General features: G+C 53.1%; 2 protein-coding genes across 3 annotated transcripts; one reads left to right on the top strand and one right to left on the bottom strand.

The window, feature by feature from the left end:
- Nucleotides 1–2,493: 2,493 nt before the first annotated feature.
- LOC141258685 (ketohexokinase-like) lies at nucleotides 2,494–14,982 on the top strand. 2 transcript variants are annotated; one of them, XM_073673684.1, is made up of 7 exons: nucleotides 2,494–2,737; nucleotides 4,894–5,028; nucleotides 9,233–9,305; nucleotides 12,310–12,456; nucleotides 13,832–13,920; nucleotides 14,314–14,471; nucleotides 14,754–14,982. In XM_073673684.1, the coding sequence occupies exons 1-7, from the start codon at nucleotides 2,508–2,510 to the stop codon at nucleotides 14,840–14,842; spliced, it is 921 nt and encodes a 306-aa protein (XP_073529785.1). In that variant the 5' UTR covers nucleotides 2,494–2,507; the 3' UTR covers nucleotides 14,843–14,982. The 2 variants fall into 2 exon arrangements, with proteins under 2 accessions (XP_073529785.1, XP_073529786.1); XM_073673685.1 differs by lacking the exon at nucleotides 4,894–5,028.
- Nucleotides 14,983–31,196: 16,214 nt separating this feature from the next.
- CGREF1 (cell growth regulator with EF-hand domain 1) lies at nucleotides 31,197–52,477 on the bottom strand. Its single transcript, XM_073673683.1, has 6 exons — nucleotides 52,330–52,477; nucleotides 49,666–49,755; nucleotides 42,025–42,087; nucleotides 36,387–36,457; nucleotides 35,523–35,647; nucleotides 31,197–32,109 (listed from the first exon to the last, which is right to left on the bottom strand). Exons 1-6 carry the CDS (start codon nucleotides 52,395–52,397, stop codon nucleotides 31,687–31,689), a joined length of 840 nt encoding a protein of 279 aa, XP_073529784.1. The 5' UTR covers nucleotides 52,398–52,477; the 3' UTR covers nucleotides 31,197–31,686.
- Between the last annotated feature and the right edge of the window lie 19,612 nt (nucleotides 52,478–72,089).

Here is a 72,089-nt window from a genome sequence, read left to right as displayed (position 1 = left end):
GTATAGTATTATATAATCCAGGACGTCTACACTTCTATTACACCTGTATAGTATTATATAATCCAGAACGTCTACACTTCTATTACACCCGTATAGTATTATATAATCCAGAACGTCTACACTTCTATCACACCCGTATAGTATTATATAATCCAGAACGTCTACACTTCTATTACACCCGTATAGTATTATATAATCCAGGACGTCTACACTTCTATTACACCCGTATAGTATTATATAATCCAGGACGTCTACACTTCTATTACACCCGTATAGTATTATATAATCCAGAACGTCTACACTTCTATTACACCCGTATAGTATTATATAATCCAGGACGTCTACACTTCTATTACACCCGTATAGTATTATATAATCCAGGACGTCTACACTTCTATTACACCCGTATAGTATTATATAATCCAGGACGTCTACACTTCTATCACACCCGTATAGTATTATATAATCCAGAACGTCTACACTTCTATTACACCCGTATAGTATTATATAATCCAGGACGTCTACACTTCTATTACACCCGTATAGTATTATATAATCCAGGACGTCTACACTTCTATCACACCCGTATAGTATTATATAATCCAGGACGTCTACACTTTTATTACACCCGTATAGTATTATATAATCCAGAACGTCTACACTTCTATTACACCCGTATAGTATTATATAATCCAGGACGTCTACACTTCTATTACACCCGTATAGTATTATATAATCCAGAACGTCTACACTTCTATTACACCTGTATAGTATTATATAATCCAGGACGTCTACACTTCTATGACACCCGTATAGTATTATATAATCCAGAACGTCTACACTTCTATCACACCCGTATAGTATTATATAATCCAGAACGTCTACACTTCTATTACACCCGTATAGTATTATATAATCCAGGACGTCTACACTTCTATTACACCCGTATAGTATTATATAATCCAGGACGTCTACACTTCTATTACACCCGTATAGTATTATATAATCCAGGACGTCTACACTTCTATTACACCCGTATAGTATTATATAATCCAGAACGTCTACACTTCTATTACACCCGTATAGTATTATATAATCCAGAACGTCTACACTTCTATTACACCCGTATAGTATTATATAATCCAGAACGTCTACACTTCTATTACACCCGTATAGTATTATATAATCCAGAACGTCTACACTTCTATTACACCCGTATAGTATTATATAATCCAGAACGTCTACACTTCTATTACACCTGTATAGTATTATATAATCCAGAACGTCTACACTTCTATTACACCCGTATAGTATTATATAATCCAGGACGTCTACACTTCTATTACACCCGTATAGTATTATATAATCCAGAACGTCTACACTTCTATTACACCTGTATAGTATTATATAATCCAGAACGTCTACACTTCTATCACACCTGTATAGTATTATATAATCCAGGACGTCTACACTTCTATTACACCCGTATAGTATTATATAATCCAGGACGTCTACACTTCTATTACACCCGTATAGTATTATATAATCCAGAACGTCTACACTTCTATCACACCTGTATAGTATTATATAATCCAGAACGTCTACACTTCTATCACACCCGTATAGTATTATATAATCCAGGACGTCTACACTTCTATTACACCCGTATAGTATTATATAATCCAGAACGTCTACACTTCTATTACACCCGTATAGTATTATATAATCCAGGACGTCTACACTTCTATTACACCCGTATAGTATTATATAATCCAGGACGTCTACACTTCTATTACACCCGTATAGTATTATATAATCCAGGACGTCTACACTTCTATTACACCCGTATAGTATTATATAATCCAGAACGTCTACACTTCTATTACACCCGTATAGTATTATATAATCCAGAACGTCTACACTTCTATTACACCCGTATAGTATTATATAATCCAGAACGTCTACACTTCTATTACACCCGTATAGTATTATATAATCCAGAACGTCTACACTTCTATTACACCCGTATAGTATTATATAATCCAGAACGTCTACACTTCTATTACACCTGTATAGTATTATATAATCCAGAACGTCTACACTTCTATTACACCCGTATAGTATTATATAATCCAGGACGTCTACACTTCTATTACACCCGTATAGTATTATATAATCCAGAACGTCTACACTTCTATTACACCCGTATAGTATTATATAATCCAGGACGTCTACACTTCTATTACACCCGTATAGTATTATATAATCCAGAACGTCTACACTTCTATTACACCCGTATAGTATTATATAATCCAGGACGTCTACACTTCTATTACACCCGTATAGTATTATATAATCCAGGACGTCTCCACTTCTATTACACCCGTATAGTATTATATCATCTGTGCGCACTCCACATTTTCTCTTGGTTTTCCTATGGGGGCAGTGTTATTTTTTTCTTTATTTCTGGTAATTCATCCGGCCGGCGTGTAATCCCGGTGATCCAGATGATAGATAATCTGCCTCCTGTTCTGTGTGATCCTGATGCCTCTTCTCTGTCATTAATTGCCCCCGCTCTTTGCCTCTGCCCCCTCCCGCACAGTTTTACAGTGGACAGTCTGACCAGCTACGGCATAGACGTCCGACATGTTGTGTCTCATCCTGGTTCATCCTTCCCGGCTTCCATAGTCATCAGCAACATTACCAATGGGAGCCGCACCATCCTTCACAGGAACAGGTTTGTGTCACAGTGGTTGGTGGGAGCCTGCAGAGCGACGTGGGGTGCAGAGCCGCGTGGGGTGCAGAGCAGTGTGGGGTGCAGAGCAGTGTGGGGTGCAGAGCGGCGTGGGGTGCAGAGCGACGTGGGGTGCAGAGCCGCGTGGGGTGCAGAGCCGCGTGGGGTGCAGAGCCGCGTGAGGTGCAGAGCCGCGTGGGGTGCAGAGCAGTGTGGGGTGCAGAGCCGCGTGGGGTGCAGAGCCGCGTGGGGTGCAGAGCAGCGTGAGGTGCAGAGCAGCGTGGGGTGCAGAGCCGCGTGGGGTGCAGAGCCGCGTGGGGTGCAGAGCCGCGTGGGGTGCAGAGCAGCGTGGGGTGCAGAGCAGCGTGAGGTGCAGAGCCGCGTGGGGTGCAGAGCCGCGTGAGGTGCAGAGCAGCATGGAGTGCTGAGCAGTGTGGGGTGCAGAGCCGCGTGGGGTGCAGAGCCGCGTGGGGTGCAGAGCAGCATGGAGTGCTGAGCCGCGTGAGGTGCAGAGCGACGTGGGGTGCAGAGCAGTGTGGGGTGCAGAGCCGCGTAGGGTGCAGAGCCGCGTGGGGTGCAGAGCAGCGTGGGGTGCAGAGCAGCGCGGGGTGCAGAGCCGCGTGGGGTGCAGAGCAGTGTGGGGTGCAGAGCCGTGTGGCGTGCAGAGCCGTGTGGGGTGCAGAGCAGCGCGGGGTGCAGAGCCGCGTGGGGTGCAGAGCCGCGTGGCGTGCAGAGCCGCGTGGGGTGCAGAGCCGTGTGGGGTGCAGAGCCGTGTGGCGTGCAGAGCCGTGTGGAGTGCAGAGCAGTGTGGCGTGCAGAGCCGTGTGGGGTGCAGAGCAGCGTGGGGTGCAGAGCCGCGTGGGGTGCAGAGCCGTGTGGGGTGCAGAGCCGTGTGGGGTGCAGAGCAGCGTGGGGTGCAGAGCCGCGTGGGGTGCAGAGCAGCGTGGGGTGCAGAGCCGCGTGGGGTGCAGAGCAGTGTGGCGTGCAGAGCCGTGTGGGGTGCAGAGCCGTGTGGGGTGCAGAGCCGTGTGGCGTGCAGAGCCGTGTGGGGTGCAGAGCAGCGTGGGGTGCAGAGCCGCGTGGGGTGCTATGTGTTGTAATGTTCTGCTGGGGATGCGGCTTCAGTCTGGTGTGTGGTGGCCCAATGAATACAGAAGTGTGATTGTGCGGGGGCCGGTCAGTGTCCTCTGCAGATCCAAAATGGTGCATTATAGAACTGCAGTACATGTCCGACTCTCCTCTATTCCTGCATCTCAGGAAACCAGTGCTGTCAGCACAGTCCCGCTCCTCTGTCCTCAGCACAGTACCGCTCCTCTGTCCTCGGCACAGTACCACTCGTCAGCACAGTACCGCTCCTCTGTCCTCAGCACAGTCCCACTCCTCTGTCCTCAGCACAGTACCGCTCCTCTGTCCTCGGCACAGTACCACTCGTCAGCACAGTACCACTCCTCTGTCCTCGGCTCAGTCCCACTCCTCTGTCCTCAGCACAGTACCACTCCTCTGTCCTCAGCACAGTCCCACTCCTCTGTCCTCAGCACAGTACCACTCCTCTGTCCTCAGCACAGTACCACTCCTCTGTCCTCGGCACAGTCCCACTCCTCTGTCCTCGGCACAGTCCCACTCCTCTGTCCTCAGCACAGTCCCACTCCTCTGTCCTCAGCACAGTACCGCTCCTCTGTCCTCAGCACAGTACCACTCCTCTGTCCTCGGCTCAGTCCCACTCCTCTGTCCTCGGCACAGTCCCGCTCCTCTGTCCTCAGCACAGTCCCGCTCCTCTGTCCTCGGCACAGTCCCGCTCCTCTGTCCTCGGCACAGTCCCGCTCCTCTGTCCTCGGCACAGTCCTGCTCCTCTGTCCTCGGCACAGTCCCGCTCCTCTGTCCTCGGCACAGTCCCGCTCCTCTGTCCTCGGCACAGTCCCGCTCCTCTGTCCTCGGCACAGTCCCGCTCCTCTGTCCTCGGCACAGTCCCGCTCCTCTGTCCTCGGCACAGTCCCGCTCCTCTGTCCTCGGCACAGTCCCGCTCCTCTGTCCTCGGCACAGTACCGCTCCTCTGTCCTCGGCAGAGTACCGCTCCTCTGTCCTCGGCACAGTACCGCTCCTCTGTCCTCGGCACAGTACCGCTCCTCTGTCTAATCCCTTCTTCCCCTGCTACTCCATAGCTTCATCATGTCAGATTTCTCCAGGAGGAGCATTGAGGCCTCGCGGGTGAGCTGGCAGACCTGGGGCGACACTCCTTGCGCTTGCTGCCTGGTAAACATCAACAATGGCAGTCGGACCGTCACACTGTATGACACGTAAGGAACAGAGGCGCTATACTGACCCCCCGAAATCACAGGGGACTAGAAATCTCTGAGTCTTATCGGTTAATCTAGGAGAGTGATTGTCACTGACACCTGCCGGAGTTGGGGGAGATTTACTGTCCGCAGCGAGCAGTCCGTTCCTGAGCTTGATATATCGGAAGCAGAAACGATAAAGGATAAAGGGCAAATTGTGATTTTGGACTGTTCTCGGCAAATCTTGTGAGGTATTCCCAGTATATGGCTTGTTTTGTGGGTTGTTCCTGGTATACGGCAGATTTTGTGGGGTGTTGCCGGTATATGATATGGCGGGTTTTTTGGGGGTGTTCCCTGTATACGGCAGATCTTGTCGTGTTACCGATATATGGCAGGTCTTGTGGGGTGTTCCTGGTATACGGCAGGTCTTTTGGGGTGTTCTCAATATATAGCGTGTCTTCTTCCTGGTTTTTTGGGGTATTCCCAGAATACGGCAAATCTTGTGTGGTGATCCCAATATACAGCGGCTTTTGTGGAATGTTACCGATATACAGCAGGTCTTATGGGGTGTTCCTGTTATATGACAGGTCTTGGGGGTTGTTCCTGCTACACGGAGGGTCTTGTGGATTGTTCCTGCTTTAGGGCAGGTCTTGTGGGGTGTTCCCAGTATACGGCAGGTCTTATGGGTTGTTCCTGGTATCCGTCAGGTCTTATGGGGGCTCCTGGTATATGACGGGTCTAGTGGAACGTTCCCGGTATACGGCGGGTCTTGTGGACGAGTTCCCGGTATACGGCGGGTCTTGTGGACGAGTTCCCGGTATATGGAGGGTCTTGTGAGGTGTTCCAGGTCTTGTGGAGTATTCCTGCTATACGGCAGGTCTTGTGGAGTGTTCCTGGTATACAAAAGGTCTTGTGGGGTGTTCCTGCTATACGGCAGGTCTTGTGGGGTGTTCCTGCTATACGGCAGGTCTTGTGGGGTGTTCCTGCTATACGGCAGGTCTTGTGGGGTGTTCCTGCTATACGGCAGGTCTTGTGGGGTGTTCCCAGTATGCGGCAGGTCTTGTGGGGTGTTCCCAGTATACGACAGGTGTTGTGGGGTGTTCTTGGTATATGGTAGGTATTATGGGGTGTTCCCAGTATACGGCAGGTCTTGTGGGGTGCTCCCAGTATACATTGGTTCCTGTGTGGTGCTCCCAGTATGCAATGGGTCTTGTGGGGTGCTTCCAGTATACAGTGGGTCTTGTGGATTGCTTCCAGTATACAATAGGTCTTGTGAGGTGCTTCCAGTATACAGTGGGTCTTGTGGGGTGCTCCTGATATTTGACAGGTCTAGTTGGGTGTTTCCGGATTACAGGAGGACTCATGTTGGGTTCCCGGTATATGGTGGGTTTTGTGGGGTGTTCCCGGTATACAGTGGTCTTTTGGAGGCTGCTGCCAGTGTGCTAGAGTTTAGTAACTACGAAAAATGGTTCAAGAAAGTAAAATCAGTGACCTGACGAGGGTCATGTGTGAGGGGAGATGACGGCTGAACTGAACCATGGAGCAATGGAAGAAGGCCTGGTCCACTGAATGACATTTTTCATCATGTGGACGTCCGGGAGAAGAGCTGGCACCAGGATGTTCTGTGGAAAGACACAACATGGCAGAAGCAACGTGTCTTTACAGATAGGCACAAAGTACAAATACCGGGATTCTGGGAGCACCACGTATAGATGGCCGTGCTCTGGAGATACGGAGGACAGATAACGATGCTCTGGATAGCCAGAGGACAGATAGCGATGCTCTGCTGACACGGAGGAAAGATGGCGGCGATCTGCAGACACAGTAAAGATAGCGAAGCTCTGGAGACACGGAAGACAGATGGCGACGTTCTGGAGACACGGAGGACAGATGGCGACGCTCTGGAGACACGGAGGACAGATGGCGACGCTCTGGAGACACGGAGGACAGATGGCGACGTTCTGGAGACACGGAGGACAGATGGCGACGCTCTGGAGACACGGAGGACAGATGGCGACGCTCTGGAGACACGGAGGACAGATTTCAATGCTCTGGAGACATGGAGGACAGATGGCGATGCTCTGGAGACACGGAGGACAGATGGCGACGCTCTAGAGACACGGAGGACAGATGGCGACGCTCTGGAGACATGGAGGACAGATGGCGACGCTCTGGAGACACGGAGGACAGATGGCGACGCTCTGGAGACACGGAGGACAGATGGCGACTCTCTGGAGACACGGAGGACAGATGGCGACGCTCTGGAGACACGGAGGACTGATGGCGACGCTCTGGAGACACGGAGGACAGATGGCGACGCTCTGGAGACGCGGAGGACAGATGGCGACGCTCTGGAGACGCGGAGGACAGATGGCGACGCTCTGGAGACGCGAAGGACAGATGGCGACGCTCTGGAGACGCGGAGGACAGATGGCGACGCTCTGGAGACGCGGAGGACAGATGGCGACGCTCTGGAGACACGGAGGACAGATGGCGACGCTCTGGAGACACGGAGGACAGATGGCGACGCTCTGGAGACACGGAGGACAGATGGCGACGCTCTGGAGACACGGAGGACAGATGGCGACGCTCTGGAGACACGGAGGACAGATGGCGACGCTCTGGAGACACGGAGGACAGATGGCGACGCTCTGGAGACACGGAGGACAGGTGGAGACACGGAGGACAGGTGGCGACGCTCTGGAGACACGGAGGACAGGTGGCGACGCTCTGGAGACACGGAGGACAGGTGGCGACGCTCTGGAGACACGGAGGACAGGTGGCGACGCTCTGGAGACACGGAGGACAGGTGGCGACGCTCTGGAGACACGGAGGACAGGTGGCGACGCTCTGGAGACACGGAGGACAGGTGGCGGCACTCTGGGTATGTGGAGTACAGGTAGCGGCACTCTGGGTACATGGAGTACAGGTAGCGTCACTCTGGATACATGGAGTACAGGTAGCGGCACTCTGGGTACATGGAGTACAGGTAGCGGCACTCTGGGTACATGGAGTACAGGTAGCGGCACTCTGGGTACATGGAGTACAGGTAGCAGCACTCTGGGTACATGGAGTACAGGTAGCAGCACTCTGGGTACATGGAGTACAGGTAGCGGCACTCTGGGTACATGGAGTACAGGTATATCATCCGCTCATCCATTGTGACCTTCAGCAGAAACCATGAAGGATGAGAAATCACAATATGGAGATCAGTGATTCGCAGACTGGTACATCCTCCATCCTAAAGCCGAGTGACATCTCCCGGATGACTTGCACATCAAGGATCATGGGGAAAACTAAATAGCAGTTTGCGGAGTCAGCCCGGCTCTGTACTGTAATGTTGTGTCTGTAAAGTCGGATGTTTGAACTGTAACTTTCCATTTTTGGGTTATTTCTCTTGCGTTGTCTCGTGTGCTATGTTACGTCTCACCTGGTCAGGTGGGTCCTCGGCCCGTGGTCCAGATGGAACAGCGGAGGGTGTAATGGAGGAATGTCACCAGGAAGAGCAGACAGGAACCACAGGAGCCGATGGAGCAGAGTTGTGATTACAGCGACAGATGTCATCCACTAAGAAGCAGAGGAGACTCTCGATCAGGAACCGGGGAAGCAGAGCCGTACTGCAGAGGAGGTGTAAAGATAGAGCTGGCAACAAAGCAGGGTGAACTCCGCAGAGAAGAAGCTGAGCAGCAAAGTGAACAACAAAGAGCAGTCATCCAGCAAAGTGTCAGTCGTAGCAGAGCTGGGTTTGTCCCAGAGTCTGTTGCAGAGCTGGAACAACAGAGTTACCTCAGCAATATATTAGAGCTGAGTTTGTCACAGAGTCCAAGGCTGATCTAGCCAGCAGTGTAGCACATTACCCAGCGATGTAGCAGAGCTGGGCTCGTCATATAGCACCAATAGACACAGAAAAGGCAGTCAACAATAGCACCTTGTGCAACAACTACCTGAACACTCGGCGGACATCCACCACCTGAGCCAGCCTATAAGGCTGGGCAGCCTGATATGCTAATAGTAGTGAGTGCTGTCAGGAGGAGGATGCTGCGCCCGGCTCAGGATCTACCAGACGTAATGATTACTTGCCCTTCTGTCATCAGATGCCCTTGTATAATGACGCACTATCGAATTACTGCATGCGCTTCTATGATTAAGTATTCCGCTTCTATGTATTATTACATGAGGCGCTCAGAGATTGTGGACTTACAGTCTGTACTATCCCCAATGACAGGAATCTTCCTGATGTGACCGCGGAGGACTTCCAGAAAGTAGATCTGGAACAATATAAGTGGATTCACTGGGAGGTAAGAGATGAAGAAAAATGTATGTATCAGTCACCTTCATACATAGAGGAGTGTTGAGGCTGGAGGGGGCTGGTCATCATGGAGGACAGGCTGAAGAGGGCTGGTCATCATGGAGGGGGGCTGGTCATCATGGAGGACAGGCTGAAGAGGGCTGGTCATCATGGAGGACAGGCTGGAGGGGGGCTGGTCATCATGGAGGACAGGCTGAAGAGGGCTGGTCATCATGGAGTAAAGGCTGGAGGGTGCTGGTAATCATGGAGTAAAGGCTGGAGGGTGCTGGTCATCATGGAGTAAAGGCTGAAGAGGGCTGGTCATCATGGAGGACAGGCTGGAAGGGGCTGGTCATCATGGAGGACAGGCTGAAGAGGGCTGGTCATCATGGAGGACAGGCTAGAGGGGGGCTGGTCATCATGGAGGACAGGCTGAAGGGCGCTGGTAATCATGGAGGACAGGCTGAAGGGCGCTGGTAATCATGGAGTAAAGGCTGGAGGGGGGCTGCTCATCATGGAGGACAGGCAGAAGGGCGCTGATAATCATGGAGTAAAGGCTTAAGGGGGGCTGGTCATCATGGAGGACAGGCTGGAGGGGGCTGGTCATCATGGAGTAAAGGCTGGAAGGGGCTGGTCATCATGGAGGACAGGCTGAAGGGCGCTGGTAATCATGGAGTAAAGGCTTGAGGGGGGTGGTCATCATGGAGTAAAGGCTGGAGGGTGCTGGTCATCATGGAGGACAGGCTGGAGAGGGCTAATCATCATGGAGGATAGGCTGAAGGGCACTGGTAATCATGGAGTAAAGGCTTGAGGGAGGCTGGTCATCATGGAGTAAAGGCTTGAGGGGGGCTGGTCATCATGGAAGACAGGCTGAAGAGGGCTGGTCATCATGGAGTAAAGGCTGGAGGGGGCTGGTCATCATGGAAGACAGGCTGAAGAGGGCTGGTCATCATGGAGTAAAGGCTTGAGGGGGGCTGGTCATCATGGAAGACAGGCTGAAGAGGGCTAGTCGTCATGGAGTAAAGGCTTGAGGGGGGCTGGTCATCATGGAGGACAGGCTGGAGGGGGGCTGGTCATCACGGAGGACAGGCTGAAGGGTGCTGGTCATCATGGAGTAAAGGCTTGATTGGGGCTGGTCATCATGGAAGATAGGCTGAAGAGGGCTGGTCATCATGGAGTAAAGGCTTAATGGGGGCTGGTCATCATGGAGTAAAGGCTTGAGGGGGGCTGGTCATCATGGAGGACAGGCTGGAGGGTGCTGGTCATCATTGAGGACAGGCTGGAGGGAGCTGGTCATAGAGTAAAGGCTGGAGAGCACTGGGCATCATTGAGGACAGGCTGGAGGGAGCTGGTCATCATAGAGTAAAGGCTGGAGAGGGCTGGGCATCATTGAGGACAGGCTGGAGGGAGCTGGTCATCATAGAGTAAAGGCTGGTCATCATGAAGGACAAGCTGGAAGGGGCTGGTCATCATGGAGTAAAGGCTTGAGTGGGGCTGGTCATCATGGAAGACAGGCTGAAGAGGGCTGGTCGTCATGGAGTAAAGGCTTGAGGGGGGCTGGTCATGATGGAGGACAGGCTGGAGGGTGCTAATCATCATGGAGGACAGGCTGAAGGGCGCTGGTAATCATGGAGTAAAGGCTGGAGGGTGCTGGTCATCCTGGAGTAAAGGCTGGAGAGGGCTGGACATCATTGAGGACAGGCTGGAGGGTGCTGGTTATCATGGAGTAAAGGCTGGAGGGGGCTAATCATCATGGAGGACAGGCTGGAGGGTGCTGGTAATCATGGAGTACAGGCTGGAGGGTGTTGGTCATCATGGAGTAAAGGCTGGAAGGGGCTAATCATCATGGAGGACAGGCTGAAGGGTGCTGGTCATCATGGAGTAAAGGCTTGAGGGGGGCTGGTCATCATGGAAGATAGGCTGAAGAGGGCTGGTCATCATGGAGTAAAGGCTTGAGGGGGGCTGGTCATCATGGAGGACAGGCTGAAGGGTGCTGGTCATCATGGAGTAAAGGCTTGAGGGGGGCTGGTCATCATGGAAGATAGGCTGAAGAGGGCTGGTCATCATGGAGTAAAGGCTTAATGGGGGCTGGTCATCATGGAGGACAGGCTGAAGGGCGCTGGTAATCATGGAGTAAAGGGTTCAGGGGGGCTGGTCATCATGGAGTAAAGGCTTGAGGGGGGCTGGTCATCATGGAAGACAGGCTGAAGAGGGCTGGTCATCATGGAGTAAAGGCTGGAGGGGGCTGGTCATCATGGAAGACAGGCTGAAGAGGGCTGGTCATCATGGAGTAAAGGCTTGAGGGGGGCTGGTCATCATGGAAGACAGGCTGAAGAGGGCTAGTCGTCATGGAGTAAAGGCTTGAGGGGGGCTGGTCATCATGGAGGACAGGCTGGAGGGGGGCTGGTCATCATGGAGGACAGGCTGAAGGGTGCTGGTCATCATGGAGTAAAGGCTTGATTGGGGCTGGTCATCATGGAAGATAGGCTGAAGAGGGCTGGTCATCATGGAGTAAAGGCTTAATGGGGGCTGGTCATCATGGAGTAAAGGCTTGAGGGGGGCTGGTCATCATGGAGGACAGGCTGGAGGGTGCTGGTCATCATTGAGGACAGGCTGGAGGGAGCTGGTCATCATAGAGTAAAGGCTGGTCATCATGAAGGACAAGCTGGAAGGGGCTGGTCATCATGCAGTAAAGGCTCGAGGGGGCTGGTCATCATGGAGGACAGGCTGGAGGAGGCTGGTCATCATAGAGTAAAGGCTGGAGAGGGCTGGGCATCATTGAGGACAGGCTGGAGGGAGCTGGTCATCATAGAGTAAAGGCTGGTCATCATGAAGGACAAGCTGGAAGGGGCTGGTCATCATGCAGTAAAGGCTCGAGGGGGCTGGTCATCATGGAGGACAGGCTGGAGGAGGCTGGTCATCATAGAGGAAAGGCTGGAGGGCGCTGGTCATCAGAGAGTGACGTGAAGTGACTGGCAGCCAAACCTTGTGACCTTTGATCTTTCATTTTCCAGGGGCGAAATGCAGATGAGCAGATAAAGATGATCCATAGAGTAACCGCCTATAACCAGAGCCACCCCGCCGACCAGCGGATCACTGTCTCCGTAGAGATAGAGAAGGAGCGCGAAGAGTTGTACCAATTATTCCAATATGGCGATGTGGTAAGAGGGAGAGTGGTGACGACCCAGCAGTAAGCGTGGCCCCCATTAATTCCGGGCATGTTCATAGCTGATGGTCCTGTGTGCAAGAATGTGATCACCTCCATGGATCCGGCGGGTTCAGACACTCTCCGCTCTTTGTATAAATTGGTCGTATTGATGCCCCTGACTCATGGGTCCATCCAATACCTGCACACGCTTCCACCCAACCTGTAGTAGAACATTTTACTTATTTGGGGATAAATATCGAAAACAAATAATATTATTCTATAATATAATATAATATTCTAATAATATAACAATATTCTTTCTATTCCACTGTCGGTACCAGGTCGTATAAATCTAATTTATATGATACTAACATGTAGTTCTGCCTCACATCCCTCCCATCACTGACATCCCATCATTGGCATCCCATCACTGACATCCCACCCATCTTCACATCACGGACATCCCCTAATCCCCCCATCACTGACATTCCCCAATCCTCCCATCACTGACATCCTCCCATCCCATCCATCCTCCCATAACTGACATCCTCCATCCTTCCATCACTGACATCCTTCCATCACTGACATCCCACCCATCTTCCTATCACTGATATTCCCCAATACTCCCATCACTGACATCCCCCATCACTGACATCCCCCAATCCTCCCATAACTGTCATCCCAGCCATCACTAATATCAAACCCACCCTCCCTTTACTCACTGACATCCCCTCATCCTACCATCACTGACATCCCACCCATCCTCCCTTTTCTAACATCAGGTGGTCTTTATACAGTTGTGTTGTCTCCATTACATTGTGTGATCACCATACTGTTGTCTGATCTCCATACTATTGTGTGGTCTTCACACCTTTGTCTAGTGTCCATACAATTGTGTGGTCTTCATACTGTTGTCTGGTCTCCACACCTTTATGTGGTCTTCACACCATTGTCTGGTTTTCATACCCTTGTGTGGTCTTCACACCTTTGTCTAGTGTCCATACAATTGTGTGGTCTTCATACTGTTGTCTGGTCTCCACACCTTTATGTGGTCTTCACACCATTGTCTGGTTTTCATACCCTTGTGTGGTCTTCACACCTTTGTCTAGTGTCCATACAATTGTGTGGTCTTCATACTGTTGTCTGGTCTCCATACCTTTATGTGGTCTTCACACCTTTGTCTAGTGTCCATACAATTGTGTGGTATTCATACTGTTGTGTGGTCTTCATACTGTTGTCTGGTCTCCACACCTTTATGTCGTCTCCACACCTTTATGTGGTCTCCACACCTTTATGTGGTCTCCACACCTTTATGTGGTCTTCACACTATTGTCTGGTTTTCATACCCTTGTGTGGTCTTTTTATGTGATGATATCTGTTTTCTTCAGGTGTTTGTCAGTAAAGATGTTGCCAGACATTTTGGGTTTACCTCATCATCTGAGGCTGTGGTAGGATTCTATCCACGGGTGAAGAATGGGTGAGCCGCCATTTGTAACCTCTATGACTTCACGTAATTAAGAAGCTCTTGTGTCTATTGTTCTTATGGTCGTATCGGTGTATCCATGTGTCGACAGGCATTTAGATTCCAGATGCCTCATGGTCTGATCTGCCGATCTCCTCCTTTTTCTAAGTTGTTAGTTCTAATATATAAGTACTCTGTCATGTAATGTGGCAATGATGACATTTTCCGGTGTCATTGCCTCTATGGCAGCTTATTTCTGGTCAGACACATGATATAGACATGTTTGCCCAGATATTTCATAGCTTTTCTTCCTGGGAACCAGAATTGACTGTGGGGAAGCATTGACATTATAAGGTGGATGGACCCTCTCATGAACCCCACCCATCTCTGTGATCTTGATTTCTGCAGGGCATTTCTGGTCTGTGCTTGGGCTGAACAAGGAGCTGACGCTTTGGGACCAGATGGACGTGTCCTCCATTCTCCTTCCTTTCCCCCAGAGACAATTGTAGACACCCTTGGCGCTGGAGACACCTTCAATGCTTCTGTAATCTATGCCCTATCTAGAGGTATGCCTCCTTCACTCCTTACACGTGGCCATGTTGTGCGTGTCGTTCGTATATTACACAGTTACCATGAAACGTCCCTATGCATCAAAAAAATCACAAAACGGAAAATCAGAGTAAAAGCCGAATTTAGGGCTGAGATGGTGCTGGGTGCACAGTCACATCGCGGGGTCAGCACTTTGTGTGGTATGGGGGTCAGCAATGTCCATGTTTAACATGATCTGTACTCAATGAACGACCAGCAACGTCCACATGTGAATATCATCGAGCTCTCCTTCTTCTCAGGTCAGTCTATGCAAGAGGCCATCACGTTTGGTTGTCGTATAGCCGGGAAGAAGTGTGGAATACAGGGCTACGATGGCATCGTCTCCTGAGACCTCGTTTCTTCATTTCGACAAGGACATGAGGTCACAGATCTGGAACACAAGGAGGTCCCCGGCTCTGAACGTCTCCCCAATAAACATGTACATAACTGCTCTGTTTTTAATAAATTCTCTTTCCTGATGATGATGATGATGATGATGATATGGAGTCTTCTGTGGCAACTGTCTGTGTGGTGGCAACACCAGATGATGATGATGATGATATGGAGTCTTCTGTGGCAACTGTCTGTGTGGTGGCAACACCAGATGATGATGATGATGATATGGAGTCTTCTGTGGCAACTGTCTGTGTGGTGGCAACACCAGATGATGATGATGATGATATGGAGTCTTCTGTGGCAACTGTCTGTGTGGTGGCAACACCAGATGATGATGATGATATGGAGTCTTCTGTGGCAACTGTCTGTGTGGTGGCAACACCAAGACCTTCTGGCACCTACATTGCGATGCCTCCTACTTTTGTGGCTGCACTGGGTGGTCCCATCATAATGACACTTATTCACTATGACTTCTCCTACCCTTTATAAAACTTGAGAAGTCAAAGAGTTCATGAGCCCAACAACAAACATGGCGGCTACTGGCCAGTCAAGTCCACTGAAGGCAGACGAGAGCTCTGTGTGATTGTTAGCTTTGTCATCTAGGTTACTGCCTATGCAGAGCGCAGAAGCCAATGACAAACTCATCTCGACTGATGCGCTCTACATAAGCAGTAATTGAGATGATGAAGGCTGCACTGTGGCTCCCACAGCTCCCTGCCCCTCCAATCACATGTTTGTGTGAGGAGAGACATAAAAATGTGTCCCCTATTATAAAAATAATCTCTGATGCCATTATAAATTTTTCATGCTTACATACTTTTTCTAACCCCGAGGTTAGGACTATGACTAGCATTAGGACTTAAAATAGGGATAAGATGCGGGTTAGGACTAAAGAGGAGGTTAGAATTAGGGAGGGATAGGACTAGGGTTAGGACTAAGGATAAGGTTAGAATTAGGGATAGGACTAGGGTTAGGACTAAGGATAAGGTTAGAATTAGGGATAGGACTAGGGTTAGGACTAAGGATAAGGTTAGAATTAGGGATAGGACTAGGGTTAGGACTAAGGATAAGGTTAGAATTAGGGATAGGACTAGGGTTAGGACTAAGGATAAGGTTAGAATTAGGGATAGGACTAGGGTTAGGACTAAGGATAAGGTTAGAATTAGGGATAGGACTAGGGTTAGGACTAAGGATAAGGTTAGAATTAGGGATAGGACTAGGGTTAGGACTAAGGATAAGGTTAGAATCAGGGTTAGGACTAAGGATAAAGTTAGAATTAGGGTTAGGACTAAGGATAAGGTTAGAATTAGGGTTAGGACTAAGGATAAGGTTAGAATTAGGGATAGGACTAGGGTTAGGACTAAGGATAAGGTTAGAATTAGGGATAGGACTAGGTTTAGGACTAAAGAGGAAGTTAGAATTAGGGAGGGATAGGACTAGGGTTAGGACTAAGGATAAGGTTAGAATCAGGGTTAGGACTAAGGATAAGGTTAGAATCAGGGTTAGGACTAAGGATAAGGTTAGAATTAGGGATAGGACTAGGGCTAGGACTAAGGATAAGGTTAGAATCAGGGTTAGGACTAAGGATAAGGTTAGAATCAGGGTTAGGACTAAGGATAAGGTTAGAATTAGGGATAGGACTAGGGTTAGGACTAAGGATAAGGTTAGAATTAGGGATAGGACTAGGGTTAGGACTAAGGATAAGGTTAGAATTAGGGATAGGACTAGGGTTTAGGTGTTATGATCTGCAACATAAACTAAGGAAAGATGGGGAGAGCTGTCCCTACAGTAAGACTAAGCTGAATCCCTACATTGCAGCGGGCTGCCTGTTCCTTGTGAACAGACCCGCCTTAGTCCTCGGCTAGTCTGAACGGAGACCTATAGAGAAAGGGAGTGGTCCCTAAAGGAACTAAGGACTGGGACAAAAATGGGACACCTCCTAACAGAAGTTGTTGCAGAGCAAACGTTAAACTGACAAAAAGTACTAGAGGTCCCAGAGGACCAAGCAAACTAGAGAGAGATAGGCACCGAAGCACCAGGCTAGAGAAACAGTCAAACACTGAAGTCCAGCACAGCCAGAAGGGCGGAGCTGGAATATATGGGCAGATGGTCACATGACCGCAAAACATAAGATAGAAAAAACTAACAGGAGGGTTCTAACAGTAACCCCTCTTTTATGAGGATCCTCCGGATCCTCCAGGCCCAGGCCTATCCGGAAACCTCCTGTAGAAAGCTTTAACAAGCCTAGGAGCAGAGACATCATCCGTCCTTTCCCAGGAGTTGTCTTCGGGACCGAAACCCTTCCAGGAGACAAGATACTGTAATCTCCCTCTATGCCATCTAGAATTCAAAATACGAGAAATTTCATATTTGCCGTCTTCCACCACAGGAGGAACTGTGACAGTGGCGTCCCTATCAGATACGTCAGCCTTTTTCAACAAGGAGACATGAAACACAGGATTAATCTTCCAGGAAGTAGGAACCTCCAACCTAACAGCAGACGGGTTAACAATCTGAAGCACCTTAAATGGACCCACAAACTTCGAGCCCAATTTTTTAGAGGGAATCCTCAACCGCAGGTTCTTCGAGGACAACCAAACCATGTCACCCACAGTAAACAAAACCTCTTTACGTTTCCTGTCAAAATACTTCTTGGACTTCTTGTTAGCCTCTTGAAGGTTGCAATGTACATTAGTCCAAACTCTCTCCAAATCACCGGAAAAATTCTCCTCCTCCAGCACCGCCGACCCCAATTTGGAGAACGAACCAAAAGACGGATGTCTCCCAGTACAACAAAAAAAAGGAGAACACCCAGCAGAGGAGGATGTATGATTGTTAAGAGCAAATTCTGCGAGAGGCAGAAACTCAGACCACCCCTCTTGATTGTCGGCCACAGAACAACGCAAAAACTGTTCAACATCCTGGTTCTTTCTTTCAGTCTGTCCATTAGACTCAGGATGATAACCAGACGAAAATGACAAATGGACTCCCAACCTGTCACAAAAAGCACGCCAAAAGCGAGCCACAAACTGAGGTCCTCTATCAGAAACAATATCAGTGGGAACGCCATGGAGTCTGACAATTTCCTTAACAAACGTCTTAGCGAGTGTCTTGGCGCAGGGCAACTTAATGAATGGAACCAAATGACACATCTTACTAAAACGGCCCACGACCACCCAGATGACAGTAAAACCCTCGGACACAGGAAGATCAGTAATAAAATCCATTGTGAGATGCGTCCAAGGCGCACTAGGAACCTCCAGAGGGCAAAGCAACCCCGCAGCAGGGGTATGTGAAGCCTTTGACCTAGCACACACAGCACATTGACGCACCCACTTGATGACTTCCTTCTGCCATCCAGGCCACCAAAAACTGCGACTGATAAGTCTCTTAGTCTCAGAAACTCCTGGATGACCTGCCAACCGAGACTCATGACACTCCACAAACAAATCTCTCCTAAAGGTCCTAGGCACGAACAACCTCCCATGAGGAGTGTTAGATGGGGCATTCTCCTGGGCTTTAAGAATCTCATCTTCCAAAACGGAGTCCAATGCTGCTACCACAACTCCTTCCTGTAAAATGCTCTCCTCCTCCTCGGCACCGACCGTAGGAGAGAAGCTGCGAGATAAAGCATCGGCTTTAACATTCTTAGTACCAGGAATGTAAGTAACAGAAAAATTAAACCGAGAAAAAAAAAAGTGCCCACCTAGCTTGACGGGCATTCAAGCGCTTGGCAGCATCCAGATAGATCAGATTCTTATGATCTGTGAAAACCTGAATAGGAAATCTAGCGCCTTCCAAAAAATGACGCCAATGTTCAAACACGAGTTTAATAGCCAGGAACTCCCGATTTCCAACATCATAATTCAGTTCGGTTTCTGAAAATTTTTTCGAAAAAAAAGCACAGAGATGTACTCCACCCTGTTCTCCTGAGACAACCCCCACCGAAGAAGCATCAACCTCAACCAAAAAAGGCTTGGTCTCATCAGGCTGCATAAGGATAGGGGCAGAACTGAACCTCTCTTTGAGATACTCAAACGCTTCAATGGCCTCAGTAGTCCACTGGGCCGTATTCGCACCTTCCCTGGTGAGATCGGTGAGAGGCTTAACAATTACAGAAAAATTCTTAATGAATTTTCTGTAATAATTAGCAAAACCCAAAAATCACTGCATAGATTTCAAACCAATAGGCCTAGGCCATTCCTGCACAGCCTGAACCTTCACAGGGTCCATCTCAAAGCCCTCGCTGGAGATAATGTAGCCCAAAAAACTAATCCTCTGCACAGCGAACTCACATTTCTCCAGCTTAGCAAAGAGTGAATTATCACCCAATAACTGTAACACCTCACCTACGCTCCGCCAATGAGACTCCAGATCTGGTGAATAAATCAAAATGTCATCCAAATACATAACCACATTCTTACCAATCAGAGATCTCAGGATGTCATTAATAAGGTTCTGAAAAAATGCAGGAGCATTGGTAAGACCAAAAGGCATCACCAGATTCTCAAAATGACCCACAGGAGTGTTAAAAGCAGTCTTCCATTCATCACCCTCCTTCACTAGTAACAAATTGTATGCCCCCCGGAGATCAATCTTAGAGAACCACTTGGCCCCCTCTAACTGGTTAAACAAGTCAGGAATTAACGGCAATGGGTAAGAATTGCGTACGGTAATCTTATTAATTTCACGAAAGTCCAGACATGGACGTAAACCCCCGTCCTATTTTTAACAAAGAAAAATCCAACTGCCACAGGCGACTTAGAAGGTCTAATGTGACCAGCAGCCAGGCTAGTCTGTATGTATTCCTCCAAGACCTTTCTTTCAGGGATAGTCAGATTAAACAAGCGACTCTTGGGAAGAGAAGCTCCCGGAACAAACTCAATGGCGCAATCATAATCCCTATGAGGAGGTAAAACTTGTGACTCCTCCTCTGAAAAAACTCCAGAAATCCTGAATAGGTACAGGTAATTGCCCTTTTTCCACAGCCGCAATGTGACCGTTACAACATTTATCATAGCATTTCAGACTCCAAGACTTAATCTCATTAGTAGACCAGTCCAGTAAAGCATTGTGCAGTTTTAACCAAGGCAATCCTAGAACGACCAGAGAGGGTAAATTATCCAAAACAACCAAGTCCAAAATTTCTTGGTGAACTCCATTGATAGTGAGGGGAAATGCAGCAACCTTGTGAGTAATACATTTCAAGGGAGTGTTATCAGTTGCAACCACAGAAATAGGTGATGACAAAGGTTTGGATTCCAATTTAAGTTTTTCCAAAAAACCCTTTATCAATCACATTAAGTGTTGAACCACAATCCACAAATACCTGAAATTCAATCAAATCTCCCTGCAGAGTAGTACTCCCAGAAAGAAATACTCCTGCAGAGCGTAAACAAGCTATACGGGCGTAACTGACCTTTTTTTTTCTTTACTTAAACGAAGCTCACAATACTTAATCAAATGGTCAGCTTTACCACAATAAAGACACAATCCCTTGGAAAACCTGTGGTTTCTTTCCTGAGAGCGGAGTGACATCGCCCCAACCTCCATCAGTTCTCCGCCGTCCGAGCAGACCCTCTGAGGACTAGGAGCTGCCATTACAGGAATTTTTTCATCATTAACCCTGGCACGCAGTCTCCTGTCCACACGTATAGCTAATTGCATGGCTTCCTGCAAGGTCTCAGGTGCAGGAAATGCAATCAGCAGATCCTTAACCCTTTCACTTAGACAAGCAAGAAAAAAACATTTTAATGCCGAATCATTCTATTTCACTTCTGAGGACCACCTTCTGAAGTGTGTACAATAATTTTCAACATCACCTGACCCCTGATTCAAACGTCTCAGTTCTGTCTCAGCAGATGAGACTCGATCAGGATCGTCATACAATAGCCCCATAGCAGAAAAAAAATCCTCCACTGACCTAAAACACGGATCATTAGGTTGGAGAGAAAAGGCCCACCCCTGTGGTTCCTTGCGCAAAAGTGACATGATAAACCCAATGCACTGTGATTCATTCCCAGAGGATCTTGGTCTCAAATGAAAATATAATAAACAAGCATTTTTAAAGGAAAAAAAATCTTGTAGTTTACCATAAAAAATATCAGGCAGTCCTACCTTCGGTTCCACAAAATGCACTCCAGGACAGCTACTCACATGTTGCTGGAGCTCGGACACCTCCAGAGACAATCCCTGCAGGCATTGAGCCAACTCCTGGACAGAAACCATACTGATCTCCGGATTTCTTTCCTTTTAGTTTTTTTGGGCTGGACTTACTGTTATGATCTGCAACATAAATTAAGGAAAGAAGGGGAGAGCTGTCCCTACAATAGGACTAAGCTGAGTCCCTACGTTGCAGCGGGCTGCCTGTTCCTTGTGAACAGACCCGCTTTCGTCCTCGGCTAGTCTGAACGGAGACCTATGGAATCAAGGGAGGGGTCCCTAAAAGAGCTAAGGACTGGGACAAAATTGGGACACCTAACAGAAGTTGTTGCAAAGAAAAAGACAAACTGACAAAAAGTACTACAGGTCCCAGAGGACCAAGCGAACTAGAGAGGGATAGGCACAAAAGCACCTGGCTAGAGAGACAGTCAAAACAACACTGAAGTCCAGCAAAGCCAGAAGGGTGGAGCTGGAATACATAGGCAGATGGTCACGTGACCGCAAAACTCAAGATAGAAACAAAAACAAACAGGAGGGTTCTAACAAGCACCACTCACCACCAAGCACATAGGGAACTACAATAAAAAGCAAAGGACTGAGCAGGGAGCAGGATTATATAGCCCGCCTAATGATCAGGTGTTGATTACCTCCCAATAATCCCCAAGCAGCCACTCCATGCTAGCTTCAACAGCAGACTGGACAACATCCCACTACTACATAGTACCAGACAAAGCAACATCCCGCGTTGACTGTCAACCAGGGAAGACAGCGTCCCATCTTCCCCGAGCAGAGAAATCAGTGAGAGACAGGTCGTCCAGAGTCCTCACACATCCCACAACAACTGAACGCGATGCACCACAAGAATGGGACAGTTTTCCTGCACGCGTAGTAACTCCACTTCCAGGGTCAGGACAATGGCTGCAATTGCGAGCGGCGTAGCGTAGCACCGGACCTGCTCCATTCCCAGGGGTTGAGCACAGAACCATGATTCGTAACAATTACTAACCCCAGGGGTTGATGTCAGCTGTGATTTTTGACAAATCAACCCCAAATCCCATTACCCGTATTGCAACCACACCAGATCAGGAAGAGCAGAAAGAGGGCGCCAGAATTGGCGCATCCGATGCGTTGTGACAGTTCTGGGGTGGCTGCGGGCTGGGAAGGGGCCCAAAACCAGGGACCTTACCCGCCTGATAATATCAGCCCGCAACTGTCTACTTTGCCTTAGCTGGTTACTAAAAATAGGGGGGACCCCACGTCATTCTTATAAATGATTTACTTACTTTAGGGAAATATGGTGAGAGATTTTTTTTTATATTTTGCCTTATATATAAGTAATTACTCAGAAAAAAATGTTTCCTAACATATTTACTGTAAAATGCATTTTATCTTCGGTTTTATATGTTTTATTGTCAGTTCATTAAAATGACATAATACTCTGACAACATTGTTCCCAGCAGTGACCTCGGAGTCAGAGATGCGTCCAGGGGTCTTCCCCATGGTCTTTCCATTCCATTTCAGTGGTGTTTCCATTTCAGCAATTTTCTGGACCCACAGATCTCCTGGGAGGGTTTGACGGAAAAATGCTTGGGTTTCCCATTGACTTCCATTATGCTCGTTTCTTGAAACGAGCACCCGAGCATTTTAGTGCTCGCCCATCACTAGGCACTATGTAATAATGGGGCGATAATATGCATAATAAGAGAGGGCACTATGTAATAAGGGATGGTAATATACATAATAACAAAGGGCACTATGAAATAAGGGTCGGTAATATACATAATAAAAGAGATTGTAATAAAGGACGGTAATATACATATTAAGAGATGGAAGTATATAATAAGGGATGTTAATATACATAATAACAGACGGCACTATGTAATAAGGGATGGTAATATACATAATAACAAAGGGCACTATGAAATAAGGGGCAATAATATGCATAATAAGACAGGGCACTATGTAATAAGGGATGGTAATATACATAATAACAGACGGCACTATGTAATAAGGGTCGGTAATATACATAATAAAAGAGATTGTAATAAAGGACGGTAATATACATATTAAGAGATGGAAGTATATAATAAGGGATGGTAATATACATATTAAGAGATGGAAGTATATAATATTACGAGAGGAGACTATGTAATAAGGAATGGCGCTGTACATAACGAGAGGGCATTAGGTAATAATAGACTGTAATATACATAACAAGAGAGGGTACTATGTAATAGGGGGCGGAAATATACATAATAAGAGAGGGCACTATGTAATAATAAATATATTGATACACAGTATATATAATCTGTAGTTTTGTCGTCTTAAGTGGAGAGGGGCCCAGACATATTTCTTTCACAGGGGCCCCAGGTTGTCAGTGTCTGCCCCTGAAATGCTCCACAATGTATTTGCAAGATATAATACAAGTACCTGAACATATGTGTAAGGATAGTGGACTATGCTGCAGCATTCCTACCCCTGTGAATAATGTCCTGCGTCTTTGTATATATTGTGTCATGTGAATTAATGTATAATGTAAGATTAGTAATGTACAGTGTAGGATGTGATAATGTAAGGTATTATAGTGTAGGAAATAGTTTATAAGATAGTATAGATATAGATAGTTTTGGTAATGATATTAGGGCAAGATAGAGTTAATGTTTGGGACTAGCCCATAGTGGGAGAAGCTTAGTGTTTGTGCAAGTGACGGCTTCCTGTAGATAGGGAGTTTGAGTGTGGAGTGCCAAGTGAGCAGTGCTGCCAAAAGGGGTAATCCATAGGAAAAGGAGACCAAAGGCGAGGGATAGCGAGATCCTAAAGAACAAGTGACTGACTAGTAATAGTGGCCTTCTGGAGAAGTGTCCGTGGATAAGCCGCTGAGTCACGAACTCCCAAGCTTGCAATGACAAAGGTAACAGACCTAAATAGGGCAGAGTTCGTGGGACTAATGGGGGTCGCAAGTGGTAGATCCAGGGTGGCAGTTGTCGAAGAATTAGGACGCAGAACCGCTGAGTGAGTACAGAGACTTTCTGACCAGGACTGTGGCGACATAGGACGAAACAGTGTGTCTGCAGAGCCCTGGAGTAGAGCTACAGAGGAATAATACGGTGTGCCGTAGAGGAAACGACCATAAGACTTTGTGCCCGCTATCCTGTGTACATAACCTTTGCCAAGTTACCGTTCAGTAAAGGCTCTATGTCTGAATGACGCTCTGCCGTATTGAACTGTGGAACCTATGGTCATGGCCAGCCACCACCACCGGCTACAGGCGGCCTGCACAGACATGATGTCCTCACAGCACAAGTCAACACAATCAGCCAGGGCATAAAGAAGGAGCCTCGCCCGTGACTACCGCCCTGTGCTGCATATACATAGTGCACCGATGGTAGATGAGCGAGTGTCAGTGTAACGTGCCAGACGTCACCCAGATGGAGCCATGTGCACCAGGCAGAAGACACAACAGTATAACTCTGATACTGATCCACTGCCTTCAGGGGTAGAAGACGGCAGAGACGTGACGCACGATGGCGCCGACGGCACATTCTGCTATGGGGTCACGTTTGCGCTTTCAATAATCATGCACTGGGCGCCTTATCTGATCAGCAGTGGATCAGTATTATAGTCATTCACTGTAAAACACTGCGTATCTCCTGCAACGCAACGTGTGCACATGGCCGTAACGTGAAATGATGGGAGTCACAGAGACTAAGAATTATTGGGCAGTGGAGATTATAGTGATGGTCGAGTGCTTTCTCCACATCCGAGGAAAATGCTCCAGTCGTTCTGATCAGACTTTATTCAGACTGTGGTCCGAGTGGCATCAGTTTTTCTCAGAGGTGAAAAGTGGATGTCATCCAGTGCGGTGCGATTTTTTTCCTGGACCGATTGCTGCTTTGACATGGCTCCAATATTTACCACAGACCACCCAATCCGAGGAACAAATCGGACATGTGCACAACCCCGCAGAATATCACGGGGACGAGTGCCATCTGTGAAAACCACTCATAGCCCGAGCCCTTAATGGGGGCACAGCGCCAGCTTATCAATGTATGTATGGTGCGTGGCTGATTGTATGTGAGTGGTGGGGTCCATATCTGTATTCAGGGGCGCAGTGCGGGGGAGATAAATGTATATACACAATATACGTCACCTTGTTATTTTCAGGGCTGCGGTGATCAATGTGACAAGACGAGTCAAAGCTGGAAGATGAAGGTCTGACCAGATGGAGAAGAAAGCACAGGGACGGCTCTGATCAGACGAGACGTCAGCGGTCACTGGGTGTGGTAGAGACGTCCGCAGTCACTGGGTGTGGTAGAGACGTCCGCGGTCACTGGGTGTGGTAGAGACGTCCGCGGTCACTGGGTGTGGTAGAGACGTCAGCGGTCACTGGGTGTGGTAGAGACGTCCGCGGTCACTGGGTGTGGTAGAGACGTCCGCGGTCACTGGGTGTGGTAGAGACGTCAGCGGTCACTGGGTGTGGTAGAGACGTCAGCGGTCACTGGGTGTGGTAGAGACGTCAGCGGTCACTGGGTGTGGTAGAGACGTCAGCGGTCACTGGGTGTGGTAGAGACGTCCGCGGTCACTGGGTGTGGTAGAGACGTCCGCGGTCACTGGGTGTGGTAGAGACGTCCGCGGTCACTGGGTGTGGTAGAGACGTCAGCGGTCACTGGGTGTGGTAGAGACGTCCGCGGTCACTGGGTGTGGTAGAGACGTCAGCGGTCACTGGGTGTGGTAGAGACGTCAGCGGTCACTGGGTGTGGTAGAGACGTCAGCGGTCACTGGGTGTGGTAGAGACGTCCGCGGTCACTGGGTGTGCTATGTATGACTTGGACTAATTCTGTTATTTGTAAAACCACCTCCCTTAGGCCACATTGTCACATTCCTGTGAATTGTCCATGTGCTGCCAGATTTTTTTTATCAGACGGCATGAGGGATCAGCGCATGTCCTGTTCTGATCGATTACGAGGAATAGGACATATTCAATGTATCGGTGTGCTGTCCAAGAAAAAATATCAGACAGCACAACGACATGTCACACGGATACAGGAATGTAGCCTTATTATGTATAGCACTGTCACTTAGTATATAGTGTACTTACTTATTATGTATAGTACTGTCCCTTAGTATATAGTGTACTTACTTATTATGAATAGTGCCGTCCCATAGTATATAGTGTACTCACTTGTTATATATAGTGCCTTCCATAAGTGTGTAGTGTACTCACTTGTTATATATAGTGCCTTCCCTTAGTGTGTAGTGTACTCGCTTATTATATATAGTGTTATCCCTTAGTATATCGTATACTTACTTATTATATATAGTGTTGTCCCTTAGTATATAGTGTACTTACTTATTATGTATAGTGCTGTCCCTTAGTATATAGTGTACTTACTTATTATGAATAGTGCCCTCCCATAGTATATAATGTACTCACTTGTTATATATAGTGCCATTCCTTAGTATATAGTGCACTTACTTATTATGTATAGCGCCATCCCTTAGTATATAGTGTACTCACTTATTATGTATAGCGCCGTCCCTTAGTATATAGTGTACTCACTTATTATGTATAACACTGTCCCTTAGTGTATAGTGTACTCACTTATTATACATAGTGCCTTCCCTTAGTGTGTAGTGTACTCGCTTATTATATATAGTGCCATCCCTTAGAGTATAGTGTACTCACTTATTATGTATAGTGTTATCCCTTAGTGTATCGTATACTTACTTATTATGTATAGTGCTTTCCCTTGGTATATAGTGTACTCGCTTATTATGTATAGTATCATCCCTTAGTATATAGTGCACTCACTTATTACGTATAGCGCAGTCCCTTAGTATATAGTGTACTCATTTATTATGTATAGCACCATCCTTTTATATATAGTGTACTCACTTATTATGTATACCGCCGTTCCTTAATATATAGCATACTCACTTATTATGTTTAGCACCGTCCCTTAGTATATAGTGTACGTTCTTGTTAAATATAGTGCCATCACTTAGTATATAGTGTACTCACTAGTGATGAGCGAACGTGCTTGGGTGTTATCCGAGTATCTTGGACGCGCTCGAATAATATGTTCGAGACCCCATGGCTGCATGTTTTACGGCTATCAGACAGCTGCTACACATGCGGGGATTGCCTGTCTGTTAGCAGAACATATTGTCCGAGCGCGCCCAAGATACTCGGATAACACCCAAGCACGTTCGCTCATCACTAGTACTCACTTATTATGTTTAGTACCATAACAGCATTTTACAGTACAAGCAAAGTACATGAGATTCCTGAATTCTCCTGCACATGTTGCTTATTTTTTCATTGCAGATTTGCAGCCGATTAAAAACCCCAGCGTCAATTCTTGCAGCATTTTTGCATCGTATTTCACCCATTATAATGAGTGCGGATAAATACACAACAAAAAACCGCAAAAACGCGTTCATTTTATGCAGCAATTTTCCTGCCAACACATCAGGATTTGCAGCAAACTTTTGAACAGAACATGTGTGTTGCACCCCAGGGGTCTGGTTGCCACAGTGGCATTGCCTCCCTCACAGGGGGTGATGCCATGCCTGGAAGCAATGAGGGGTTCCCTGATCAGGTATACCAGCATCCAACACTTTCCTGGCTCCAGACCAGCAAGGGGAGCTCCTCCCCTTTAATCTGAAATCTGGAGGCGGGGTTAGTAAGAGTTAGTTGAAGGAGAGTTGGAGACAGGAGAGCGACGAGGAAGGACCTGGGGAAGGGAGCTGTGAACAAGCTCGCCCCAGAGAGAAGCGCAAGGGAATCGGACACCGGAGTCCGTGGTTGTTCGGGCACTGAAGGCCCGGCAGCTAAATCCGGGCAGGTCTCCTGGCCCCACCAGACGCCCGGCGGCTCAGCAGCATCCTAGGGCCCAGCGTCGCCACGAAGGAGCGACACTTGAAGAAGGCCCGAGCTCCCTGCCATACGGGTGAGGAATAGACGTTCTGCTCAGGAACGAGGGCTGGAGCACAGCTTTAAGCGGCAGGGCCAAAGAGAATAGCGCAGAGGGAAGGCCTACAACTCCACCTGGCGAGGCGGATCCCCAACTTGCTTCTAGGCCGCTCGGACCTCCACCACCAGCTAGTACCCATGCCCCGGTCTGCTCTGACAAACCGCAAGTAAAGATAAGAGGAAACCGCCATTAATTTGTTGTCTGGTCATTATCTGCGCCCTCAGCCCAGCATTATACTGCACCAACAACATCTACCTCCACTATTCATCATATCCTGCCCTGGAGCTAAGCTCCGCCTGTGGAGAGCTGAACCAACTCTGCTGCGTCATCATCAGCTCCAGAGGACCTGCTCCGCAGCGGCGGCTCCATATAGCCACATACCACAGGTGGCGTCACGAACACTATCCCAAAAACTTTATTCCCCTTTTACTTTTCCTTCAATTGACCGCCCTGGGTCACGGACCTGGTCACTGCCACCGTGACATCCCCAGCACCGACCGGCCCTGCACCGAGTACCCCACGGCCGGCATGTCATGTGCACATAGCCTTAGTCCCTGTCTTGTGCCCCCCTCCATTTATTATAAGTCCCTGATAGTTTCAGAATGAATTGTGACTCTATTTTCCATCTTGCTCTCCCCAGTGTATAAAAAAAAAAATCACTCACCTCTGCACTGATGTTCCTTGCGTTATCGCGTCTTTCCTTTTCTTGCCGGGTACTTTCTGAATGATGTAGGCGACATGCTGACGTCATCATGGTGTGCGCCTGCGTCACTGAGAAAGCGCAGGGCAGGATGCTGAGGATGGGTTCCTGCAGCATCGCTGCCATTTACTACTGTATACAGCGGAGCTGGTGGATACCCCCCTGCCCGACACACTCAGAAGATCCTGGCCCCAGAGCAGCCGCCCCTCCAGTATGTCGACCTCCGGTGCATCTATGTCCCATTCCTGTAAAACATCGTCTTCTAATACCAACCTCGTCTCCGGGTCCAAGGGAGATGCAGCCATGCCACTTCGGTTTGGTTTCACAGTCTCACTGCTCGCACAGTAAGGAACCCATAATCTCACTGCTCGGAGAGCAAAGAATCACCATCTGTGACGACCAAACCTTCTTCTCTGTAGACGTAGAGGACGCCCCCTGTCACCGCTGCAGACCTCGATGTAAACAGACTATTACCAGATCTCTATACTGTCCCTTCAGATACATGTAGAATCAGGTCGCCCCGAAGTCTGATCACCCGCCTCCCCGAATAGTCCCGGACATCTGCTGGGACTCTGTATGATGTCCCCGGGTTCTTGGGGCTTCCTCTGGATTTTCTGGTTTCTTCCCACACTCCACAGACTGATAAGGAATGTAGATTGTGAGCCCCGATGGGCATAGCAATGATGATGTCTGTACAGCGCTGCAGAATATGATGACGCTTTATACGGTAAGTGAGCATAATAAAATAAATAGTCGCTATTCCCTCCACCCACTCTAGTTCTGCTCTGTCCTTCTTCGCAATATGGCCGAACTAGTCACGTCATAGCAGTATGCTGTGTTCCCATCTTGCCTCAGCCTCTTCGGATGCAGACTCCCTGTCCTCTCATTCCCCCAAATTCCTCTGTCCTCGCCATCAATACTCCTATGTCCTCCTCTTTGTCTTCTTCCACCAGACTCCACTGTCCTCACTTCCTCTGCAATCCATTGCCTTCCCCAGACTCCTTTGTCCTTCTCCTCTAGACTCTTCTGTCCACTCTTACCCCAGGGTCCTCTGTCCTCTCTTTCTCCAGACTTCTCTGTTCTCTTGTTCCTCAGACTCATCTGCACTCACCTTCCCCAGAATCATATATCCTCCTCTAGACTGTGTACTTTTCTTTCAGACTTCTCTTTATTTTCCTTCCAGACTCCTCTGTCCACCTCCGGACTCCTTGAAATAGGAGGAAAATCCTCCTACACTCCTCTGTCCTCGACTTCTCCAGCTACCTCAGTCCTCACATCCCCAAGAATCCTCTACCCTTCTCCTCCAGACTGCTCTGTCCTCCATTCTCCTGTTTTCTTCCTCTTCCAGACTCTTTGTCTTCACCCTCCAGACTTATTTGTACTCCACAAGACTATGCTGTCCTCCTCTTCCAAACTACTCTGTCCTCTCATCTCCCAGAATCCTTTGTCTTCTTCTGGATTCCTCTGTCTTCTTCTTCTAGACTCTTATGTCCTCTCCTTTCCCAGACTCTTCTGTCTTCATCTTCCACAGAAGCCTTGGTCTTCCTCCAAACTGCTCTGTCCTCCTCCTCCAGATCCCTCTGTCCTCCTCCTTTGGACTTCTCTATCCTCCTTCAAACTCCAGTGTCCTTATCCTCCTGCAGACCCATCTGTCCTATCTCAGAATGCTCTATCCTGTTCACCTTTAGACTTATGTGTCCTCCTCCTCCAGACTCGTGTCCTCTCTCTCTTCCATACTCCTGTGTCATCACCCTCCTCCAGACCCCTCTGTCCTCACCTCCCTCAAAGTCATCTGTCTTCCTCCATATTCCTCTGTCCTCCTCCTCCAGACTCCTCTATCCTCGCACATCTCATCTATTTTGTGCTAACCCTCCTCTAGACTCATCTGTCCTTGCAGTCCTCCAGACGCCTCTGTCCTCTGTTCCCCTGAATGCTCTGTCCTCCTTCAGCCTTCTTACTACAAGCAAGCCATGCGAGTTCTTACTTTTCTGTCCTCCTCCAGACTCCTCTATCCTCCTCCAGACTCCTGAGTCTTTGCCCTCCACCAAACTCCTCTGTCCTGTCCTCTTCCTGACTTCTCTGTCCTACTCTTCCAGACTCTGGGCTCCTCATCCTCCTCCAGACCGCTCTGTCCTGTCCTCCCTCAGAATGCTCCATCTTATCCTCCTCTGGCTTCTACCCCAGAACCCTTAGTCTCTCCTCCAGAATCACTTGGTTATTTCTTTTTTACTGGCCAATTCTTTAATCCCCCACCAACAGGCATCAGTCCGCGAGAACAGGGTGCTTTCCTGGAACAAACCTGATTTGGAGTGAGGGTCATTAACAAGGTGCCAAATTCAGTGTCCTAAATGAACTGGGTCTATATTGATGCCGCTGAAGACAACGTTCTACCAGGGATGATGTGTGATCTGGAGGACACGATCTGATGCTAAAGAGGTAGCCAACAATGACACCAGAGATCTCCAGAATTCTGTATAGAAAGTGGTATTTATAATCATCCCCATAATGATAGTACAAAGGCCAAGGAGCCGAATCTTTACATCTTGTATCAGACAATAAGTTAATGATTTCATCCCGAAAGATGGACACCATCTGATCAGGGACCGGAAGATGGACACCATCTGATCAGGGACAGTGACATGTCTCCGGCAGTATAAGGCATCTCCTTGTGGTCATGGTGTGAAGAATCACAACACAATCAGGCCTTCCCCCTTAAAATAACGGGATCCCCAGAAAGTATTAACCCCAAGTTTTCCATCTCTTCCACTTTTTTACAGTTGCTAGGCCTTATAGGTAACACGGTGACAAAACGTCACCTACTTACACTTTTGTTGACCTATGGAAGATGTTTTGTCACCTTTGAGAACAGGCTGACTCCAGGGTTTACTGGGAGTATCTATATTTTGAGGGGGAATGCTCTTTGATTTCAAGTATTTGATCATTTGAGAGACATAGTCTTTACATCTCATCATCTGGTTTATCGTCCTCTTCTTCTCCTGGCATCTCCACTGCTTCTACCTCACTGGGGACCTCCTCCATGGCATCCTCATCATGGACCACATCAGTCTCCTCCTGACTGCCTATGACCTCTGCAGATGGAGGGGCTAGGTCATTGGTTGGGTCTGGGTGTATGTTGTGGACCTCTGCTGGTTCCTGGTTCAGTTCTGGTTTCTCAGAGCCCTCTTTATTAGCAAGGTCGCTGTCCCCAGGAGCGGGCAGCTCTTCAGCTGGGACCCCCATAGGAGGTGGAATCACAATGTGAGCAGAATCCTGGCTCTCCCCCTGCTTATAGCTGACAGAATTCACCAGTTCTTGGGCACTGAGGAGTCCGTCCAGGTTCACATCTTGTTTCTCCAGCACATCATCCACCACAGAAATAATCTAAGGAAGGAACAAGAAATTATGTGACTCAGTCCAAGTAATTAACCCGCACTTCACTTAGTCATTAGTAGAGTCATTACTTGACATGCTCTCTTTCCTAAAAGGGGTCCATCATACTTTGTGAGGGCTGTGAGAGCATCATAGTGTGTGTGGAAGCTGTGGGGTCCATCATACTGTGTGGGGGCTGTGGGGTCCATCATACTGTGTGGGGGCTGTGGGGTCCATTATACTGTATGGGGCTGTGAGGTCCATCATACTGTGTAGGGGATGTGGGGGGCAGAACATCATACTGAGTGAGGAGCTATGAGACAATCACACTGTGTGAGAAGGCGTGGGGGCATCATACTATGTAGTGATTGTAGGGACATCATACGGTGGGGCTGTGGGAGAATCATAGTATATGGGGCTGGGGGATTATGGGAACTACCATACTGCGTGTGGAACTGTGGAACCATTATACTGGGTTGGGATATTTTTGGGAAAACCATACTGTGTATGGTGGGGACCATCATACCATATGGGGGGCTGTGGGGACATCATACTGTGTAGGGGATGTGGGGGCAGAACATCATACTGAGTGAGGAGCTATGAGACAATCACACTGTGTGAGAAGGCGCGGGGGGATCATACTATGTATGGGAGCTGTGGGACCATTATACTGTGTGAAGGCTGAAGGGGCATCATACTGTGTGGTGGCTGTGGGTCCATCATATTGTTTTTGGGAGCTGCAGGAACATCATACTGTGTCTGGGAGCTGTGGGGGCATCATACTATGTAGTGATTGTAGGGATATCATATGGGGGGGCTGTGGGAGCATCATAGTATATGGGGCTGGGGGATTATGGGAACTACCATACTGCGTGTGGAACTGTGGAACCATCATACTGGGTTGAGATATTATTGGGAAAACCATACTGTGTATGGTGGGGACCATCATACCATATGGAGGGCTGTGGGGACATCATACTGTGTGATGAGCTACGGGGGCATCATACTGTATGGGGGAAACGTTGGGGGCTTTACACTGTGTGCGGGGAACTGTGGTAGCGTCATACTTTTTTGGGAGAAACTGTGGAGTGTCATACTGTGTGAGGAGGAATTGTAGTGCCCATCATACTGTGTAGGGGTTTATTGGTGCATCATGCTGTGAGGGAAAAACTGTGAATTAGAGGGCATCGCACTGTGAGGTCTTGTTGTGGGGTTGTATTATGGGGAACATTTTGTTGGGGATTTCACTGTTGGGCATCATACTGTTTATAGGAGGTCATTTTTGCGGCCATTATTGTATGGAGGCTATAAAAAGGGTATCACAGTGGAAGAGAACACTAAGAGGTTTCAGCATTTCTGTGTGCATGCCAGAATATATCTCCCTTTTCCTGTGTTGAAAAGTTCTTTTCCTGGCCTATGTGCCCTGCCACCACTTACTACACAAAATATTCTTTTTTTGGGGGGCCTAAATGGACTTTTGCTATGGGGCTCCATGATTTCTATGTACACTCCTGACAACTGACAATCTTCCCAGGAGAAGACATCTGTGAGGAGCTGCCCACTTACTAAAGACTATGAGGCTTTTCCAGCATGGGGCTTTGTTTCCGTCGATATTATTATTGTGTTTTATGAGAGATTTTCTTGCTGTCTTTTATTAATGCTCTGCTTGCTCGTCAGTTTATGTACACTAATTTTACTTGTAAAGTGTCCAGCATTCCAGTAATCTCATCAGTATCTTAGGAACCTTATGCCATTGTTCAAACAGCGACTTGGCCCATTGTGTAAGTGTTGAAAGTAGATCCGGCGGAGCCATCACCACAGGAAGTCTCGCATGCAGACCCAGGTGATGGGTTTGACCTGAGAAAAATACCTCCATTAATACACACTTAGCTTTGGGGGGGGGGGGTGATAGCAGTTCTGCCCATTCAGAGGGCTGATCCCAATAAAGGAGAAAAGAAGCCACATGTTTAGTGAGAACTTGGTGAAATGATGTCAAAGGGGTAGGATCTAATCTGAGGACCTGGACCATGGATGGATCAATGGCGATCAGTACCGATTGGGCTGGATGAACGTGCTACAGTTGTGGGATATGTCGTTGGGATTTAAACTTTCTTATAGGACTGTTGCTACTGGATTCCTGTGCTTCCATCATTTTACCTGTCGCCTGGAGGATCTTTGACTGTGGTTACAGACTATATTGGCTGGAAATACGAAATCTGTGGGCCAACCAAAAGTAGGGAGACAGTGAGTATTGCCTGATACAAAGGCAGTGGAACTACTGATCCCAGGTTGGGAACATGAGGACTGAGAGAACTGTATTTTGGCCATTTACCTGGAGTTGTTGTATTACCATGAATGTGAGGAATAAAATATTGTTGCATGGTTAACCTATCTAGGTGATTATTTATAACCCACAAACTCAGATCTTCGCAACATCCCTGCAGATTCATCCCAAAGTCAGACTGTTCAATGCACCGAGAAATTAAAAAAAATCCAAGAACTACAGCTCAGACGTTAAAGGCCTCAGTTCACATGTTAAATGTTCAAGTTCATGGCAATATAATTAGAAAAAGACCAAACAAGTCTGACTTGTGTGGGAGGATGGCAGCAGCCTCAGTTCACACACTGCATCTGGACAAACCATAACGCTCCTGCATAATGTCCTTGGGACAGATGAGACCAGTGTCGAGATGTTTGGCCTTAATGTCTTACACCACATCTGCTGAAAATCAAACCCAACATCTCAGCAAAGACGGTCAGCATGGTGGGGGAGGAGTGAGATTTGGGCCTGTTTTGTGTCCTCAGGACTCGGGTACCTTCTGATCACTGAGTCGCCCATCAACTCTTCCTTCTTGAGTCAAATGTGAGGCTGTCTCTCCAAAAGCCAAACCTGGGCCATGCAACAGGACGACGATCCCCAGCAGCAAATCTCCATCAGAAAGGCTGAAAAAGAAAAGAATCGCGGTGCTGTACTGGCCCAAAATCGAGACCTCAGGCCAACAGAACCGCTGCGGCCGGACCACAGGAGACCGGTGCAGAGAGGAAGGTCCACAGCCCACAATGAGCTGAAGTGACGCGAGGAATAGCGACGAAAACCCTGCAGAGCGACGAGAATGAGAGTCATCCGGAAAATGGTCACTGCTACTAAAAGACTCCTACAAGCTGCCGATTCATGGGGTGTACTTAATTATCACACTCTGCTCCTACATTTTGGCCTAGTTTTTGGTAGATTATTAATGACCTGGTGTAATCTGTCACGTCTTGTTCTTCACTGAGGTTGTATTGACCTAATTTCAAGAACTAAAGCATAAGATGTCTTATTATTATGTAGGGATAGGTAAAAGCATGGAACTCAGGGGATGGACTCAGCTTTCCATGAATGCACGTTATGTTAAACCCAACTTCTATACTGTGGAGACATTTACCGACTCTTCAGTTGCTTTCTCCTGCATACCCTTTATCAAGACCCCGTAAAGCATCTGCATGAGCTCCAGACCATCCAGAAGACCACTCTTGTCATAGTCATGGAGCACAAAGAGATGTAAGATGGCTGAAAGCAGAAGACAAAGGCAACAATCAGGGGCTACAATAAAACCAAGGAGCAGAACAACACAAAACAGGACAATATAGGAGACCCCGTATATTACGAAAGTGGAGAATAGGGACAATATCAGGGACTCTGGTAATGGAGGAGACCCCGAATATCAGGAGAGCGGCAAATGAGAACAATATCAAGGACTCCGGTAATGGAGGAGACCCTGAATATCAGGAGAGCGGGAAATGAGAACAATATCAACGACTCTGGTAATGGTGGAGACCCCGAATATCAGGAGAGCGGGAAATGAGGACAATACCAAGGACTCCGGTAATGGAGGAGACCCCGAATATCAGGAGAGCGGGAAATGAGAACAATATCAACGACTCTGGTAATGGAGGAGACCCCGAATATCAGGAGAGCGGGAAATGAGAACAATATCAAGGACTCCGGTAATGGAGGAGACCCTGAATATCAGGAGAGCGGGAAATGAGGACAATATCAAGGACTCTGGTAATGGAGGAGACCCCGAATATCAGGAGAGCGGGAAATGAGGACAATATCAAGGACTCCGGTAATGGAGGAGACCCCGAATATCAGGAGAGTGGGAAATGAGAACAATATCAACGACTCTGGTAATGGAGGAGACCCAAAATATCAGGTGAGCAGGAAATGAGGACAATATCAAGGACTCTGGTATTGGAGGAGACCCCGAATATCATCTGATGATGGGGATCCCTCGTTGTATTCTCACCTGTCTCTCGGCTCATATTTGTGTCATTTTCTCCCAAGGGATCTTTCTCCTGTAGATATCCGTGTAAAATGCTGAGAAGAGAAAATATACATAGTACACACGTGGTCAAAATTGTTGGTTCCCCTCGTTTAATGAAAGAAAAACCCACAATGGTCACAGAAATAACTTGAATCTGACAAAAGTAATAAAATAAAAATCTATGAAAATGAAGAAATGAAGGTCAGACATTGCTTTTCTGCTTCCACAGAATTTTTAAAACAATGAACCTCATGAAATCGGCCTGGACGGAAATGACGGTTCTTCTTCTTCTTATCTTAATATTTTGTTGAACCTTTTGAGGCGATCACTGCAATCAGACGATTCCTGTAACTGTCAATGAGACTTCTGCACCTCTCGACAGGTATTTTGGCCGACTCCTCATGAGCAAACTGCTCCAGTTGTCTCGTGTGTGAAGGTTGCCTTTTCCAGACGACATGTTTCAGCTCTTTCCAAAGATGCTCGATAGGATTGTGGTCAGGGCTCATAGAAGCCACTTCAGAATAGTCCAATGTTTTCCTCTTAGCCATTCTTGGGTGTTTTTAGCTGTGTGTTTTGGGTCATTATCCTGTTACAAGACCCATGACCTCTGACTGAGACCAAGCTTTCTGACACTGGGCAGCACATTTCTCTCTAGAATCCCTTGATAGTCTTGAGATTTCATTGTACCCTGCACAGATTCAAGACACCCTGTACCAGATGCTGCAAAGCAGCCCCAGAACATAGCAGAGCCTCCACCATGTTTCACAGGAGGGACAGTGTTCTTTTCTTGATACGATTCATTTTTCCATCTGTGAACATAGAGCTGATGTGCCTTGCCAAAAACTTCCACTTTTGTCTCATCTGTACATAGGACATTCTCCCAGAAGCTTTGTGGCTTGTCAACATGTAGTTTGGCAGATTCCAGTCTGGCTTTTTTATGATTTTTTTCAACAATAGTGTTCTCCTTGGTCGTCTCCCATGAAGTCCACTTTGGATCAAACAACAACAGATGGTGCGATCTGACACTGATGTTCCTTGAGCTTGAAGTTCACCTTTAATCTCTTTAGAAGTTATCCTGAGCTCTTTTGTTACCATTCATATTATTCGTCTTTTTGATTTGTCATCAATTTTCCTCCTGCGGACACGTCAAGGGAGGTTGGCTACAGTTCCATGGATCTTAAATTTCTGAATAATATGTGCACCTGTAGCCACAGGAACTTCAAGCTGCTTGGAGATGGTCTTATAACCTTTACCTTTAACATGCTTGTCTATAATTTTCTTTCTAATCTCCTGAGACAACTCTTTCCTTTGCTTCCTCTGGTCCATGTTGAGTGTGGTACACACCATGTCACCAAACAGCACAGTGAGTATCTGTAGCCCTATTGTAACATACCTGGCGGCGTCCTTGCATAGTGGTCCTTCTCCCACTGTGCAAGAGCGCGCACTTGATCTCCAATCCAGAATGTCTCTCTGGCTTCCCTCCATGCTGTCTGTTTGTGTCTGTTTCTGCTGCTTAAGGGCGGCGCCCGATCACTTCCTGCTTTTTGTACCAGCTGTGGGCACACCCCTTGTGCGTCCTCAGCCTATTGCTGTCTGTCACCTGGTATTTAAACCAGCTGCTCCAATTAACCCATGCCTGAGCATCTTGCCCTGTCAGTTGGCTTTTGTCTCTGGCATGCCAGGTCCTGTCTATGTTACCTGTCTTGCAGTATCTGTTCCCATGTCTGTACTGTGTCCTATCTGTGTACCCTAACCTGCAGTCTGAACACGCTCCTTGACTGTTCGTCCCGCCTCTCTGGGGGCCGTATTCCCAGACCCGCTCCTGTATCCCGCTGCAGTGTCGGTCTCCTCCGTACACTCAGTTCCAGTCTGAACTCTCTCCTATCTTTTACCTGTTTTGCCTCTATGTCCGTCCCTTCCCTTTTCCTGCGTTGTCTGAACCTGTACTTAACTCCCTCTCATTGTCGCTGTACTTCAGTTGTGAGTTTTGTTCTCTCTCGTTACTTCTTTGTAAGTATCTAGTTTGTTTCTGGTTCCGCCTTTCCCTTCCTGCCTGTCCTGTGTGAACAGTGTCCTGTCTCCTCTGCCCTGCTCTGACCCTTTGCTCGCTGCTTCAGCAGTCTCGCTCTGTTCCCTCTTGCTCGCTGCTCCTGCAGTCTGCTCTATCCCTCTTCCTCACTGCTCCGGCAGTCTCGTTCTGCTCCCTCTTTCTCACTGCTCCGGCAGTCTCGTTCTGCTCTCTTCCTTTACCTCACTGCTCCGGCAGTCTCGCTCTGCTCCCTCTTTCTCACTGCTTCGGCAGTCTCGTTCTGCTCTCTTCCTTTACCTCACTGCTCCGGCAGTCTCACTCTGCTCCCTCTTTCTCACTGCTTCGGCAGTCTCGTTCTGTTCTCTCCCTTTTCCTCACTGCTCCAGCAGTCTCGCTCTGCTCCTTCTTTCTCACTGCTCCGGCAGTCTCGTTCTGCTCTCTCCCCTTTGCTCGCTGCTCCGGCAGTCTCGCTCTGCTCTCTCCCCTTTGCTCGCTGCTCTGGCAGTCTCACTCTGCTCCCTCTTGCTCGCTGCTCCGGCAGTCTGCTCTGACCCTTTGCTCGCTGCTCCGGCAGTCTGGCTCTGCTCCCTCTTGCTCACTGCTCCGGCAGTCCTACTCTGCTCTTACCCTTTGCTCGCTGCTCCGGCAGTCTCGCTCTGCTCTGACCCTTTGCTCGCTGCTTCGGCAGTCTCGCTCTGCTCCCTCTTTGCTCACTGCTCCGGCAGTCCTACTCTGCTCTCTCCCTATTCCTCACTGCTCCAGCAGTCTCGCTCTGCTCCTTCTTTCTCACTGCTCCGGCAGTCTCGTTCTGCTCTCTCCCCTTTGTTCGCTGCTCCGGCAGTCTCGCTCTGCTCCCTCTTGCTCGCTGCTCTGGCAGTCTGCTCTGACCTTTTGCTCGCTGCTCCGGCAGTCTCGCTCTGCTACCTCTTGCTCACTGCTCCGGCAGTCCTACTCTGCTCTTACCCTTTGCTCGCTACTCTGGCAGTCTCGTTCTGCTCTCTCCCCTTTGCTCGCTGCTTCGGCAGTCTCGTTCTGCTCCCTCTTGGTCGCTGCTCCGGCAGTCTGCTCTGACCCTTTGCTTGCTGCTTCGGCAGTCTCGCTCTGCTCCCTCTTGCTCACTGCTCCGGCAGTCCTACTCTGCTCTTATCCTTTGCTTGCTGCTCCGGCAGTCTTGCCCTGCTCTGACCCTTTGCTCGCTGCTTCGGCAGTCTCGCTCTGCTCCCTCTTGCTCGCTGCTCCGGCAGTCTTGCCCTGCTCCCTCTTGCTTGCTGCTCCGGCAGTCTGCTCTGACCCTTTGCTCCCTGCTCCGGCAGTCTCGCTCTGCTCCCTCTTGCTCACTGCTCCGGCAGTCCTACCCTGTTGTTACCCTTTGCTCGCTGCTCCGGCAGCCTCGCTCTGCTCTGACCCTTTGCTCGCTGCTCCGGCAGTCTCGCTCTGCTCCCTCTTGCTCACTGCTCCGGCAGTCCTACCCTGTTCTTACCCTTTGCTCGCTGCTCCGGCAGCCTCGCTCTGCTCTGATCCTTTGCTCCGCTCCTGGCGGTCTCATCTTTCTCTGCTCTTGCCCGCCGCTCCGGGCGGTCTCAACCTGCTGTGTTTGTATACCGCTTCTGCGGTTCTGTTCCAGAAGTCCCAGTCTGTACTGGGTCCTACCCTCTCTGTGCTCCAACCTATTGTACCTGCCAGTACCTCCCCGTCTGCATACCAGTGTGCCAGCCTAAACCTTCCAGTTCCTGTATTCCCCGGTGTGGGCCAACAGCCGTGTCCGGAGTCTGACCAGGAGTAGCACCTGGTCCCTCTGCTCGGTTCCTCCTTGGTGCACTGGCGTCATATGCCTTGGTCGGATCGGGCAGACACTTAGTTTAGCCCCTCCAGGCACTCTCCGGTACGGTCCAGTGGAATCACTACATAAACACGCACACGCCAGTCAGTCCGGGCGTGTGCATTACACCTATATACCGGCCACTGATTGATTACAGGGCTGTAGACCCCTGTGATGATAATTAGTGGACACAACTTGATTTATCATGTCCCTTTTGTCACATTATTTTCAGGGGTCCCATCATTTCTGTCCGGGCCGATTTAATGAGTTTAATTGTTTTAAAAATTCTGTGGAGGCAGAGGAGCAATGTCTGACCTTCATTTCTTCATTTTTATGGATTTTTCATTTATTATTACTTTTGTCAGATTCAGGTTATTTCTGTGGCCATTGTGTTTTTTTTTGCATTAAACGAGGGGGACCAACAATTTTGACCACGTGTGTATATACAAAGTCTGCACACTCCTGTAAAATGCCGGTATTTTGTCATGTAAAAGATCATATCAAGAAGAATCATCTCAGGACTTTTCCCCCCTTTAATATCGCCCAAAATCTGAACAAATCCACTGAGAAACAGAGATAATTGTAAGGGAAAATAAAAATCGCAAAACTACAATAATGTGATTGCATATGTTTGAGCACCCTCTTATAATTGGGGCTGTGATTGTGTTCAGAATCAGATGATCATGTTACACAGTAGTCAGCGCTCGGCCGCCGTCATTTACAGCGATTCTGATTAACCCCAGAGAAAGTGTCGCTGCTCCAGGAGGATTTTCCTGACATTTTTTAGTCCATAAACAGCTGACAACACAGCAAAGGATCTCAGTGTGGAAAGTTGTCAGTTCGGAGCAGGTACAAGAAGATTTCTCAAGCATCAGATTTACCATGGACACTGTGAAGATGTCGTCAAGAAGGGACTGAACGTGTTCTGTCTGATGAGACAGAGGGGGAACTCTGTGGCCATAATCCCAGAAGGAGTAAAGCAGACACCGGTCATCACCAGAAGATCACCATCCCCATAGTGAGGCATGGCGGGGGCATCATTGTGCTCTGGGAATGGTTTTCGGCAGCTGGAACTGCGGCTTTAGCCAAGTGGGAGGGGATTACGGACAGAACAAATATCAGACAATTTTACATCAGAACCTTCAGGCCTCTGCTGAAAAGCTGAAGAGGAGGAGGAATTTCAGCAGATGACGACCCTAAGCGACCTCCAAATCACCAAAGAACGGCCTCACCATAAGAAGATGGAAGCTCTGGAACGGCAGAGCCGAGACCCCATTAACAGTTTGTGGTGACCTGAAGAGGGCGCTGTACACAGGAGATGCCCCTGAAAGCTGACAAATGTGGAGCTGCTACAAGAAGGAGCCGGCAAAGATCGCCAATTCTAGATGTGTCGGGTGATTGACCCCGACCCAAAAAGACTGAACGCCACCAGAAACTGACAGGGGACAGCAGCAAAGTATTAGTGTAAGGGTGTGTAGATTTATGCAACTTCATTATTTAACTTTTTTTAAATGATTTCAGTTTGTTTCCCTCAGGATTTGTACAGATCATTGTGACATTAAAGGGGGAAAAGTCCTGGAATGTTTCTTCTTGGTAGGATTATTTACATGCAAATACCTGGGATTTTACCAGGGGTGTGTAGACTTTTTATATCACTGTGGAATGATCTCTATGGTGTTACATGATGTCTCCTGACCTCGGGGCCTGCAGACAAGTATCCGCGGCCTCCATAATATTAAGTCACACAAGAACCGCAGAGAAATGTCCATCACCTGAGTTGTTCTTCTCCTGGGGTGAATGGGTTTGATATGTTGATGGTGTCAGACGGGCCGGACCTGGGAATAAACAGTGGAGATTACTACATGGAGACAGGTGAATGTACAGAGGAGCCTCGTCAGTCATTGTAGAGCATCAGGAAAGAGGCTGCTGTTCTCCTGGATTACTTGGCTGCTTGCTACAAGCCGAACGCCGTAGATGGAGGGCCAAGTAATGTGGACCCCAAGTAATATGGGCGGTCACGGCACAGGTGCCAGCCGCTCCCCCGCTCACAGTAATCAGCAGATCACTCTGTCTTATCTGCTGCATTTCAGTGGAGAGGGATCACATGATCACTGCACTCACTGGGACCTCCAATACTGGGATCACATGATCACTGCACTCACTGGGACCTCCAATACTGGGATCACATGATCACTGCACTCACTGGGATCTCCAATACTGGAATCACACGATCACTGCACTCACTGGGACCTCCAATACTGGGATCACACGATCACTGCACTCACTGGGACCTCCAATACTGGGATCACACGATCACTGCACTCACTGGGACCTCCAATAATGGGATCACACGATCACTGCACTCACTGGGACATCCAATACTGGGATCACACAATCACTGCACTCACTGGGATCTCCAATACTGGGATCACACGATCACTGCACTCACTGGGACCTCCAATACTGGGATCACACGATCACTGCACTCACTGGGATCTCCAATACTGGGATCACACGATCACTGCACTCACTGGGATCTCCAATACTGGGATCACACGATCACTGCACTCACTGGGACCTCCAATACTGGGATCACATGATCAATGCACTTACTGGGACCTCCAATACTGGAATCACACGATCACTGCACTCACTGGGATCTCCAATACTGGGATCACACGATCACTGCACTCACTGGGACCTCCAATACTGGGATCACACGATCACTGCACTCACTGGGATCTCCAATACTGGGATCACACGATCACTGCACTCACTGGGACCTCCAATACTGGAATCACACGATCACTGCACTTACTGGGACCTCCAATACTGGAATCACACGATCACTGCACTCACTGGGACCTACAATACTGGAATCACACGATCACTGCACTCACTGGGATCTCCAATACTGGAATCACACGATCACTGCACTCACTGGGATCTCCAATACTGGGATCACACGATCACTGCACTCACTGGGACATCCAATACTGGGATCACACAATCACTGCACTCACTGGGATCTCCAATACTGGGATCACACGATCACTGCACTCACTGGGACCTCCAATACTGGGATCACACGATCACTGCACTCACTGGGATCTCCAATACTGGGATCACACGATCACTGCACTCACTGGGATCTCCAATACTGGGATCACACGATCACTGCACTCACTGGGACCTCCAATACTGGAATCACACGATCACTGCACTCACTGGGATCTCCAATACTGGAATCACACGATCACTGCACTCACTGGGATCTCCAATACTGGGATCACACGATCACTGCACTCACTGGGACATCCAATACTGGGATCACACAATCACTGCACTCACTGGGATCTCCAATACTGGGATCACACGATCACTGCACTCACTGGGACCTCCAATACTGGGATCACACGATCACTGCACTCACTGGGATCTCCAATACTGGGATCACACGATCACTGCACTCACTGGGATCTCCAATACTGGGATCACACGATCACTGCACTCACTGGGACCTCCAATACTGGGATCACATGATCAATGCACTTACTGGGACCTCCAATACTGGAATCACACGATCACTGCACTCACTGGGATCTCCAATACTGGGATCACACGATCACTGCACTCACTGGGACCTCCAATACTGGGATCACACGATCACTGCACTCACTGGGATCTCCAATACTGGGATCACACGATCACTGCACTCACTGGGACCTCCAATACTGGAATCACACGATCACTGCACTTACTGGGACCTCCAATACTGGAATCACACGATCACTGCACTCACTGGGACCTACAATACTGGAATCACACGATCACTGCACTCACTGGGATCTCCAATACTGGAATCACACGATCACTGCACTCACTGGGATCTCCAATACTGGAATCACACGATCACTGCACTCACTGGGATCTCCAATACTGGAATCACACGATCACTGCACTCACTGGGACCTACAATACTGGAATCACACGATCACTGCACTCACTGGGATCTCCAATACTGGAATCACACGATCACTGCACTCACTGGGACCTACAATACTGGAATCACACGATCACTGCACTCACTGGGACCTCCAATACTGGAATCACACGATCACTGCACTCACTGGGACCTACAATACTGGAATCACACGATCACTGCACTCACTGGGATCTCCAATACTGGAATCACACGATCACTGCACTCACTGGGATCTCCAATACTGGGATCACACGATCACTGCACTCACTGGGATCTCCAATACTGGAATCACACGATCACTGCACTCACTGGGACCTACAATACTGGAATCACACGATCACTGCACTCACTGGGACCTACAATACTGGAATCACACGATCACTGCACTTACTGGGACCTCCAATACTGGAATCACACGATCACTGCACTCACTGGGACCTACAATACTGGAATCACACGATCACTGCACTCACTGGGATCTCCAATACTGGAATCACACGATCACTGCACTCACTGGGATCTCCAATACTGGGATCACACGATCACTGCACTCACTGGGATCTCCAATACTGGAATCACACGATCACTGCACTCACTGGGATCTCCAATACTGGGATCACACGATCACTGCACTCACTGGGACCTCCAATACTGGGATCACACGATCACTGCACTCACTGGGACCTCCAATACTGGAATCACACGATCACTGCACTCACTGGGACCTCCAATACTGGGATCACATGATCACTGCACTCACTGGGACCTCCAATACTGGGATCACATGATCACTGCACTCACTGGGACCTCCAATACTGGGATCACACGATCACTGCACTCACTGGGACCTCCAATACTGGGATCACACGATCACTGCACTCACTGGGACCTCCAATACTGGGATCACACGATCACTGCACTCACTGGGACCTCCAATACTGGGATCACACGATCACTGCACTCACTGGGACCTCCAATACTGGGATCACACGATCACTGCACTCACTGGGACCTCCAATACTGGGATCACACGATCACTGCACTCACTGGGACCTCCAATACTGGGATCACACGATCACTGCACTCACTGGGACCTCCAATACTGGGATCACACAATCACTGCACTCACTGGGATCTCCAATACTGGGATCACACGATCACTGCACTCACTGGGACCTCCAATACTGGGATCACACGATCACTGCACTCACTGGGATCTCCAATACTGGGATCACACGATCACTGCACTCACTGGGATCTCCAATACTGGGATCACACGATCACTGCACTCACTGGGACCTCCAATACTGGGATCACATGATCAATGCACTTACTGGGACCTCCAATACTGGAATCACATGATCACTGCACTCACTGGGATCTCCAATACTGGGATCACACGATCACTGCACTCACTGGGACCTCCAATACTGGGATCACACGATCACTGCACTCACTGGGATCTCCAATACTGGGATCACACGATCACTGCACTCACTGGGACCTCCAATACTGGAATCACACGATCACTGCACTTACTGGGACCTCCAATACTGGAATCACACGATCACTGCACTCACTGGGACCTACAATACTGGAATCACACGATCACTGCACTCACTGGGATCTCCAATACTGGAATCACACGATCACTGCACTCACTGGGATCTCCAATACTGGGATCACACGATCACTGCACTCACTGGGACCTCCAATACTGGGATCACACGATCACTGCACTCACTGGGACCTCCAATACTGGAATCACACGATCACTGCACTCACTGGGACCTCCAATACTGGAATCACACGATCACTGCACTTACTGGGACCTCCAATACTGGAATCACACGATCACTGCACTTACTGGGACCTCCAATACTGGAATCACACGATCACTGCACTCACTGGGACCTCCAATACTGGGATCACACGATCACTGCACTTACTGGGACCTCCAATACTGGGATCACACGATCACTGCACTCACTGGGACATCCAATACTGGGATCACACGATCACTGCACTTACTGGGACCTCCAATACTGGAATCACACGATCACTGCACTCACTGGGACCTACAATACTGGAATCACACGATCACTGCACTCACTGGGATCTCCAATACTGGGATCACACGATCACTGCACTCACTGGGACCTCCAATACTGGAATCACACGATCACTGCACTCACTGGGACCCCCAATACTGGGATCACACGATCACTGCACTCACTGGGACCTCCAATACTGGGATCACACGATCACTGCACTCACTGGGACCTCCAATACTGGAATCACACGATCACTGCACTCACTGGGACCTCCAATATTGGGATCACACGATCACTGCACTCACTGGGACCTCCAATACTGGGATCACACGATCACTGCACTCACTGGGACCTCCAATTCTGGAATCACAAGATCACTGCACTCACTGGGACCTCCAATACTGGGATCACACGATCACTGCACTCACTGGGACATCCAATACTGGGATCACACGATCACTGCACTCACTGGGATCTCCAATACTGGGATCACACGATCACTGCACTCACTGGGACCTCCAATACTGGGATCACACGATCACTGCACTCACTGGGACCTCCAATACTGGGATCACACGATCACTGCACTCACTGGGATCTCCAATACTGGGATCACACGATCACTGCACTCACTGGGACCTCCAATACTGGGATCACACGATCACTGCACTCACTGGGATCTCCAATACTGGGATCACACGATCACTGCACTCACTGGGACCTCCAATACTGGGATCACACGATCACTGCACTCACTGGGATCTCCAATACTGGGATCACACGATCACTGCACTCACTGGGACCTCCAATACTGGAATCACACGATCACTGCACTTACTGGGACCTCCAATACTGGAATCACACGATCACTGCACTCACTGGGACCTACAATACTGGAATCACACGATCACTGCACTCACTGGGATCTCCAATACTGGAATCACACGATCACTGCACTCACTGGGATCTCCAATACTGGGATCACACGATCACTGCACTCACTGGGACCTCCAATACTGGGATCACACGATCACTGCACTCACTGGGACCTCCAATACTGGAATCACACGATCACTGCACTCACTGGGACCTCCAATACTGGAATCACACGATCACTGCACTTACTGGGACCTCCAATACTGGAATCACACGATCACTGCACTTACTGGGACCTCCAATACTGGAATCACACGATCACTGCACTCACTGGGACCTCCAATACTGGGATCACACGATCACTGCACTTACTGGGACCTCCAATACTGGGATCACACGATCACTGCACTCACTGGGACATCCAATACTGGGATCACACGATCACTGCACTTACTGGGACCTCCAATACTGGAATCACACGATCACTGCACTCACTGGGACCTACAATACTGGAATCACACGATCACTGCACTCACTGGGATCTCCAATACTGGGATCACACGATCACTGCACTCACTGGGACCTCCAATACTGGAATCACACGATCACTGCACTCACTGGGACCCCCAATACTGGGATCACACGATCACTGCACTCACTGGGACCTCCAATACTGGGATCACACGATCACTGCACTCACTGGGACCTCCAATACTGGAATCACACGATCACTGCACTCACTGGGACCTCCAATATTGGGATCACACGATCACTGCACTCACTGGGACCTCCAATACTGGGATCACACGATCACTGCACTCACTGGGACCTCCAATTCTGGAATCACAAGATCACTGCACTCACTGGGACCTCCAATACTGGGATCACACGATCACTGCACTCACTGGGACATCCAATACTGGGATCACACGATCACTGCACTCACTGGGATCTCCAATACTGGGATCACACGATCACTGCACTCACTGGGACCTCCAATACTGGGATCACACGATCACTGCACTCACTGGGACCTCCAATACTGGGATCACACGATCACTGCACTCACTGGGATCTCCAATACTGGGATCACACGATCACTGCACTCACTGGGACCTCCAATACTGGGATCACACGATCACTGCACTCACTGGGATCTCCAATACTGGAATAACATGATCACTGCACTTACTGGGACCTCCAATACTGGAATCACACGATCACTGCACTCACTGGGACCTCCAATACTGGAATCACACGATCACTGCACTCACTGGGATCTCCAATACTGGGATCACACGATCACTGCACTCCCTGGGACCTCCAATACTGGAATCACATGATCACTGCACTTACTGGGACCTCCAATACTGGAATCACACGATCACTGCACTTACTGGGACCTCCAATACTGGAATCACACGATCACTGCACTCACTGGGACCTCCAATACTGGGATCACACGATCACTGCACTCACTGGGACCTCCAATACTGGGATCACACGATCACTGCACTCCCTGGGACCTCCAATACTGGGATCACACGATCACTGCACTCCCTGGGACCTCCAATACTACTGAGAAGAAAAACAGTTTTCTACCAGAGCAGTCAATGACTGTGTTGCTTTGGACATAAAGAAGACATGGAGAAATCAACACCATCTGAGCCTAAACCAAGAACCTCCATAACAAGACATGTGAGAAGATAACACCGACGGAGTTAGAGCTAGGGCGGACATTTACCAAGTCCATAGCAGAAAACCTGGACCTGACATCAGAAGACAAACAAATACCCCACCGAGGTAGGACTGGGCCCTCATCAGTCGGTATAGACCTGACAGGGAGGGTTTTCCTGGAGCAGGAGGGTACGAGTATTTGAGGGAAAAAGGAAAGGCTTTTCTTGGAGGACATATTACTGAAGACGAGGCTGTACTTCCTAATACTTGGGTATGATGGCAGCTGATGGCAGGAGGTAGATGGGCCCCAGTGGTATATGACGCACAGGAGTAGATACTGATGAGCATCCACTCAGGATGATGGCAGTGTGAGTGGATGAGTTGGGCAGGATAGTCTTGGTGGAGTTCATCTTCGGCCTTTGTAGGCACCGCTCTATGTTCTTAGTTTGAGCCAAGACGTGAAGCGCAGTGAGAGCCCTCTATGGACCTGAATGTGATCGGTCATCTCCGTTCTTCAGATCAGGATTTAATTTCTCCATCTAGTAGGTTGATGACTTATTTCTTGTGTATGACATCACTTTAGGATTGGCGGAGGAGACCCCACCAATCTTCATAATGAGGAGGACTCAATATAGTTTAGCTCTGCAGCCCTTCCGAGTGTCCCTGCAGCATGACCCCTCAGCCATACCGTACTTCTCCGCTCAGCGGATGGCCGGGGGGCGTCACTTTGCAGTACAGAGGGCAGTTCTGGAATAAGCCAACTCTGAGGCCTATCCATTCTCAACTGTTAAAGCTCCAAATCACACAACGGTCTCACTTACCTGCTATCTGTTCTTGGAGCTGCAAAACCATGGCTGAAGAACAGGGGCAGCAGATGAACCAGAACCAAGCCCCTCATGATGGAGTGTCGTCTGCAAAGTAAAAAATATATATAGTTAATGTGTAATTCTGAACCATGGACTAAAGAGACGCGTGCACCAGCGACCACTCTGGAGCTCACTGACCACAGGACCATAAGGATCATCTTTATTCTCATTTGCACAAGGAAAGACTAGAAGCAACGGGATGAAACTGAAAGGGAGAAGAATCAGATTAGATATTAGAAGACACTGTATGACAGTGAGGAGATCAATGAGAGGAACAGGCGGCCACGAGAGGTGGTGAGGTCCTCTTCAATGGACGTCTTCAAGCAGAAGCTGGACAGACATCTGTCTGAGATGGTTTAGTGAATCCTGCTTTGAGCCGGGGGTTGGACACGAGGACCCCGGAGGTCCCCTCCAACTCTACCATTCTATGATTCTATGACCAGTCATAGAAATCTCCGATCTGACTGTATGTTGACGGGTTCCACAATTACTGGATCCTAATACATAGAAAATGTGTAAAAATAAGTCAGATAATCACGGCACCATGCACAAGGAGTATAACTCGGCCTCCAACCATATCTACTATTTTTTCCAGAGTAAACAGGCATGCAACCTCATGATAAAAATGTTCCAGGAAGTGAAGGACATAAGCCAACAATGGGCACAAAGAAGGAGGCCGAACTTTGTCTACCAAGCTTCTTACTTCCAGATAAGATTAGCGTAAAGTCTCCTACAACTTCAAGGGTTAATGATCAAACCAAAGAGTAGAGAGAAGGCACCAGACCAAACAATGATAGGTCCTCCAGCATCCAACCCCCTCCATCCCAGTACAAAATGACATCGAGCACCTGCCATAGCAGCAGTCCCATCCATAATGCCAGACACAACCACGGAAAGGGAGGATTGTACTTAGAGAAAACAGATTCCTGGTCCCGGGAAACCTCACGTGCAGAAATCAGGAATAGAGAGAGTTCTGCCACTACTCAACAACTCCAAGTCTGCCGAGGAGAAAATCCAGCGAACCCGCTCCAGCAGAACTTCTATTCATGGGATGGGGCATGGTGGAGCGTTCACATTCCCGAAAGAACGGAGATAGTTTTGTTATGAATGAACTGCTGCAGAACAGACACAGATATCTGTGACGTCATGAAAATGTTATAGGACCAGAAGAAAATGATAAACAGAAGCTGAACATAAAACCTGAAAAAATACCAAAACATTTCAACTCAGGACATGAAACCTGAAGAAACCACTGATACATCTCCAAACACAAAGTCTGAAGAAACCACTGATACATCTCCAAACACAAAGTCTGAAGAAACCACTGATACATCTCCAAACACAAAGCCTGAAGAAACCACTGATACATCTCCAAACACAAAGCCTGAAGAAACCACTGATACATCTCCAAACACAAAGCCTGAAGAAACCACTGATACATCTCCAAACACCAAGCCTGAAGAAACCACTGATTCATCTCCGAACATGGAAACATGAAGAAACCACTGATCTTTCTCCAAACACAAAACCAAAAGAAACCACTGATACATCTCCAAACACAAAGCCTGAAGACACCACTGATACATCTCCAAACACAAAGCCAAAAGAAACCACTGATTATTCTCTGAACACAAAACTCGAAGAACTCTCTGAACACAAGCCACAGATTCATCTCCAAAGAAGAAACCACTAATTTATCTAAGAACAAAACCCCTGAAGAAACCAAGAAACCACTGATTCATCTCCAAACTGGAATCATGAAGAAATCACTGATCTTTCTCCAAACACAAAGCCTGAAGAAACCACTGATCTTTCTCCAAACACAAAGCCTGAAGAAACCACTGATCTTTCTCCAAACACAAAGCCTGAAGAAACCACTGGTTCATCTCCGAACATGGAAACATGAAGAAACCACTGAGTCATCTATGAACACAAATCCTGTGTATATAATTGATTCATCTGTGAAGATAAAACCTGAATAAAGCACTGGTCCATCTTGATATTTTCTGATTGGTTCCCGTGTAAAGTCTGAGACTGCGCCACTGACTGTAGGAGCATCATGGTCCACCATCCACAGCAACGTCCACATGGAGCGGCCACCGCTGGTCTGGCCGGGGGGGGGGCATTGCTGTGATCACCCGCTCCCTCTCCATTACTATCTGTGGCACCTGGATTCTGTGTGTCCTCCACCCAACCATAAATGGAGGAGGACATGACTACAACCCCCAGCAGCCATGCTCCTGGTGAGATGATCACAGACCTAAAAATGCAAAAGCCTGCTGGGAATTGTAGTTTTCCAGCTAATGTTTAACATAAGATTGTAGTGCGGTGATATCTAGGGGGTGCGGGCATGTTGAGGGTTGTAGTGCACTGTATATAGGGTAAACTAGGATGGTGATCTGGCCATGTCCACTGATCAGGTGATAATAGGGTTGTAGTATAATTCTCTCTATTTTATGGTCAGTGCATATTGGGGGTTGTAGTGATCTACACGCAGAATAGAAGCCTTGTCCTCTAGTGATATCCAATGGTCAGGTGATAATAGGGGTTGTAGTATTCTGCAGCTCCTGATGGGGGTTGTAGTACTGGGGAGTAGTAGTCACGCCGATCACTGCTCACCTGACAGTTCTGTAGATATAGAATATAATCATTGCATTCGTGGCACCGACCGTCTGCAGGGCTGTCATCTGCTCCGCGCAGCGAACTCCTCCCTGCAGCACCGCATCATCTGTAACCCCTGCACCGCCAGCGCTGCAACATCTGTAACCCCTGCACCACCAGCGCTGCATCATCTGTAACCCCTGCACCGCCAGCGCTGCATCATCTGTAACCCCTGCACCGCCAGCGCTGCATCATCTGTAACCCCTGCACCGCCAGCACTGCATCATCTGTAACCCCTGCACCGCCAGCGCTGCAACATCTGTAACCCCTGCACCGCCAGCGCTGCATCATCTGTAACCCCTGCACCGCCAGCGCTGCATCATCTGTAACCCCTGCACCGCCAGCGCTGCAACATCTGTAACCCCTGCACCGCCAGCGCTGCATCATCTGTAACCCCTGCACCGCCAGCGCTGCATCATCTGTAACCCCTGCACCGCCAGCGCTGCAACATCTGTAACCCCTGCACCGCCACACCTGCATCATCTGTAACCCCTGCACCGCCAGCGCTGCATCATCTGTAACCCCTGCACCGCCAGCGCTGCAACATCTGTAACCCCTGCACCGCCAGCGCTGCAACATCTGTAACCCCTGCACTGCCAGCGCTGCAACATCTGTAACCCCTACACCGCCACAGCTGCAACATCTGTAACCCCTGCACCGCCAGCGCTGCAACATCTGTAACCCCTGCACCGCCAGAGCCAGCGCTGCATCATCTGTAACCCCTGCACCGCCAGAGCCAGCGCTGCAACATCTGTAACCCCTGCACCACCAGAGCCAGCGCTGCATCATCTGTAACCCCTGCACCGCCAGCGCTGCAACATCTGTAACCCCTGCACCGCCAGCGCGGCATCATCTGTAACCCCTGCACTGCCAGAGCCAGCACTGCATCATCTGTAACCCCTGCACCGCCAGCGCTGCATCATCTGTAACCCCTGCACCGCCAGCGCTGCTACATCTGTAACCCCTGCACCGCCAGAGCCAGCACCGCATCTGTAACCCCTGCACCGCCAGCGCTGCAACATCTGTAACCCCTGCACCGCCAGCGCTGCATCATCTGTAACCCCTGCACCGCCAGAGCTGCATCATCTGTAACCCCTGCACCGCCAGCGCTGCATCATCTGTAACCCCTGCACCACCAGAGCCAGCACCGCATCATCTGTAACCCCTGCACCGCCAGAGCCAGCACTGCATCATCTGTAACCCCTGCACCGCCAGAGCCAGCACTGCAGCATCTGTAACCCCTGCACCGCCAGAGCCAGCACTGCAGCATCTGTAACCCCTGCACCGCCAGAGCCAGCACTGCAGCATCTGTAACCCCTGCACCGCCAGACCTGCATCATCTGTAACCCCTGCACCGCCAGAGCCAGCACTGCATCATCTGTAACCCCTGCACCACCACAGCCAGCACTGCATCATCTGTAACCCCTGCACCGCCAGCGCTGCATCATCTGTAACCCCTGCACCGCCAGAGCCAGCACTGCATCATCTGTAACCCCTGCACCGCCAGAGCCAGCACTGCATCATCTGTAACCCCTGCACCGCCAGAGCCAGCACTGCATCATCTGTAACCCCTGCACCACCAGAGCCAGCACCGCATCATCTGTAACCCCTGCACCGCCAGCACTGCATCATCTGTAACCCCTGCACCGCCAGCACTGCATCATCTGTAACCCCTGCACCGCCAGACCTGCATCATCTGTAACCCCTGCACCACCAGAGCCAGCACCGCATCATCTGTAACCCCTGCACCGCCAGACCTGCATCATCTGTAACCCCTGCACCGCCAGAGCCAGCACTGCAGCATCTGTAACCCCTGCACCGCCAGACCTGCATCATCTGTAACCCCTGCACTGCCAGAGCCAGCACTGCATCATCTGTAACCCCTGCACCGCCAGACCTGCATCATCTGTAACCCCTGCACCGCCAGAGCCAGCACTGCATCATCTGTAACCCCTGCACCGCCAGACCTGCATCATCTGTAACCCCTGCACCGCCAGAGCTGCATCATCTGTAACCCCTGCACCGCCAGAGCCAGCACTGCATCATCTGTAACCCCTGCACCGCCAGAGCTGCAGCATCTGTAACCCCTGCACCGCCAGACCTGCATCATCTGTAACCCCTGCACCGCCAGAGCCAGCACTGCATCATCTGTAACCCCTGCACCGCCAGCACTGCATCATCTGTAACCCCTGCACCGCCAGCGCTGCATCATCTGTAACCCCTGCACCGCCAGACCTGCATCATCTGTAACCCCTGCACCACCAGAGCCAGCACCACATCATCTGTAACCCCTGCACCACCAGAGCTGCATCATCTGTAACCCCTGCACCGCCAGACCTGCATCATCTGTAACCCCTGCACCACCAGAGCCAGCACCGCATCATCTGTAACCCCTGCACCGCCAGAGCCAGCACTGCAGCATATGTAACCCCTGCACCGCCAGCACTGCATCATCTGTAACCCCTGCACCGCCAGACCTGCATCATCTGTAACCCCTGCACCACCAGAGCCAGCACTGCAGCATCTGTAACCCCTGCACCACCAGAGCCAGCACTGCATCATCTGTAACCCCTGCACCGCCAGACCTGCATCATCTGTAACCCCTGCACCACCAGAGCCAGCACTGCATCATCTGTAACCCCTGCACCACCACAGCCAGCACTGCATCATCTGTAACCCCTGCACCGCCACAGCCAGCACTGAATCATCTGTAACCCCTGCACCGCCAGCGCTGCAACATCTGTAACCCCTGCACCGCCAGCGCTGCAACATCAGTAACCCCTGCACCGCCAGAGCTGCATCATCTGTAACCCCTGCACCACCAGCGCTGCAACATCAGTAACCCCTGCACCGCCAGAGCCAGCACCGCATCATCTGTAACCCCTGCACCGCCAGAGCCAGCACTGCATCGTCTGTAACCCCTGCACCACCAGCACTGCAACATCTGTAACCCCTGCACCGCCAGAACCAGCACTGCATCATCTGTAACCCCTGCACCGCCAGAGCCAGCACTGCATCATCTGTAACCCCTGCACCGCCAGAGCCACCACTGCATCATCTGTAACCCCTGCACCGCCAGAGCCAGCACTGCATCATCTGTAACCCCTGCACCGCCAGCACTGCATCATCTGTAACCCCTGCACCGCCAGCACTGCAACATCTGTAACCCCTGCACCGCCAGAGCTGCATCATCTGTAAGCCCTGCACCGCCAGAGCCAGCACTGCATCATCTGTAACCCCTGCACCGCCAGAACCAGCACTGCATCATCTGTAACCCCTGCACCGCCAGAGCCAGCACTGCATCATCTGTAACCCCTGCACCGCCAGAGCCAGCACTGCATCATCTGTAACCCCTGCACCGCCAGAGCCAGCACTGCATCATCTGTAACCCCTGCACCGCCAGAGCCAGCACTGCATCATCTGTAACCCCTGCACCGCCAGAGCCAGCGCTGCATCATCTGTAACCCCTGCACCGCCAGAGCCAGCACTGCATCATCTGTAACCCCTGCACCGCCAGAGCCAGCGCTGCATCATCTGTAACCCCTACACCGCCAGAGCCAGCGCTGCATCATCTGTAACCCCTGCACCGCCAGAGCCACCACTGCATCATCTGTAACCCCTGCACCGCCAGAGCCAGCGCTGCATCATCTGTAACCCCTGCACCGCCAGAAGCAGCGCTGCATCATCTGTAACCCCTGCACCGCCAGACCTGCATCATCTGTAACCCCTGCACCGCCAGAGCCAGCACTGCATCATCTGTAACCCCTGCACCGCCAGAGCTGCATCATCTGTAACCCCTGCACCGCCAGAGCCGCATCATCTGTAACCCCTGCACCGCCAGAGCTGCATCATCTGTAACCCCTGCACCGCCAGAGCTGCATCATCTGTAACCCCTGCACCGCCAGAGCCAGTGCTGCAACATCTGTAACCCCTGCACCGCCAGAGCCAGCGCTGCATCATCGGTAACCCCTGCACCGCCAGAGCCAGCGCTGCATCATCTGTAACCCCTGCACCGCCAGAAGCAGCGCTGCATCATCTGTAACCCCTGCACCGCCAGAACCAGCACTGCATCATCTGTAACCCCTGCACCGCCAGAGCCAGCGCTGCATCATCTGTAACCCCTGCACCGCCAGAGCCAGCGCTGCATCATCTGTAACCCCTTCACCGCCAGAGCCAGCACTGCATCATCTGTAACCCCTGCACCGCCAGAGCCAGCACTGCATCATCTGTAACCCCTGCACCACCAGAGCCAGCACCGCATCATCTGTAACCCCTGCACCACCAGAGCTGCATCATCTGTAACCCCTGCACCGCCAGAGCCAGCACTGCATCATCTGTAACCCCTGCACCGCCAGAGCCAGCACTGCATCATCTGTAACCTCTGCACCGCCAGAGCCAGCACCGCATCATCTGTAACCCCTGCACCGCCACAGCTGCATCATCTGTAACCCCTGCACCACCACAGCTGCATCATCTGTAACCCCTGCACAGCCAGAACCAGCACTGCATCATCTGTAACCCCTGCACCGCCAGAGCCAGCACTGCATCACCTGTAACCCCTGCACCGCCAGAGCCAGCACTGCATCATCTGTAACCCCTGCACCACCAGAGCTGCATCATCTGTAACCCCTGCACCGCCAGAGCCAGCACTACATCATCTGTAACCCCTGCACCGCCAGAGCCAGCACTGCATCATCTGTAACCCCTGCACCACCAGAGCTGCATCATCTGTAACCCCTGCACCGCCAGAGCCAGCACTACATCATCTGTAACCCCTGCACCACCAGAGCTGCATCATCTGTAACCCCTGCACCGCCAGAGCCAGCGCTGCATCATCTGTAACCCCTGCACCGCCAGAGCCAGCACTGCATCATCTGTAACCCCTGCACCGCCAGAGCCAGCACTGCATCATCTGTAACCCCTGCACCGCCAGCACAGCATCATCTGTAACCTCTGCACCGCCAGAGCCAGCACCGCATCATCTGTAACCCCTGCACCGCCAGAGCCAGCGCTGCATCATCTGTAACCCCTGCACCACCAGAGCTGCATCATCTGTAACCTCTGCACCGCCAGAGCCAGCACTGCATCATCTGTAACCCCTGCACCGCCAGCACTGCATCATCTGTAACCCCTGCACCACCACAGCTGCATCATCTGTAACCCCAGCACCGCCAGAGCCAGCGCTGCATCATCTGTAACCCCTGCACCACCAGAGCCAGCACTGCATCATCTGTAACCCCTGCACCGCCAGAGCCAGCGCTGCATCATCTGTAACCCCTGCACCGCCAGAGCCAGCACTGCATCATCTGTAACCCCTGCACCGCCACAGCTGCATCATCTGTAACCCCTGCACCGCCAGAGCCAGCGCTGCATCATCTGTAACCCCTGCACCGCCAGAGCCAGCGCTGCATCATCTGTAACCCCTGCACCGCCAGAGCCAGCACTGCATCATCTGTAACCCCTGCACCGCCAGAGCCAGCACTGCATCATCTGTAACCCCTGCACCGCCAGAGCCAGCACCGCATCATCTGTAACCCCTGCACCGCCAGAGCCAGCACAGCATCATCTGTAACCCCAGCACCGCCACAGCTGCATCATCTGTAACCCCTGCACCGCCAGAGCCAGCACTGCATCATCTGTAACCCCTGCACCGCCAGAGCCAGCACAGCATCATCTGTAACCCCTGCACCGCCAGAGCCAGCACTGCATCATCTGTAACCCCTGCACCGCCAGAGCCAGCGCTGCATCATCTGTAACCCCTGCACCGCCAGAGCCAGCACAGCATCATCTGTAACCCCTGCACCGCCAGAGCCAGCACAGCATCATCTGTAACCCCTGCACCGCCAGAGCCAGCACTGCATCATCTGTAACCCCTGCACCACCAGAGCGAGCACCGCATCATCTGTAACCCCTGCACCGCCAGAGCTGCATCATCTGTAACCCCTGCACCGCCAGAGCCAGCACTGCATCATCTGTAACCCCTGCACCGCCAGAACCAGCGCTGCATCATCTGTAACCCCTGCACCGCCAGAGCCAGCACTGCATAATCTGTAACCCCTGCACCACCAGAGCCAGCACTGCATCATCTGTAACCCCTGCACCACCAGAGCCAGCACTGCATCATCTGTAACCCCTGCACCGCCACAGCTGCATCATCTGTAACCCCTGCACCACCAGAGCCAGCACTGCATCATCTGTAACCCCTGCACCGCCAGCACTGCATCATCTGTAACCCCTGCACCGCCACAGCTGCATCATCTGTAACCCCTGCACCGCCACAACTGCATCATCTGTAACCCCTGCACCGCCAGCGCTGCATCATCTGTAACCCCTGCACCGCCAGAGCCAGAGCTGCATCATCTGTAACCCCTGCACCGCCAGAGCCAGGACTGCATCATCTGTAACCCCTGCACCGCCAGAGCCAGCACTGCATCATCTGTAACCCCTGCACCGCCAGAGCCAGCGCTGCATCATCTGTAACCCCTGCACCGCCAGAGCCAGCGCTGCATCACCTGTAACCCCTGCACCGCCAGAGCCAGCGCTGCATCACCTGTAACCCCTGCACTGCCAGAGCCAGGACTGCATCTTCTGTAACCCCTTCACCGCCAGAGCCAGCACTGCATCACCTGTAACCCCTGCACCGCCAGAGCCAGCGCTGCATCATCTGTAACCCCTGCACTGCCAGAGCCAGGACTGCATCTTCTGTAACCCCTTCACCGCCAGAGCCAGCACTGCATCATCTGTAACCCCTGCACCACCAGAGCGAGCACCGCATCATCTGTAACCCCTGCACCGCCAGCGCTGCATCATCTGTAACCCCTGCACCGCCAGAGCCAGCACTGCATCATCTGTAACCCCTGCACCACCAGAACCAGCACTGCATCATCTGTAACCCCTGCACCGCCAGAGCCAGCACTGCATAATCTGTAACCCCTGCACCACCAGAGCCAGCACTGCATCATCTGTAACCCCTGCACCGCCAGAGCCAGCACTGCATCATCTGTAACCCCTGCACCGCCAGAGCCAGCGCTGCATCATCTGTAACCCCTGCACCGCCAGAGCCAGCACTGCATCATCTGTAACCCCTGCACCACCAGAGCTGTAACATCTGTAACCCCTGCACCACCAGCGCTGCATCATCTGTAACCCCTGCACCGCCAGCGCTGCAACATCTGTAACCCCTGCACCACCAGCACTGCATCATCTGTAACCCCTGCACCGCCAGCGCTGCAACATCTGTAACCCCTGCACCGCCAGAGCCAGCACTGCATCATCTGTAACCCCTGCACCGCCACAGCTGCATCATCTGTAACCCCTGCACCGCCAGAGCCAGGACTGCATCATCTGTAACCCCTGCACCGCCAGAGCCAGCACTGCATCATCTGTAACCCCTGCACCGCCAGAGCCAGCACTGCATCATCTGTAACCCCTGCACCGCCAGAGCCAGCGCTGCATCATCTGTAACCCCTGCACTGCCAGAGCCAGGACTGCATCATCTGTAACCCCTGCACCGCCAGAGCCAGCACTGCATCATCTGTAACCCCTGCACCGCCAGAGCCAGCACTGCATCATCTGTAACCCCTGCACCACCAGAGCCAGCGCTGCATCATCTGTAACCCCTTCACCGCCAGCGCCAGCGCTGCATCATCTGTAACCCCTGCACTGCCAGAGCCAGGACTGCATCATCTGTAACCCCTTCACCGCCAGAGCCAGCACTGCATCATCTGTAACCCCTGCACCACCAGAGCGAGCACTGCATCATCTGTAACCCCTGCACCGCCAGCGCTGCATCATCTGTAACCCCTGCACCGCCAGAGCCAGCACTGCATCATCTGTAACCCCTGCACCGCCAGAGCCAGCACTGCATCATCTGTAACCCCTGCACCGCCACAGCTGCATCATCTGTAACCCCTGCACCGCCACAGCTGCATCATCTGTAACCCCTGCACCACCAGAGCCAGCACTGCATCATCTGTAACCCCTGCACCGCCAGCACTGCATCATCTGTAACCCCTGCACCGCCACAGCTGCATCATCTGTAACCCCTGCACCGCCAGAGCCAGCACTGCATCATCTGTAACCCCTGCACCGCCAGAGCCAGCACTGCATCATCTGTAACCCCTGCACCGCCAGCACTGCATCATCTGTAACCCCTGCACCGCCACAACTGCATCATCTGTAACCCCTGCACCGCCAGAGCCAGCACTGCATCATCTGTAACCCCTGCACCGCCACAGCTGCATCATCTGCAACCCCTGCACCGCCAGAGCCAGGACTGCATCATCTGTAACCCCTGCACCGCCAGAGCCAGCACTGCATCATCTGTAACCCCTGCACCGCCAGAGCCAGCACTGCATCATCTGTAACCCCTGCACCGCCAGAGCCAGGACTGCATCATCTGTAACCCCTGCACTGCCAGAGCCAGGACTGCATCATCTGTAACCCCTTCACCGCCAGAGCCAGCACTGCATCATCTGTAACCCCTGCACCGCCAGAGCCAGCACTGCATCATCTGTAACCCCTGCACCACCAGAGCCAGCACCGCATCATCTGTAACCCCTGCACCGCCAGAGCCAGCACTGTATCATCTGTAACCCCTGCACCACCAGAGCTGCATCATCAGTAACCCCTGCACCGCCAGAGCTGCATCATCAGTAACCCCTGCACCGCCAGAGCCAGCGCTGCATCATCTGTAACCCCTGCACCGCCAGAGCCAGCACTGCATCATCTGTAACCCCTGCACCGCCAGAGCCAGCACTGCATCATCTGTAACCCCTGCACCACCAGAGCCAGCACCGCATCATCAGTAACCCCTGCACCGCCAGAGCCAGCACTGCATCATCTGTAACCCCTGCACCGCCAGAGCCAGCACTGCATCATCTGTAACCCCTGCACCACCAGAGCCAGCACCGCATCATCAGTAACCCCTGCACCGCCAGAGCTGCATCATCAGTAACCCCTGCACCGCCAGAGCCAGCGCTGCATCATCTGTAACCCCTGCACCGCCAGAGCCAGCACCGCATCATCAGTAACCCCTGCACCGCCAGAGCCAGCGCTGCATCATCTGTAACCCCTGCACCGCCGGCATTGCACCATATATAACCCCTGTTGTGAGGTGGAGCCATCGTCTTTGTGTTTTTATGATCTGGATTCTAGGACGAGCTGCTTGTTGATTGTACCAGAGCCGAATCTTCCCCGTCCCCCATGAGCCGCAGTTATGGCGTCCATGCAGAAGGCGCTGATCGATTGTTGGGGCCTTTCCACCATTCGCACTGGCCAGACCAGCAAGCGCCCGGGAGGCTACTGGCATCTGTGGATACGTTGTCAGGTCTCCTCCTCGCTGTCGTCCATCTTTTTAATGGGAAGGTGAGAACATTTCCACCTTCTCGTCCTGCTGTATCTCTCCCTTCTCCGTGTGCCCTGAGGGACCCCTGAAATGTCCCACACTCCCCCTTCGCCCAGTGAAGACCCCGACACCCCGCTCTGCGATGTCTTCTCCGTATTCACCAGATGAAGGTTATATGTGACACCGCGGCGGACATCACATCCTGCGTGCGGCAGATACATCGGCCAGAAAGCCACGGGAAGGACGAACACCGAGCAAACATCGCCCAGTGATGGGGCGACAGGGCGAGGAACGTCCTGGAAGAGGGAGGATGCCAGCCTAAAGGGAGAGCCTACAATCCCCAATGGTGGGAACGTGACGCCATCATCATCCGCAGACAAAGCGAGCCTGTCAGCAGGACGTCACCCCAAACAGGTTATAAGCACATGGCGCCCTTCAGAGACGACTCCAGCAATGAACTGATATCAAAAAATGAGGCTGAAGTGCTATGGTAGATCTGAAGCTTCGGTCACTCCGGCTCTATTCCGTCCAGCGCCTCACAGGCGAGCGCCGAGCGGACACCGCTGCATCACACAGGCGAGCGCCGAGCGGACACCGCTGCATCACACAGGCGAGCGCCGAGCGGACACCGCTGCATCACACAGGCGAGCGCCGGGCGGACACCGCTGCATCACACAGGTGAGCGCCGGGCGGACACCGCTGCATCACACAGGCGAGCGCCGAGCGGACACAGCTGCATCACACAGGCGAGCGCCGAGCGGACACCGCTGCATCACACAGGCGAGCGCCGGGCGTACACCGCTGCACCACACAGGCGAGCACGGAGCGGACACCGCTGCATCACACAGGCGAGCGCGGAGCGGACACCGCTGCATCACACAGGCGAGCACGGAGCGGACACCGCTGCATCACACAGGCGAGCGCCGGGCGGACACCGCTGCATCACACAGGCGAGCGCGGAGCGGACACCGCTGTATCACACAGGCGAGCGCGGAGCGGACACCGCTGCATCACACAGGCGAGCGCCGAGCGGACACCGCTGCATCACACAGGCGAGCGCCGGGCGAACACCGCTGCACCACACAGGCGAGCGCCGAGCGGACACCGCTGCATCACACAGGCGAGCGCCGAGCGGACACCGCTGCATCACACAGGCGAGCGCGGAGCGGACACCGCTGTATCACACAGGCGAGCGCGGAGCGGACACCGCTGCATCACACAGGCGAGCGCCGGGCGGACACCGCTGCATCACACAGGCGAGCGCCGAACGGACACCGCTGCATCACACAGGCGAGCGCCGGGCGGACACCGCTGCATCACACAGGCGAGCGCCGAGCGGACACCGCTGCATCACACAGGCGAGCGCCGAGCGGACACCGCTGCATCACACAGGCGAGCGCCGAGCGGACACAGCTGCATCACACAGGCGAGCGCCGAGCGGACACCGCTGCATCACACAGGCGAGCGCCGGGCGTACACCGCTGCACCACACAGGCGAGCACGGAGCGGACACCGCTGCATCACACAGGCGAGCGCGGAGCGGACACCGCTGTATCACACAGGCGAGCGCGGAGCGGACACCGCTGCATCACACAGGCGAGCGCCCGGCGGACACCGCTGCATCACACAGGCCAGCGCCGGGCGGACACCGCTGCATCACACAGGCGAGCGCAGAGAGGACACCGCTGCACCACACAGGCGAGCGCCGAGCGGACACCGCTGCATCACACAGGCGAGCGCAGAGCGGACACCGCTGCATCACACAGGCGAGCGCAGAGAGGACACCTCTGCATCACACAGGCGAGCGCAGAGAGGACACTGCTGCACCGAACAGGCGAGCGCAGAGCGGACACTGCTGCACCGAACAGGCGAGCGCAGAGCGGACATCGCTGCATCACACAGGCGAGCGCAGAGAGGACACTGCTGCACCGAACAGGCGAGCGCGGAGCGGACAATGCTGCACCGAACAGGCGAGCGCAGAGCGGACATCGCTGCACCACACAGGCGAGCGCAGAGAGGACACCGCTGCACCACACAGGCGAGCGCCGAGCGGACACCGCTGCATCACACAGGCGAGCGCAGAGCGGACACCGCTGCATCACACAGGCGAGCGCAGAGAGGACACCGCTGCATCACACAGGCGAGCGCCGAGCGGACACCGCTGCATCACACAGGCGAGCGCAGAGAGGACACCGCTGCATCACACAGGCGAGCGCCGAGCGGACACCGCTGCATCACACAGGCGAGCGCCGGGCGTACACCGCTGCACCACACAGGCGAGCACGGAGCGGACACCGCTGCATCACACAGGCGAGCGCGGAGCGGACACCGCTGCATCACACAGGCGAGCGCCCGGCGGACACCGCTGCATCACACAGGCCAGCGCCGGGCGGACACCGCTGCACCACACAGGCGAGCGCCGGGCGGACACCGCTGCACCACACAGGCGAGCGCCGGGCGGACACCGCTGCACCACACAGGCGAGCGCCGGGCGGACACCGCTGCACCACACAGGCGAGCGCAGAGCGGACATCGCTGCACCACACAGGCGAGCGCCGAGCGGACACCGCTGCATCACACAGGCGAGCGCAGAGCGAACACCGCTGCAACACACAGGCGAGCGCCGGGCGGACACCGCTGCACCACACAGGCGAGCGCAGAGAGGACACCGCTGCACCACACAGGCGAGCGCCGAGCGAACACCGCTGCAACACACAGGCGAGCGCCGGGCGGACACCGCTGCACCACACAGGCGAGCGCAGAGAGGACACCGCTGCACCACACAGGCGAGCGCCGAGCGGACACCGCTGCACCACACAGGCAAGCGCCGAGCGGACACCGCTGCACCACACAGGCGAGCGCAGAGAGGACACCGCTGCACCACACAGGCGAGCGCAGAGAGGACATCGCTGCACCACACAGGCGAGCGCCGAGCGGACACCGCTGCATCACACAGGCGAGCGCAGAGCGGACACCGCTGCACCACACAGGCGAGCGCCGAGCGAACACCGCTGCATCACACAGGCGAGCGCCGGGCGGACACCACTGCATCACACAGGCGAGCGCGGTGCGGACACCGCTGCACCACACAGGCGAGCGCCGAGCGGACACCGCTGCATCACACAGGCGAGCGCCGGGCGGACACCGCTGCACCACACAGGCGAGCGCGGAGCGGACACCGCTGCACCACACAGGCGAGCGCGGAGCGGACACCGCTGCACCACACAGGCGAGCGCCGGGCGGACACCGCTGCATCACACAGGCGAGCGCCGAGCGGACACTGCTGCACCACACAGGCGAGCGCCGAGCGGACACCGCTGCATCACACAGGCGAGCGCCGGGCGGACACCGCTGCACCACACAGGCGAGCGCCGGGCGGACACCGCTGCACCACACGGGCGAGCGCGGAGCGGACACCGCTGCATCTCACGGGCGAGCGCGAAGCGGACACCGCTGCATCACACGGGCGAGCGTGGAGCGGACACCGCTGCATCACACGGGCGAGCGCGGAGCGGACACCGCTGCATCACACAGGGGAACGCCGGGCGGACACCGCTGCATCACACAGGCGAGCGCGGAGCGGACACCGCTGCATCACACAGGCGAGCGCGGAGCGGACACCGCTGCATCACACAGGCGAGCGCCGGGCGGACACCGCTGCACCACACAGGCGAGCGCCGGACGGACACCGCTGCACCACAAAGGCGAGCGCCAAGCGGACACCGCTGCATCACACAGGCGATCGCAGAGCGGACACCGCTGCATCACACAGGCGATCGCAGAGCGGACACCGCTGCATCACACAGTCGAGCGCCGGGCGGACACCGCTGCACCACACAGGCGAGCGCGGAGCGGACACCGCTGCATCACACAGGCGAGCGCGGAGCGGACACTGCTGCACCACACAGGCGAGCGCGGAGCGGACACTGCTGCACCACACAGGCGAGCGCGAAGCGGACACTGCTGCACCACACAGGCGAGCGCGGAGCGGACACCGCTGCATCACACAGGCGAGCGCCGGGCGGACACCGCTGCACCACACAGGCGAGCGCGGAGCGGACACCGCTGCACCACACAGGCGAGCGCGGAGCGGACACTGCTGCACCACACAGGCGAGCGCGGAGCGGACACTGCTGCACCACACAGGCGAGCGCCGGGCGGACACCGCTGCATCACACAGGCGAGCGCGGAGCGGACACCGCTGCACCACACAGGCGAGCGCGGAGCGGACACCGCTGCACCACACAGGCGAGCGCCGGGCGGACACCGCTGCACCACACAGGCGAGCGCGGAGCGGACACCGCTGCACCACACAGGCGAGCGCGGAGCGGACACCGCTGCACCACACAGGCGAGCGCCGGGCGGACACCGCTGCATCACACAGGCGAGCGCTGAGCGGACACTGCTGCACCACACAGGCGAGCGCCGAGCGGACACCGCTGCATCACACAGGCGAGCGCCGGGCGGACACCGCTGCACCACACAGGCAAGCGCCGGGCGGACACCGCTGCTCCACACGGGCGAGCGCGGAGCGGACACCGCTGCATCTCATGGGCGAGCGCGAAGCGGACACCGCTGCATCACACGGGCGAGCGCGGAGCGGACACCGCTGCATCACACGGGCGAGCGCGGAGCGGACACCGCTGCATCACACAGGGGAACGCCGGGCGGACACCGCTGCACCACACAGGCGAGCGCCGGGCGGACACCGCTGCACCACACAGGCGAGCGCCGGGCGGACACCGCTGCATCACACAGGCGAGCGCGGAGCGGACACCGCTGCATCACACAGGCGAGCGCGGAGCGGACACCGCTGCATCACACAGGCGAGCGCCCGGCGGACACCGCTGCATCACAGAGGCGAGCGCCGGGCGGACACCGCTGCACCACACAGGCGAGCGCCGGGCGGACACCGCTGCACCACAAAGGCGAGCGCAGAGCGGACATCGCTGCACCACACAGGCGAGCGCCAAGCGGACACCGCTGCATCACACAGGCGATCGCAGAGCGGACACCGCTGCATCACACAGGCGATCGCAGAGCGGACACCGCTGCATCACACAGTCGAGCGCCGGGCGGACACCGCTGCACCACACAGGCGAGCGCGGAGCGGACACCGCTGCATCACACAGGCGAGCGCGGAGCGGACACTGCTGCACCACATAGGCGAGCGCGGAGCGGACACTGCTGCACCACACAGGCGAGCGCGGAGCGGACACTGCTGCACCACACAGGCGAGCGCGGAGCGGACACTGCTGCACCACACAGGCGAGCGCGGAGCGGACACTGCTGGACCACACAGGGGAGCGCCGAGCGGACACCGCTGCACCACACAGGCGAGCGCCGGGCGGACACAACTGCACCACACAGGCGAGCGCCGGGCGGACACCACTGCACCACACAGGCGAGCGCGGAGCAGACACCGCTGCACCACACAGGCGAGCGCAGAGCGGACACCGCTGCACCACACAGGCAAGCGCCGAGCGGACACCGCTGCACCACACAGGCAAGCGCGGAACGGACACCGCTGCACCACACAGGCGAGCGCAGAGCGGACACCGCTGCACCACACAGGCAAGCGCCGAGCGGACACCGCTGCAACACACAGGCGAGCGCCGGGCGGACACCGCTACACCACACAGGGGAGCGCGGAGCGGACACTGCTGGACCACACAGGGGAGCGCCGAGAGGACACCGCTGAACCACACAGGCGAGCGCCGTGCGGACACCACTGCACCACACAGGCGAGCGCCGGGCGGACACCGCTGCACCACACAGGCGAGCGCGGAACGGACACCGCTGCACCACACAGGCGAGCGCAGAGCGGACACCGCTGCACCACACAGGCGAGCGCGGAACGGACACCGCTGCACCACACAGGCGAGCGCAGAGCGGACACCGCTGCACCACACAGGCGAACGCCGAGCGGACACCACTGCAACACACAGGAGAGCGCCGGGCGGACACCGCTGCACCACACAGGCGAGCGCAGAGAGGACACCGCTGCACCACACAGGCGAGCGCCGAGCGGACACCGCTGCACCACACAGGCGAGCGCCGAGCGGACACCGCTGCACCACACACGCGAGCGCAGAGAGGACACCGCTGCACCACACAGGCGAGCGCAGAGAGGACACCGCTGCACCACTCAGGCGAGCGCCGAGCGGACACCGCTGCATCACACAGGCGAGCGCAGAGCGGACACCGCTCCACCACACAGGCGAGTGCCGAGCGAACACGGCTGCATCACACAGGCGAGCGCCGGGCGGACACCGCTGCATCACACAAGCGAGCGCCGAGCGGACACCGCTGCATCACACAGGCGAGCGCCGAGCGGACACTGCTGCACCACACAGGCGAGCGCCGAGCGTACACCGCTGCATCACACAGGCGAGCGCCGGGCGGACACCACTGCACCACACAGGCGAGCGCGGAGCGGACACCGCTGCACCACACAGGCGAGCGCGGAGCCGACACCGCTGCACCACACAGGCGAGCGCCGGGCGGACACCGCTGCATCACACAGGCGAGCGCCGGGCGGACACCGCTGCATCACACAGGCGAGCGCCGAGGGGACACCGCTGCACCACACAGGCGAGCGCCGGGCGGACACCGCTGCTCCACACGGGCGAGCGCCGGGCGGACACCGCTGCATCACACAGGCGAGCGCGGTGCGGACACTGCTGCACCACACAGGCGAGCGCGGAGCGGACACTGCTGCACCACACAGGCGAGCGCCGAGCGGACACTGCTGCACCACACAGGCGAGCGCCGAGCGGACACCGCTGCACCACACAGGCGAGCGCCGAGCGGACACCGCTGCATAACACAGGCGAGCGCCGGGCGGACACCGCTGCACCACACAGGCGAGCGCGGAGCGGACACCGCTGCACCACACAGGCGAGCGCGGAGCGGACACCGCTGCACCACACAGGCGAGCGCCGGGCGGACACCGCTGCATCACATAGGCGAGCGCCGAGCGGACACCGCTGCATCACACAGGCGAGCGCCGAGCGGACACCGCTGCATCACACAGGCGAGCGCCGGGCGAACACCGCTGCACCACACAGGCGAGCGCGGAGCGGACACCGCTGCACCACACAGGCGAGCGCGGAGCGGACACCGCTGCACCACACAGGCGAGCGCGGAGCGGACACCGCTGCACCACACAGGCGAGCGCGGAGCGGACACCGCTGCACCACACAGGCGAGCGCGGAGCGGACACCGCTGCACCACACAGGCGATCGCGGAGCGGACACCGCTGCACCACACAGGCGAGCGCGGAGCGGACACCGCTGCACCACACAGGCGAGCGCGGAGCGGACACCGCTGCACCACACAGGCGAGCGCCGAGCGGACACCGCTGCATCACACAGGCGAGCGCCGAGCGGACACCGCTGCATCACACAGGCGAGCGCGGAGCGGACACCACTGCACCACACAGGCGAGCGCGGAGCGGACACCGCTGCACCACACAGGCGAGCGCCGGGCGGACACCGCTGCATCACACAGGCGAGCGCTGAGCGGACACTGCTGCACCACACAGGCGAGCGCCGAGCGGACACCGCTGCATCACACAGGCGAGCGCCGGGCGGACACCGCTGCACCACACAGGCGAGCGCCGGGCGGACACCGCTGCTCCACACGGGCGAGCGCGGAGCGGACACCGCTGCATCTCATGGGCGAGCGCGAAGCGGACACCGCTGCATCACACGGGCGAGCGCGGAGCGGACACCGCTGCATCACACGGGCGAGCGCGGAGCGGACACCGCTGCATCACACAGGCGATCGCAGAGCGGACACCGCTGCATCACACAGGCGATCGCAGAGCGGACACCGCTGCATCACACATTCGAGCGCCGGGCGGACACCGCTGCACCACACAGGCGAGCGCGGAGCGGACACCGCTGCATCACACAGGCGAGCGCGGAGCGGACACTGCTGCACCACATAGGCGAGCGCGGAGCGGACACTGCTGCACCACACAGGCGAGCGCGGAGCGGACACTGCTGCACCACACAGGCGAGCGCGGAGCGGACACTGCTGCACCACACAGGCGAGCGCGGAGCGGACACTGCTGGACCACACAGGGGAGCGCCGAGCGGACACCGCTGCACCACACAGGCGAGCGCCGGGCGGACACAACTGCACCACACAGGCGAGCGCCGGGCGGACACCACTGCACCACACAGGCGAGCGCGGAGCAGACACCGCTGCACCACACAGGCGAGCGCAGAGCGGACACCGCTGCACCACACAGGCAAGCGCCGAGCGGACACCGCTGCACCACACAGGCAAGCGCGGAACGGACACCGCTGCACCACACAGGCGAGCGCAGAGCGGACACCGCTGCACCACACAGGCAAGCGCCGAGCGGACACCGCTGCAACACACAGGCGAGCGCCGGGCGGACACCGCTACACCACACAGGGGAGCGCGGAGCGGACACTGCTGGACCACACAGGGGAGCGCCGAGAGGACACCGCTGCACCACACAGGCGAGCGCCGTGCGGACACCACTGCACCACACAGGCGAGCGCCGGGCGGACACCGCTGCACCACACAGGCGAGCGCGGAACGGACACCGCTGCACCACACAGGCGAGCGCAGAGCGGACACCGCTGCACCACACAGGCGAGCGCGGAACGGACACCGCTGCACCACACAGGCGAGCGCAGAGCGGACACCGCTGCACCACACAGGCGAACGCCGAGCGGACACCACTGCAACACACAGGAGAGCGCCGGGCGGACACCGCTGCACCACACAGGCGAGCGCAAAGAGGACACCGCTGCACCACACAGGCGAGCGCCGAGCGGACACCGCTGCGCCACACAGGCGAGCGCCGAGCGGACACCGCTGCACCACACACGCGAGCGCAGAGAGGACACCGCTGCACCACACAGGCGAGCGCAGAGAGGACACCGCTGCACCACTCAGGCGAGCGCCGAGCGGACACCGCTGCATCACACAGGCGAGCGCAGAGCGGACACCGCTCCACCACACAGGCGAGTGCCGAGCGAACACGGCTGCATCACACAGGCGAGCGCCGGGCGGACACCGCTGCATCACACAAGCGAGCGCCGAGCGGACACCGCTGCATCACACAGGCGAGCGCCGAGCGGACACTGCTGCACCACACAGGCGAGCGCCGAGCGTACACCGCTGCATCACACAGGCGAGCGCCGGGCGGACACCACTGCACCACAAAGGCGAGCGCGGAGCGGACACCGCTGCACCACACAGGCGAGCGCGGAGCCGACACCGCTGCACCACACAGGCGAGCGCCGGGCGGACACCGCTGCATCACACAGGCGAGCGCCGGGCGGACACCGCTGCATCACACAGGCGAGCGCCGAGGGGACACCGCTGCACCACACAGGCGAGCGCCGGGCGGACACCGCTGCTCCACACGGGCGAGCGTCGGGCGGACACCGCTGCATCACACAGGCGAGCGCGGTGCGGACACTGCTGCACCACACAGGCGAGCGCGGAGCGGACACTGCTGCACCACACAGGCGAGCGCCGAGCGGACACTGCTGCACCACACAGGCGAGCGCCGAGCGGACACTGCTGCACCACACAGGCGAGCGCCGAGCGGACACCGCTGCATAACACAGGCGAGCGCCGGGCGGACACCGCTGCACCACACAGGCGAGCGCGGAGCGGACACCGCTGCACCACACAGGCGAGCGCGGAGCGGACACCGCTGCACCACACAGGCGAGCGCCGGGCGGACACCGCTGCATCACATAGGCGAGCGCCGAGCGGACACCGCTGCATCACACAGGCGAGCGCCGAGCGGACACCGCTGCATCACACAGGCGAGCGCCGGGCGAACACCGCTGCACCACACAGGCGAGCGCGGAGCGGACACCGCTGCACCACACAGGCGAGCGCGGAGCGGACACCGCTGCACCACACAGGCGAGCGCGGAGCGGACACCGCTGCACCACACAGGCGAGCGCGGAGCGGACACCGCTGCACCACACAGGCGAGCGCGGAGCGGACACCGCTGCACCACACAGGCGAGCGCGTAGCGGACACCGCTGCACCACACAGGCGAGCGCGGAGCGGACACCGCTGCACCACACAGGCGAGCGCCGAGCGGACACCGCTGCATCACACAGGCGAGCGCCGAGCGGACACCGCTGCATCACACAGGCGAGCGCGGAGCGGACACCACTGCACCACACAGGCGAGCGCCGGGCGGACACCGCTGCATCACAGGCGAGCGTCGAGCGGACACTGCTGCATCACACGGGCAAGCGCGGAGCGGACACTGCTGCACCACACAGGGGAGCGCCGAGCGACACCGCTGCATCACACAGGCGAGCGCCGGGCGGACACCGCTGCACCACACAGGCGAGCG

Source organism: Phyllobates terribilis, unplaced genomic scaffold (assembly GCF_046119375.1).
Source record: "Phyllobates terribilis strain yellow unplaced genomic scaffold, ASM4611937v1 Scaffold_3__8_contigs__length_932513732, whole genome shotgun sequence".
Classification (NCBI taxonomy): Eukaryota; Metazoa; Chordata; class Amphibia; order Anura; family Dendrobatidae; genus Phyllobates; species Phyllobates terribilis.
Note: the sequence above shows the minus strand (reverse complement) of the source record. Positions and strands in the feature narration are given on the sequence as shown.

Coding starts and splice junctions, on each gene's coding strand:
- LOC141258685 (XM_073673684.1), top strand. CDS start 2,508: ATGATAGATAATCTGCCTCCTGTTCTGTGTGATCCTGATGCCTCTTCT. Junction 12,457..13,831: donor TATTCCAATATGGCGATGTG/GTAAGAGGGAGA, acceptor TGTTTTCTTCAG/GTGTTTGTCAGTAAAGATGT. Junction 13,921..14,313: donor TATCCACGGGTGAAGAATGG/GTGAGCCGCCAT, acceptor TGATTTCTGCAG/GGCATTTCTGGTCTGTGCTT.
- CGREF1 (XM_073673683.1), bottom strand. CDS start 52,397: ATGACAGCCCTGCAGACGGTCGGTGCCACGAATGCAATGATTATATTC. Junction 42,088..49,665: donor GCTCCAAGAACAGATAGCAG/GTAAGTGAGACC, acceptor GTTTATTCCCAG/GTCCGGCCCGTCTGACACCA. Junction 32,110..35,522: donor AGAAAGCAACTGAAGAGTCG/GTAAATGTCTCC, acceptor TTCCTTCCTTAG/ATTATTTCTGTGGTGGATGA.